General features: G+C 41.0%; 1 long non-coding RNA gene across 1 annotated transcript; it reads left to right on the top strand.

Annotated features, from left to right (window-relative positions):
* Positions 1-15,132: 15,132 nt before the first annotated feature.
* LOC135445021 (uncharacterized) lies at positions 15,133-67,377 on the top strand. The gene is made up of 3 exons (XR_010439427.1): positions 15,133-15,211; positions 39,751-39,815; positions 65,897-67,377. It is a non-coding gene; the product is annotated as an uncharacterized LOC135445021 (long non-coding RNA).
* The last annotated feature ends 4,712 nt before the right edge of the window (positions 67,378-72,089 follow it).

The following is a 72,089-nucleotide window of genomic DNA, read 5'->3' as shown; positions in this document are numbered from 1 at the left end:
GATTTACCTCCCCAGTTATGGTGAACATAACCCCTACGAGATCAGTATTCCTTCTGCAGTGATAAGATCTCAAAGAAGCATTATTTGTGGATATCCTGCTGCATTCTTAAAAGTTATATCAGTGCTCCTGTTCTTTGAAAATGTAATTAGTTAGGACTTGAAGGGATCTGGACTCATGAAGCCTGTACCTTCTGGAATAAGAGAAATAGGTACAGAGTATACATTCATGCACATGGCTTCTAAATGGTTTATATTTTTCATCAGTGTGTTGTGGAAAATGCTCTGCTGACAGGATTTCCTGCTCTGCTCTCTGTATCTCATGGACAAAAGGGAGCACATCTTTGGATGTTCTCAATATGTCAGAGAAGAGAAACATAAGAATCTCATTAACCTCCAATAACTAATGATCAAAAATAGAGGATTTTTTTAGTAGCATAGCACTGGAAAATAATACACATTTCAAGAAGCCAAGCCCTCTGTAATTCTTTCTTTTGAGTACGAGTTTTGCTTTTGAAGTATTACAACCACTTATATAGCATTAAGCAAAGCTAAAAACAAGCAGCTTGAACACAATGGAATTCTTGGAGCTTCCTGTAGGCATTGTAGATATTAGGCTATAGAAGCATAATGGCAATCCTCTAAAGAGGTATATATTTATAAATCTATAAAATTTAAAATTGTTATTTTAGACACTGCGCAGACGCCAAGAAATGCAGTTGTGTTTTGTTGTAATACTTAAATTCCTTGAATAGCATAACAGAAACAAAACCTACAGTATAATTTTGAGCTGATATTCAGATCTCCCACGAAGGCAAATGCATTTGACTTTGAGTTATATGGGGTTTTTTGTTTGTTTTTTGGGGGGTTTTTTGTGTGTGTTTTTGTTTTTGGTTTTTTTTTTTTTTGTTTTTTTTTTTTGTAGACTTGCAAGATTTTTGATAAAAAGAAACAGATATCCTTAAAATAAAAAATTTTGGTGCAAGGTGGACTCCAGCATCACCTCTGTCTGCTGTGAATTCTGCACCTCTTAAGGACCCTTAGTGTGATTCTATAAGAAACTTATAGGGAATGTGGTCATCTGAAGGATACTGCATAAAACATTAGCAACAATAAGAATTGTCAATTGCACTGATCTTGTCCTATATTCTGATTTTGATTTTATGATGAAGATGCACATCTTTATAGCTATGTGGTGGATATATTTAATCACAAAATACAATGTTTTCAAAGATTAAAGATATTTCTAAATCTTTTCTAAAGCACCTTTGAAAAAAGGCATCAATGAATTTTATGAATAGTGAATATCTGAATCTATAATGTATTTCTAAAAATTACAATACCAGTATGGTATTAGGGTCTTTTGACAAAGCATAAGAGAAATCTGAATATTATTTTAATATAATTTTATTCTTCAATTAAAATATTCATGATCAGCTTTCATTATTTCAACTCCCTGATCATTACAAAAAAATGTAAATTATTTCAATTCCCTCATTCAGATTACGCAAAAGAAGGAAAAATTATTGAATCTTGCAGCGTACTGAGTGGCCACAGACAATTTTCATAGGAGTGTAGTCCCAGGCAGGGTTCTAAATTTGGCTTCAGTCTTCTAATTAAAATGGGTAGACTTTCCTACACAACAAAATGACAAGGGCCAGAATCCTCATGTGTGGCTTATCTTCAAATGAGAATGGTTGGGACCATGTTCCACATTTTATAGGGTGTTCATTTATTTCACTATATTACAGCCCTCACAGATCTACATCTCATCTTTATGAAGTTTTATGAGCTGTATAATATGCATGACCCTAGATTTCATTCCCTACTTCTCACTGTGGTTAGAGAAAGGCTGGAAAATGCTGGTGGGACTGTTCAAGCTCTTTATGGACTGCTGGTGTTCACAGAGCTTGCTCCTTGGAAATGACTTCTGCTTTCTGCTGCTGTGTCTGCAACAGTGGTCACAGGGGTTTTCAGGTGAGGGAAGAGATGAGAATGTTGACTCCATGTTTCAGAAGGCTTGATTTATTATTTTATGATATATATTACATTAAAACTATACTAAAAGAATAGAAGGAAAAGTTTCATCTCCGAAGGCTAGCTAAGCTAAGAATAGAAAGGAATGATAACAAAGGTTTGTGGCTCAGACAGAGAGCCAAGCTAGCTGGGCTGTGATTGGCCATTAATTACAAACACCCAACATGGGCCAATCACAGATGCACCTGTTGAATTCCACAGCAGCAGATAATCAATGTTTACATTTTGTTCCTGAGGCCTGTCAGCTTCTCAGGAAGAAAAATCATAATGAAAGGATTTTAATGAAAAGATGTCTGCGACACTGTGTCCATTGCTCACTCATTTTCAGTTTTCATGCTTTTTGGCTCTCTTCTACCCAACCCATCTGTCAACCTCTATGATTATTCTTTTTTTTTTTCCTTTTGAGGACTTTTTGCTGTCACCATCCTGGCCTTTCTACCCTCCAAAGCTGCACTCCTGACTCTACAGATCTGGATCTTCCCACTTGTTTCTCTTCATTTTGCTCCTGTGCTTTCTCTTTCTTCTGCAGGGAAGCAGAGCAGCTCCCTGTGCACCCATACCACACCTCAGAGGACACCAGGAGCTGAGCCTGTGCTGAGCCCACCACCACAGGACTGATGCTGTGTGCACTCATGTCCCCAGCGAGCTGGCTGAAGCGCTCTGAGGAGGAGAAAGCTTTCAGAGAGCTATCTAAAGATTTTGTCTTCTTCCACTGTCTCTCATCTGGAAACATTAAGCTACACAGAATAGAAAAGAGACAAAGAGTAATTAATTTATGTATTTGGCTCCTTTATGGTATAGGATTCCCTGGGCAGTTGCCCAAGATTTTTTAGGGATGCTTTCCATAGGGTGCAAAAGCTCTTGATCCCCAGGTGTAAGGAATCAGGAAAGGAAGGCAAGAGACCTGCTGGGTTGGGATTAAAGGGCAGGATGGAAATGCACAGGCAATGGAAGCAGGGACAGGTGACCTGGGAAGAGTCCAGAGACACAGTCCATTTGTGTAGAGATGGAGCCAGGAAGGCCAGGGCATGGATGGAGCTGAACCTGGCAAGGCATGCAAGGAATGACAGGGAAGGATTCCACAGGTGTCTTTCAGAAAAAGAGTGTGTCAAAAAGAGCAACTTCCCACCTCTCCCAAAATGAACAACACAGGTAACAAGATATGAGGAGAAGAATGAGGTACTCAAATATATTTTGCTCAGTCAAATATATTTTTCTCAAGCCACCTCTCTTCCTGGGGTGAAAGGCAGGGGCAGATCCGGGGAAGGGAGAGATGTGTCCCAGACTGGGAATTGGGATGCCAGGAATCTCAACATCCAGAAAATAACTGCTGTAGGTCTTGAGTGGCTTTTGCTTTTTCATAGAGACAGAGGGTAGAGGCCTGGGCAGGAGAGATGGAATCACTGATCCAGGATGTGGAGAGCTTTTAGCAGCTGTGACCATCCTTGAATAAACTGTGCCATGTGCATCCATTTCTCCTAAAAACCCTCCTCTTAGAAAAGGATGCTTTCTCCTAGGAAAGACCTTTCCTGGGGAACAAGCACCAGTGAGTGTTTGAGAGGGAGCAAAACTTCACATAGCATAGGGAAACAGATGTACAACAAATGTTTTCTTGTGTAACTTTTCTTTGCTTAATTTGTTTAATTAAGGAAGGGGGTGGAGAAAGGGACAGGAATGATTTATCTTCATAACTCCTGAAACATGCATTCCAGCACTCGAGGTGGAAAATGCCACCTGGGGAAACAACATTCCTAAGTCTGTGGAACCTGATAAGGCCTGAGGGAATTGGCTGATGTAGGGTCCAAGCCACTCTCCATGACATTGGAAAAGTGATGGCAGTCAGGTGAAGTCCCTGGTGTCTGGGAAAATGGAGACATTGCACCATTTTCAATAAAGGGCAGAAAGGAGGACCCTGGCAGGGACTGAACTGTCAGCCTCACTTCTGTGCCTGGGAAGATCATGGAGCAGCTCCTCCTGGAAGCTGTGCTGAGGATCACAGAGGACAGGGAGGTGACTGGGGACGGCCAGCACAGCTTCACCAAGGACAAGTCCTGCCTGACCAGCTTCAGTGGGGAAAGGAGGGGCTATGGATGTCATTTATGTGGACTCTTGTAGGGCCTGGACACATTCCCTTATAACATCCTTTTCTCTAAACTGGGGAGAAGTGGATTTGATGCAGAGATGAAGAATTGGTTGGATAATTCATCCAGAGGATGGCAGTCAATGGCTCAGTGTCCCTCAGAGGTTCACACTGGGACCAGGACTGTTTAATGTCTTTATCAATGACATAGAGAGTGGATTTGAGTGCACTTGATGACATTAAGTGTCCTTTCCAAACTATTCTATGATCCTATGACTGGTACTGTCTGCTTTAGGCACCATTGGACAATGTACCCAACTCAGAGGAACACACCAGACACCCTGCAAACTACTGTGCAAAAATTCAGGGTTTACAATTTCCTTTCCTGAGAAGAGAGAGTTTACCAGCTAAAGCTGTGCTAAATTATGGAAGAGAAAATCAAGTGCTATAATTGTGGGTGTTTATCACAGTTACAGTTTTTTTCTATTCATAGAAATTTGATTTGAACAGGGTAAATCTGTGCCCACAATACAAATGAGATCATCTTCAAACAAAGTAAATGAAAGAGGCACTTTTTATGGCTTTATTTTATAACTGTTCTGCTTGAGGAGTTAGTCTTTCATTTTTTCTTTTATACCTTCATGTTAAATCCAACACACAAAACACTTCAATTAAAAGAGGGAGTGTGTGATTTTTCAGTAGGAAAACATGATAGAAAAACTTGACTGACCACTAGTCATGGTAACTTATTTATGGAACAGGTAGGAAAAGCATTGAAGGGTGCTGTAATTTCAGCTAAAATCTGTGATGGCGTTCTGTCATTGATGCAATGAGAAGTCCCTGCAGTTTAATTTTTGTTGTGCTAGTACAACAAAAGTACTTCTCAGAAAGGCCAAGCACCTTTACACCACTTGAATAACATCCCTTTTAAAGAGCTGGACCTCTCCATCAGTCTGTTTCCCAGTGAGGGAAGCTCTTAAGTGGGAGAGAGCTGATGTGCAAACCCATGCTCAGCCTGCTGTGCACTGACTGGTGAATGGATAACCAATCTGTCAAAGCCATGCATACCAGGGAAAGGACTGGGCTAAAATGTGATGTAAATAACCTATATTCCACTAAAAAATGAGACAAGGATCTGTTAGCTTCCTCTGGGGATGGGAAATCTGTAATTAAAGCTATTGAAATATTAGAACCCTTGCTGTCTTCCACAGGTCCTGGTGAGAGTTAGACAGCAGCTTGGTAGGCAAAGGCAACTGGAAGAAGCTGGTGGCATGTAGAGTCACTTCCCCACTTCACCAAGCCCCTTACTCTTTCCCCTTTTCCCCTGCTCAGAATGTAAGTAACTTAATCTGTAAACATTTATGCAAGCTCAGTCTTTTGGGATTGGGAAACAGCTCCCAGCCGGGTAGAAACTTGCTAAGCCTTCAGGAGGAAGGCAGGGTGTGCTCAGGTTCTAAACAAAGCCAGTTTCATCATTTTAGGGTAAATGGACACAACCAAGAGACTCTTGCCAAATTGTTTTTGTTGTGGGGTAGCTTGAACACAAAACATTGCTGCTGGACTGCCTATGGTTTATTTGTCTGGCCCAAATTGGAGCTCCCTAGCCACTTCTGACCTGCCTTGAGGAGGAATAAGGGTTTCATCATGATGCCACAAACACTGAGGATGCTGGGAATCAGCAGAAAACTGGGAGAGCCTCACAATTCTGGGAAAGCAGGGCTCTGGGAAAGCCCTGTGTTCAGTCAGGCCCTTGGATACCCTCCCAGAGAATCAGCATGTGCAAAAACTCTTTGGAACAGCTCCCCAGCACAATTCTCATTTTAAGTTGATTACCCAGAAGAGCAAGAGGTGATAATAGCTGGGTGACAGATGAAAAAGCAATAAAAGTTTCATGGGAACAGAGGAAGCTGGAAACAGAGCATGACTGTAATCCCTGGGCACTCCTATTCACAATTGCAAAGAGGAGATGGCAGCCCTTGATCTTCTGAACCCTGATCTCTCCCCAGTTTGTGCATTTATGCTGGTAGAGAAATTAGGCTCCTTTATCACCTGGATGTGGCACTGTTTTGCTGTAGCTTATAAACCTGGCTACAGTTTACATGAGGACAGCTTTAGCTACACCCAGTAGGTGCAGTTGCCTGAGATTAGAAGGTTGCAGGTTTCCTTTCATTCCACCACAAGAAATTTTGCAGTGTTTGGTGCCTTAGGTTGAGGAGAGCCGTGGTTTCAGGAGTGCACATCTGCCTCCTCTCTGCCCTCTCCCACCCCAGGAGCTGCTGTCTGCTCTGCCTGTGCTGATTCTTGCTGGCAGGGCTTTAACCCAAGGTGACCTCTGCTGTCTGAGGGAAACTCCAGTGCTGCTTTTGTCAGTTTGTTTTTCACAGAGGGTAAACATCTAAAGTGGACCATTATATGATTTTGGAAATCACTTGTATGCTCGGTTGTTAGTCACTTGTATTTTCTTGTTCTCACTATTATGTGATACAAAGCCTTGTTTAAGAATGTTAGAGGTGGAACCTAATGAGAAGAAACTGTATTTTAGAATGAAGACAACTTGCTGCTTAGTCTGGTAGGATGGGAGCCTAAAACACTCTTTCAGTTATAAAAAATGCCTTTCATACAAATAAGGAAACTTATTCAGTTTTCTTTTCTGCAGAATGTCCTGGCTGACCCATGCTGCTATGCTTTTGTTATAAATCATAGCCAGAGTGGGAAATCAAACTGTGATATACAGCTCTATTCAAATCACACTCGCTTCTCTGCTTCTGAGGAGCTTGCTTGTTAGGGAGACATGTGAGTTATAAATAGGACAACATATAACAAGGTTCCTTGCAAAGATATGCCAGAAAATATTTTTTGCTGTGGGGAGAGAATCTTTTAAAAGAGCCTTTTGATTTTTCTACATTCCTTCTGCAGTTTCCAGACCTGAGTATGCAAAGACTCCACCAGGGCAGTACGAATCAAGTTTTCTGGACTTGCTGCTTCTTTGCCCTGAACTTAATGCAGCATTTCAGTTTGCTCACCTGCAGAAGGAGTTTGTCTCAACCTAGATTATAATTGCTAGGTTCAGAGCCAGCATTACCACACAGGTAATGGGAGAAAAGGACAAAGACAGGACAAGGGCTATCTCCATCAGCATAAAGCATCTTTGGAGGCATTTGAAGCTTCACCATTCCAGAAGCAGAAAACTTGTGACTTGAAGTTAAATTCTTTAGCCAATCTTCTCTTTCTCCAGATATGCTGTGTAATAATTTTGGAGGTCGAAATTTGTCCATTTTATAATCCCCCTTTTCTCTGGGGTGGGACTGGCACCACAGTCTGAGCCACAGAGAAGAAAGGAGGGAAGGAAAATTTGCCCTTAGTGCCTGACTAAGGGTGAATGAAGCATGGGTACTGTTGTCACCTGGGACAGTTTGGCTGCCACACTGAACTCTGGCACAAACACAGTCCACCTTAAGGTTTGTGGTAATCACACTGCACAAGAACAGTAAAATTAGCTTTATAAATAGCTTTATTAGATGATGGACAGTGAGAGGATATGGTAATGACATTGCCACTGGTTTGCTGAGTGATCTTGAACTTGTTAATTTTTTTCTTTGGGGTAGTTTCCCCCTCATTCTCTGTATTTTGTGAACCTTGGCAGGAAGGGTGACCTCTTGCTCTGTGTTGGCATTGTGTCAGTCTTATCTGCTGCCTTACCTGTGGTCTCCCAGTGCTGCTGTGGTCTCCTAATTCTTCATCTTCATAGCAATCCTGCTACTGCTGAATGCAAAACTGTATCATTCTATTACTACTAATAGATCATTCACAACATTGTTTTTCTGAGTTTTTGAAAATTTTGATGTGAAGCAGTAAATAGAAGGGAACTACCAAAAGTTCTCTAGATCATCTGGAGATGTGAAGGAAGTAAACATAAGTCACGGAACAATAAAATCTTAATTTTTAATGCTTTTCCTTTTCCTGCTTTAGTGATGGATTTTATTCCTTCTCCTTAAAGTTCTAGTGGCAGTCAGCTATTACACACAGCCTCCATTAGGAGAACATACTTTGTTGCTATAGCAATTCTTCTCACAGATATTTTATTGCACTTAGATGCTGCTGGGAAAAAAAAAAAAAAAAAGGAAAAAAAAAAGGCAAAACCAAGGCACAACAAAAAAAGGCATTGCTGGAATGGTCAGCCTACCTGATCTTTTATTTCTGAGCAACTTTTGACTGTATCTCAGAGCAATCTATATTCTGGTAAACACTTTGTGAGGCACTATCTGGGAAGGTTTATTGTTGCTTTATAAGTGGCATACGGCACACAGCAGGACACGCTGCAGCACGGTGTCTGACATAGCAGCTATAGATTACTGGGAAGATAAATTCATCCTTTTTGATCTGAGCATTTCACCAGCTCCAATTTGAAGTCTTGATATCACCCTGTCAACCAAAGGGGATGTTTTTAAGTAAGGGAAGAGTTATCAAAGGTTTACTCAAAGTTCCTTTTAGAATGGCTTCTCCAGGACACAGATATGTATTTACCGTGGGTGAATGTAGGACTCATCACAATTGTTGGACTAAAATCCCTGTAAACATAAGGCCTCTGTTCAGCACCAGATACTGAACAGCAGCTTCGAGCTTTATCTCTTCTGTCAAAACCAGATGCCTAAACATTCAACTAATGAGGTAAAAAAGGCCATTAACTCTGTCTCCTGCTGGCTGCAGGAGGCTGAGCTCTCCCACCCAGAATGGTGACATCTTCCTCCTGGGAGCAGTCATTTGTTTGGAGCCAGAGCTGCCTGCACTCCCCTCTAATCCAGACTGGGAGCCAGAGAGAAGGAAACTCCATAGCAGGAAAATGGAGAGCAGCTAAGGACAGCTGTGGTGGTGTTCACAGGGGTCCCAGGACGAGGGAAGAGATGAGAATGTTTCAGAAGGCCGATTCATTATTTTATGATATATATTATATTAAAAGAAAATGATATATTAAAACTATACTAAAAGAATAGAAGAAAGGATTTCATCAGAAGGCTTGAAAAGAATAGAAAAGGAATGGAATGATAATAAAATCTTGTGACTGGCCAGAGAATATGAGACAGCTGGCTTGTGATTGGCCCTTAATTAAAAACAAAGACATGAGACCAATCACAGATCCACCTGTTGCATTCCACAGCAGCAGATAATCAATGTTTACATTTTGTTCCTGAGGCTTCTCAGCTTCTCAGGAGAAAAAAATCCTAGCAAAAGGATTTTTCATAAAATATGTCTGTGACAAACAGCATTCTTCTTCCACCCTCCTGGCTCTGAAGGGAGCATCATTCTGATGGAAAAGGCTCTGCCTAGAGATGGTTGTGGCCAGCACATTCCCACTGCCAAGGGAAGAACAGAATACAAGGATACAAGGTGAGAGGGGGTGGGAGATACTGCTCGCCTTCCCTCAGCTGCCTGGGTGAGCAAAGGAAATGGGATGGGAGGGAGCAGGAAAGGTGACTCCACATGTGGAGCACTGTTCCCACCAGGGCTTTGAGACTCCTGCCTCCAGAGAGCATTCTGAACGCCAAAAACAGATATCTGCACCAGTGTGCAGCAGCTCCTGGTTTTCTCCTTGTTTTGTGTGTCCTTGTGACACTGACATTTGAGTGGGAATGGACATGGCCCTGCTCCTTCTACTCCTCTGCATGGCTGCTGGGAAACACTTCCATCAGAACGGATAGGGCAGCAAGCACAGCTCTCACCAACACTAGCACAGCCTCTTCCTCCTCTTTTCACCTGTTTCACAGCTCATCAAGGAGGCACAAAGGAAAAAGGAGCTATTTCACAGTCCAGTGGCTGTGAGACTGTGCTGCCAGAGGGCAAGGTGGGAGGGCGTGATGGGGAGGGCAGCATGCCAAGCTGCAAGTCTGAAGGGCAGGGAGGAGAAGCCAGCGCTGCCCATACCCCTCACTGTGCTCTCACTGCACCAGCCCTGCCTGGCCAGGGACCTGCTGTGCATCCCCAGTCCAGGCACAGCCCAGGGGCAGGATAACGTGCTTGGAGGAAATCAGGAGCAAAAGGGCTGGGATTGCACAACAGCACCATGGAGGGTATTGCAGAGGAGCTCTGCAGGCTTTCAAAGGGAGCCCTTGGTGCTGGCACAGCCACCTCCATGCTGGGCATCCCCGTGATTTTGGAAACCAGCTGGGACTTATGTCGCAGACATCTTTTATGAAAAATCCTTTCATTAGGATTTTTCCTCCTGAGAGGCCTCAGGAACAAAATGTAAACATTGATTATCTGCTGCTGTGGAATGCAACAGGTGCACCTGTGATTGGTCTTATGTGAATGTTTGTAATTAATGGCCCATCACAGTCAGCTGGCTTGGACAGAGAGCAGAGTCACAAACCTTTGTTATCATTCTTTGCTATTCTATTCCTAGCTGGCCTTCTGATGAAACTGTTTCTTCTATTCTTTTAGTATAGTTTTACTGTAATATACATCATAAAATAATAAATCAAGCCTTCTGAAACATGGAGTCAGATCCTCATCTCTTCCCTCATCCAAGAACCCCTGTGAACACTGTCACAGACTTACTGATCCATTCATAGCACAAGGAACAACTCAGAAGCATTCAACAGCAAACCAGAAGATAAGGCAAAGCTTGCAGCTTATCTAGATTTGAGTCACTCATTGGCATGTGGCCAGTTCTCTTCACCCAGGTCCAATAAATCAAAGTGTGCAAATTTCACCTTCCATTTTCAACCTGAGGTTTTAATTGTCTTCATTTTGTCAGTGTCCATATATTTACAAAAGAAGAAATTGTGAATAGTCCTAACTCAGTTTTCTTGCTGTTTATAGCACAGATAGGTGTAGGCTCCATCATTATCACAACAAAGCCCTTATTAATAAGGTGATTACAATTCTGGCAAATACTTGCAGGATGAAATTTTGCATGCTTGGACTTAGTCCATAGGCAGAGCTTTGGAAGCTAGAAGTAAAATGATCTTTGAATTTTTATGTGCTTTAGTGGCGGATATCCCCCCAAAACACAGCATGTTGTTGTTTATTCTTGAAGTAACATGAGAATGGGTGAGCTGACTCACTTAAACTGTCTTGTTTCATAAATCTTATCAAGATTTACAAATAGAACTAAAAGTGGTGCAATTTTGAAATAAACTGCTTGCCATGCTAAAACAACGTATCTCTACCTGGATTTTTCTCTCACACATACACAGGAGAGTGAGAGTGACTTAATGGCTTAAAATAGACAGGCTTTGGTGATGTGATGTCCTATTAATTTATTTGACATTGCAAAAATTACTGGTGTTACCTAACTAGCAGCCATACAGCTCCTTAGGGGACTCTTTCCCAAAGAAAACAAGTGTCCATGCTGCTGGACTCCCTGTTGTGGCATCTCTTCTTTCCCAGCAGGCTTGTCTGGCACTTGCCATTCAAGATGTTGGGTGTTAAAGCCTTAAGGGGAGGGGTTTCTAACAAAGCTGCAGCTTGTTCAGTCTTTTCCAGCTGGTAAAGGAGTGGAACTCCTGCCACTTTTTGTTATTCACAAGGGTGAATAATGGTCTCCCATTGAACAAACCCTACTGAGAGCTTGGAAGGCTCCAGCCAAGTTGTTCTTCTTGCTCACCAGCACGTGGTTGAAGGGAAGAACAAGTGACCATGGTCCCAGAGCAGACGTCTGGCTTCCTCATACATGTCTTCTTTCCTAGGATAATGCATCTTGAGTTTTATCCACTTCCTCACACAAAGAAGGTAAATAAAATTACTCCTGCTTTACAGGGATTGACTGCAGCTTGCCCAAGGCCCCCTTGACAAGAGGAAAGGGAGATTGTGAAGGGCTAGGGCTGAGCTTTCAGCCTGCATTCAGGTTATTTGATTTCAGCATTAGTGTTGGTTTTTTGCTGCACCATGCAAAGAATTGCAGCTATATATTTTATTTTTTTTCAAGTGAATTTTAACTGAAATATGTAGGGAAAGTTAACCTCCCACCAAGATTTTAGATGGCAGCTATATTAAATAACAATACTGCCTGCAAGGAAAGGATGTCTACTGTAATCTGCTGGGTAAGGATTGTGAGAGCTGCATTTCTTTAAGCAGCTAGAAAGAATGGACTTTTAAATTCTATTTTTTTTTTCGGGTACAAGTTTATTTACACACCTTCTTAGAACTGCAAGAAACCTTATTGTCGTGAATTGCCACAGGGAATTCCATCAAAAAAACCCCCAAAAAACAACTATTTGTTGATGCTAAACCAAAAGCTGTGCAGTTTCAATTTCATACATTTGTTGTCCAGCAGGGACACACAAATTAGTGAATATTAATGATTGCTCCCCTCCAGCTGTGCTACCATCTATGGTGTTAAAGTTCTCTGGACGCACACGTTGCTCACCCATGGTCAGTACCTAACTGGGATTCTTCACTGCTACACTCAGAGCAGGGAACCTCTCCAAAGAGCATCATTTTCTCCAGGTCTTTCCACTCTGATTCTGTGTCAAGTGCCAGGATTTGTTAACAGTCATGGATGTTATCCCATGTGCAGTTCCTCTGGCTTTGTTCACACCACAGAACACCATCCTTGGAAACTTTCTGCTTCCAATCTTACATCAGGTGTGCTGTAGGAGGGACTGAAATGAGGTCCATTTGTATGAAAAACACAAAAGGTAAAATCAACCATTAGCTGGCTAAAAGGGAAAAAAGTTCAAGGGAGAAACATAAATTGCAACACTAAGGCAAAGCTCCTTAATAAATGACATGCCACAACTGCTAAGCAGCAAGTGCCCAGCTGCCAATGGGTTTCATGCTAGATAATGTAGAGCTGATAAACTGATCTTAATGCCTAAGTAATTAACAGCCAATTATTTTAATATGACGACTAAAGCTGAGTAGTGACTACTGCTGCAGCACTAACAGCTGAGCTGCTGTATCATTATCTGTCTCTTTGCCTGTGTAATTTTTTAGTGGGAAATGTCTTTAGTTTTAGTTTGCTGAAATAGCTGTGAAGGGGCAAAGGAGTCAGCAGATATAAAATATCCACAAGCTCATGGAACGTGTGCTTCCATTTATCCACGGTGGGGCAGGAAGAACAATGGCCTCAATTGCTTGAGGTAAGTTATGTGCTGCAGTTTTTCACACTCTCTGTTCCAGAAACAACTGTATCTGTGTCCAAACCCTGGAATATCTCCTTGTAGGAAAAGCAGGAAGAAATAACAGGGAGTGTCTCATATTACAGCAGCCTGATGTAATATGGGTCTGTGGACAGTGCTTTGAAATGATGCTTGCATGATATGAGGCTGTGTCTACATCTGAGTACAGTCTCACCAAAAAGCTCTGTTTCTGTTCAGAATACATGATTTTAGCTGATTATTTAGAAGGCAACTCCTTAATACCACATTTCTGGCTTTAAGTTCTTGTGACATAAAGGTAAGTGAAAGGTGCAGTTCTGAGTTTTAAAAGGTAATATTAATTTAATATATCCTGTACTCAAATAATTTCTGTTAAACTTTCAGGAGCATCAACATGCAGAAATTCAGGGAGCAGTAACAAGCAATGATGTAGTTGCTCTGGGCTACCATTTATGCTGCTGAGCTGTTATCTATGACATTATGAACCATCAGTTTCCATCAGGACATAAATACCTGGTGCTGCAGCAACAAAGGAGCCAAGTGGATTATGTTTCTCTGTTCCAACATTTTTCTTGTTTTCTGGGGATTTGGAGCACAGTTTGTCTTGGTTTAATTTTTATGAGAGCTTTGGGGCTTTTGTCTCACTTGGCACAGTGAGGCATAGCAAGATTTCATTTAGGATTGTATACCCTATGTTTTTAGAGAAAATATGGCAGAAATAAAAAACCTATTTTATGATGGGCTCCCTTTCTGCATGTGCAGCACATAAACTGAAGCTCCCTGAACACCAAGCTCAGAGGTTCAGCTCAAACCCTGTTTATTCTCTGGGGGCTGCAAAAACTGATGGTTAGAAAATCTGTGATTTGACCTCCTGAGGGCCATGAATTACTTACCTGGGTATTCATGAGTTTGCAATCATATAGATGTGGGAGGTGGTATAAATATAGATGTGGGAGGTGTCAAATTTTCCATATTCAAACAGAAGACAGTAGGATTTGGATGAGACTCCACTTAGCTGTAATAGCTGGGTAGGTCTAGCACAGGAGAATTTTAGAGGTACTAATGCAGGACTTGAAGGAACTTTGCATCCCTATCCCCTAGTGTTTATCTGGGACAGATGCCTGACCCCTCATTTCTTAAACCAAAATCTTCTTCCATTCTTCCATACTTTTCCAGTGACAGTCATATGTCCAGACACTGTAATTCTCTGTAGTTCTTGGTCTAAAGAACACATAAAAGATGGAAGCAAAAGAGGCTCATCTTCCCTTTACAACTTTTTATTCGTGGAATTGAGGTGAACATAAAATATATTGTGAATTGACTCTCATATCTGCTGTGACCTTGTCTCCCATAGTAAACTCTGGAGAATTCCTTGTTCTAAATGTGCTCCTTCATTGCTTCATTGTATAAATACATCTTCAAATATAGGTGATAAAAACTAGAAGCAATACCAGAGTTATTGAGATTCCTGAAGGCAGAAATAGCAGGCAGGGAGAGAAGTGAGAAAGAAAATTGAGAAATGTTGGAATGATGCCTGTGAACATTTAACTGATCTGTAGCTGGGCCATCTATTGGAAAATAAGTGGTTTGAGCAATCAGTATTCTACTTCAGGGGATGAAATGAAACTTCTGCTCTGAAACTATGCATAAAATGCTTGCTTATGTTGAATCCCACTTAGTGTGTAATTAAAAAAAAAAAATCTGTTTGTAGTGGTTTTCCTAGGGTCTTCCTGTGATTGCCCTTCATTGCTACCTCTAGTGGAATATAGTAGTAGTCCTAGTAAAATCTATGCATTGTATAAGTGGCCTTGCCCCAGTCCTAGTTGTTCTAAATGGGCTGCAGCTGTGATGTCCTTAATTGGGCAGCAGCTGTGACTAATGAAGATAACTGGGATAAAAGGGGGTGGGCTGGCTGGTCAGGGAGTCTTGGAGGAGCCCTGATGAAGAAGCAGGAACAACACTGGTGTGAAGAGCTGCTTGTGAGAAAATCACCTAGAAGGTATGGGACTCTAGAAATATGATAACAACAATATGAGTACAACAGTGGATAACCATTGTTGTGTCTCTGTTGCCCCTTTCATTGGAGATTACAGGCATTCCTGCAGTGGTCACCTGTTTTCTCATCCAAGACAAGAGGCAGAATGTGGACTTTGAGCAGCAAAAGCTTTGTTTCAGTGGGCAGCTTCCATTTGCTGTGATTGTGATCAGTGCTCATGAATAGCAGGGCCAGGCTGTCTGAGATGTGACGCCAAAGAGCTGAGGCAACAGGAATGAAAAGCAATGCTGGAAATCTGTGCCTAATTAATTTTTATGAAAGCAAAGCTCATTGTAGAGGTATGACATAGTCTGCATACTCCTGATAATATTTTAGAACGTGACCTACATTTTCTGTTACATTCCTGTACCTAGTGCTTCCTCTTTGTTTTGTGTAATGAATGTGTGCCTGGTAAAATGTTCCTTATCTTTGCAGTTCCTAGAGCAGCACAATATGTAAAGAGACAGAAACTGGCTTTAAAAAAGCTGAACTCACAGTCAGCGAGAAACAAATCCTGTCTGGAGCTGCTGTCTCACAGGCTTTTTGTCCCATTTGCAATTCCCGTGTCATATCTGTGAAAGGACATCCTGCAATAGAGGATGGCTCTGACAGGTCTCCTGTCCTGCTAATATTTCTCTTGATACCTTGCATGACCAGCTGGAAACCATATCCAATATTCAGTGCTGAGATGGGCTCTTGCTGAGCTTATTGAGAACTGCAGGAACTTGAGGGGGTGCTCACTAGGATCACTTAAGCTTAAAAACACCCAAATAGAAAACCACCACTTGCTGGTTTTCTATTTGGGCGTTTTTAAGCTTAAAAGCAAAACCAGAGAGACAGGAATCCCAATGACAAACGTTTCCCTGGAATCAGCAAGTTTTCCAGTGTGATGAGCTTAATTAAAACTAACAGAATATATTAGGTGTGTTGTAGCCTTTTTCTCTAATGTGTTACCCTTGCCACCTGCCTCAAACAGAGCCATGTGGTGCATTTTGGAGTCAAATTTGAGCTGTCCTGCAGGGAGTGATGCATGTCTATCTAATGGGTGTTTGACACACTGCTGCAACCTAAAGAGAGAACAGCTATTTCCTCTTGTTGCTGCCCCTGTATGGGCTTATCTATCTTCTAGAGCAGTGTGATAATGTCTCTGCATGGGCTCAGCAGAAACTTACAGGTGCCATAGACCTCCCCAGCCTGCCCAGGCCAGTGAAGGGCCCCACACTTCCCTTGTCCATTCTCAGGTTGCTGTTGATATTTGCTGCCCTGAGATGTGCAGGATGTCTCTGCTACAGCCCGCGCAACTGAAGAACGAGTCTGGACTCTTCGCTTTTCGGTCTTGAGGTTGTTTATTAATCCTTATAGATAAAATTTTCTTTGTGCTCAGCAAGGCAGCCACAGGCACTCTGACCACCCCCGAGGTGATGTCCTTTTATACTACAAACAACATATATCCTATTTACTCTTAATTCCCAATACCTATCACCTATGTTAGCCAGTGCACTTCTACTCTAAACCAATCCCAAAGTGCCAACATCACTGCAGAAAATGGAGACCAAGAAGAAGGACTAGACACTCCCTGATTCCTCCATCTTGTCCCCATAACCCCCATACCAAAAATCCTAAAATCTACATTTTCCCCCTGTGATTATTTTGTTATTACATTATTCAAACATGTGTGACTCTCACGTCCTTATATAAAGCTGGTAACTTGTTCCAAGGGTCAAAATCAAATCCCCGGGTGTTCTGGGCAGCACACCAGGGTCTCTGAGCCCCCCAACGAGGTTCTTGGCAACTCTGGACATCCAAAGGGATGTGCTGAGCTCCAACATTCCCTCACTGATCTCCAGGAAGGAGCTGCTTTGTTCTTCAGGAGGCATGGGCTATTTCCCTTGCTAACAAGGGCTCTGTGTAATGCTGGCTCTGTGATGTCCACACCTCTGAGCACTTTGCTCAGCAAATGACAGAGCTCTGGGTGTTTCCTGCTGGCAGCCAGGACTTGCCACTATAGACGGTAAGCAGTGTGCCCAGATGCTTTTCATCCAGGGCTGCTGCTCAGGCTTTGAACTGAATGTGCTCACTCTCATCTTCTCAGAGAGATATACGGCTGGATTTAGACCAACAACATGCCCATCATGATGAGGTTTTTACTCCACAAGCAAGCCAATTAAAACTTAAAGTATTTACAGCTTCCGCCATGCCAGTGCTGAACCTGCTATCCTGGGATGCCTTTGCCTGCTTCATCTCATTCTCTTGAGTATCCCAGCAGGCTCAGCATTCCATCCATTCTTTCTCTTGCCTATAGCTTGGCACATGCCTCCTGTTAGAACCTATGACATCCCTCTGGCTGCCCTGGATGACTCAAGGCCCTGGCTGGAGGGCTCAGAAGCCTTGGCACAAAGCCAAAGACACCTGAACTTTTGATTTTAACCCATGAAGAAAATTATCATCATCATGTGAAGATTTACAAGCCACGAAAATTTAAGTAGAATGATAGTTAGTTTGCCACAGGATGAAAAAGAAGAATTTTGAGGTTTTTAGAATGGGGGTTCAGAAGCCAAGATGGAGGGATTTGGGTGTGCCTTGCCCTTCTTCTTCCTTCTTCTTAGCCTCCATCTTCTGGGTGATGGTGGCACTTTTGGATTGGTTTAGAGTAGAAACACACTGTCAACATAGGTGATAGGTATTGGAAAATTATTGTAGATAATTTACACATAGTTCTTAGTATAAAAAGATAACACCGCCCTCAAGGCGGCCAGTGTGCCATGGACCGACTTGCTAGACAGTCCTCAGCAGGTCAGGAGAAGAATGTTATAGATAATAAGTATAGATAATAAACAACCTTGAGAACCACAGCTGAGGAATCCTGACTCCTTCTTTGAGTGCCAGGCCAGGAAAAAGAGACTTTCTAACACCTTGCCATCATCTCGACCACAGAGTCCAAGAGCCTCTGAGTCGGGCTGACTCTGGTGATTGACAAAGAGTGCCAGATGTTTTTTGACATTAGATGTCAGGCTGTGAGTGGAGCTGTGCAAAACAGGTCCTGTTACAGTTGTCTGACAGCCAGTGTGAATGCTGCTGTCAGCTTGCTGGGATGTGTGCTGTGTCCTAGCATAAGCCTTGGCACTGAGAATTGTCCCCTTGCTCTTGATGGTCCTGTCACCAGATTTGCAGAATGCACAGGTAGAGGACATTGGTGCTATGATTCAGCCCCCTGGTGAACTGGGGGGTAAATCTGAGTTTTCTGGGGGCAGACTCTTCCTCACAAGTGGAAGAAGAGAGAGACAGGGATTTATGTCTATGTCACCTAATCTTAACACTAAATTGAGATATAGAGGTGAAAGGGCTTGGTGGATTATCCCTCTCCTGTATTTTGCTTTCAGTATAAGTTCTGTGTGTTATTCTGTTGACAAGATTAAAAAAAAAAACAAAAACATTTGAAATGACTACTTGCATCTGCCTTTCACTGTCTTCTTTGGGTGCACTGAGAGGTGAGTGATGCCATTACCAAGGGCTGGAAATCCTGCCTGGATAACTGCAGTGCCATGCTCAGCTCCTGGCAGAGCAGGCAGTTGCTTTTCCATAGGGAGAGGGATAGCAAGCCAGTCAAAGTGGTGGTAATGAACCTAATCTCATTAAGCAGAGTGTTAGTGGAACTGGAGATGCTGTTGATTGCTAGCACCTGACTGATGGCCTTCCCAGGATCCCCATCTGGGCTATTTAAATCCCTTGGAGAAGGGTAGGGGCCCTTCTGCTGCTTGTCTCCTTTGAGGTAGGTGCTAAGTCATGAGTAATCTCCTATAACCAAAATGCAGAGTATGTTTGGTGTCCTGGCATCTCCTCACTGGTTGTGTGTTTCTGTAGGAATTGCTGTTGATTTAGAAGTGTGATTTCTTTTGTTGTGTTTGGTCCCAAGTTTGCAAACTTGGCGTTTTCAGTGAAAAGTCTTAGTTTTGCGTCTGGAGATTGTCCTCTTGCACTGAAAAAAATGTATGTTTGTAATTTTCTGCTGATTAAGGAGCTCAGATTTGTGAGGTATTGCTGCCCTTGTCCCAGCAATTTTCATGCTTTACCTTTCCTATTACACTTGTATTGTGCCTATGATGAGTAATGACTGCATAGTAGAAACCATAAACTCTGGGGGGAAAGTGTGGGCCCTAAAAAGACTCTATAGAGCCTTGGCTTTCTGCCCCAAAGCCTCAGATTATCTAATGATAACAGTGACACTAAATATGCATTATACTTGTGAATGGACTATTGGACGATGTTTAAATATCAGTTTGTTAGCAATCTCTGAGATTATGGCAGAGAATATGGCAAGCTATATATGTAAAATGAACAGTGCTGTGAGATGGCTTTTCCTGGCAGGAGGTGGGAGACTTGCCTGTCTCCTTTAGTCCTTGTGTCTGTTTTCCTGTGCCCTCATTCAACTTAGCAGGGAGGGAAGTTATCCTGAGAGCAGCATCACTGTTCTGGATTAAAAAGTTACTACGTTTTTATTTCTCCAAACTCCTATACCCTATACAAACAGCTCTCCAGTTTGATTTGAGTAGTAAAGCATTTGCATGTACTTTTTTTTGGCTGGCAGGTACCTGATTTGAATTGTTTTTTATACCACAAAGACTTGCCAGAATAGTGGTTTTTTTTTTTTTTTTCCCCTAGCAGGCCCTCCCCCAGCGGACAAAACTCATAATTATATAATACTTATTTTGTTGAAAAAAAAAGTAAATTCTGCTGTTGAAATAAATGTTCCCTCTGAGTAATTTTTTCCTCTGTTGCTTTTCTATATATGTACATGCTTATCTTCAGATAGAGATCTGACCTTGGAGTTTCAAAGCTGATGCACCTCTGTGCAGCTAATAGAGCTCACTTTCCTTCCACTGGGCAGGTGTCTGCAAAAGAACACTTCATGGCAGTGTTTGAGCATTGGCTACTAAACCCCTTGCCCTGTGTGTCAGTGGGCAGCTGCTGCTGAGCCAGCCAGCTGATGTGAGCCACACCTGGAAACATCTCTGTGGGGTTCAGGGCCAAAACTCCACCTCTGTTCCTGCCTGGGAGAAGCTGCTCCTGCTGCCTCCCCCAGGTGATTCTGAAATGGGTCTACAGGAAGGCAGGCCCTGGCACCAGAGGTGGTTTCACAGCAGTTATTTGGTCTTGTGAAATCTTTCAGGGGGCCATATTTATATCTTGAGCTAAGGGGTCCTGCCATAAAAAAAAGGAAGTTTTTTGTAATGTGAGTAGAGAGCACAAGTGAAATCCCCTGTTTGGGTTTACTCTGCATGGCAAACCTAGTCTTATTTCTCTTTTATCCACTCCGATCCCCGCCAGCTAGCCAGGAAGCTACCTGCTGCTGCTTCTAGTCAGCTCACGCTGGGATGATTGTTGGCTTAGCAGGATGCACATTAAGTGGCACTAAAAATAAATAGGAAATTGGGTTTTCTGGCTCTCTTTCTGATTTTCCTCCTTTAAATGAAAGAAATTGTTAAGCTCTCAGGATTGTTAAAACGGAAACAAAAGGAAGAAGCCCCTGCATCGGGAACACCTTTGTAAAGCAGGGCTACATCAGGAGGAGCTGCCATCCCTGGTGGGTGCTGCAGCTGAGGCCTCTCCCAGATGAGCTGTTTCACTCCCACAAGGAGCTCCACAAAGTGCTGCCTCTTCCCTGTGCAGACCCCACCAAGCTGCTCCTACAAGCACCTTCACAAATAGCATCTTTGCACTGAGGCTCCCCAAAGCCTGGGGTGGGTCAAAGCAGGATTCAGTTTTGAATAACCCATTGGAAGGAGACAAATGAGACCATCCTGAGTCCCTCTTTTCTTCCCCCAAATGCTGTAGCAGTACAGCAGTTGTGCCAGACTAAATGTTGACTGTCTTGAACGTAATTTGTCTGTACTAAAGTTAATGCTGCACTTCATGTACTATATTTATATCCATCTATTCCCTTTCATGTCAGATAAGTTCTAGAGTGTGGGATGCATAATGAGATTGAGTGAAAAATAATTTTTAACTCTGTGAGTTCCACAGCTTCCTACAGGTAGAGAAGGTTGAGGTTATTTTCCTATTAGATGGTCATGGTTTGCTTTAATTTCTTTTTTTCCTGACTCTATAACGCTCTGCTATTATGAAACTACACTGTGGAAGTTGCAAAAACCTTGGTTGTGAGGTTTATACTGCAGTGCAGTAATGCATAACTTAGAATATTGTGAGGGCTGCTTGGAACTTTGCTGCAGAAGTGGCTTGGGAAACCCTCCCAGCTGTGAAGGAGGTTTACCCCTAGGCTGTAGCACTCTTATTTAGCTGCTGTGACCCTCTTACTAAAAGGAGGCTCCTACTAAACCTACCCTGAGAGGAGGCCTGGAGTCATGCTGTGGTTACAGTCCAGGAGAAATTTCTGTCCAGGAGGATGGACAAACTGGAAAAAGTTTCTCTTCTCTGGTGGGTGAATTATAGTGCGGAGATGCCTTTTCAAGCATTTTCTTTCCTGCCCATATAGAGAAGCTTGTAAGATTGAGCATTGTCCTTGCTGCTCCTGTGGAAGGTTTGTCACCCTCTCTTTTTAGAGGGTGAGACAAATGTTAAACACCTCTAAAATGCTATTTTTCTATGTATTCATGTTGTTTCAGAGATGTTTCTTTAGGTTTATGCTGTATAAGGCAAAGGGCAGCAGAGGCAGTGAGCAGGAGAGTAAAGATTGACAGGTTCATATCTACAGATCTGCTCTCAAGCAGACAAGGAGCAGATCTGAGTCATTGCATGGCTTTAATTTCTCCAGACCAAGTTCTCCTTTAATGTCCCCCTGACCCTAAAGCCAAATCCCTTCTCATTTTCCTGCCCCTGTAAATAATCTCAGCTCTGACGTCAGGGCTGTTCCAATAATTGACATCAGCTGAGGACGTGTCTATGACTAAGTATAACCCACAGGTAGTACTGCATGATTTACAGAGGCTCTTAGCTCAGTAAACCATATGTTTTATAGCTGCTGAGAAGGAGAAGAAAGTGTCTGACAACAAGCAAAGGCATATTTAGTAGTATTTTTATATGGTTGAAATTGCCCAGTTAGGGGTTTTTAGGAAATACATTTGCTGTGATGCACAGCACCATGTAGTTCAAGCACACAGCACCTCAGGCATTCCATTTATCACAATCTATCATGTTAACTTGGTTAATTTGACACTGTTTCCTGCTGAAATGCTCTCAGACAGTTCTGCATTTTCTGCTGATCTCCATGACACGAGAGCCTGTGGGAAGGGCCCTAAAAAAAAGCAGGACTCAGGGTTATGGATTTGAGGGAAAGAAGAGCAGATCTCAGTAGTTCATGGAATCATAGAACATCCTGACTTGAAAGGGACCCACAAGGATCATCAAAGTTCAAGTCTTTTGATGACAGCCCCAAGAGTCACACCTTTTGCCCAAGAGTATCCTCCAAAATTTTTTTGAACCTCTGCCAGATTTGGTGCTGTGACACTGCCCTGGGGACCCTGTTCCAGTGCCCAGCCACCCTCTGGGTGAAGAAACTTTTCCTAATATCCAAACTAAAGCTCCCCTGGCACAGCTTTGTGCCACTCTTCATCTCCTCTCACTGATCACCAGAGAGAATTATTTATTATAATTATTATGCTATAAAATGATATAAATAATGTCTACAATGCAACAGATTATTATATTAATATATTAGTATTTTGTGTAATTCACCTAATTTTTGAAAACAGCTGTAGTAAAATACTACAGTGAAAATCCTCCTGTGGTGTGAGTAAAATACAGCAAATTTCAACTAAACATGCCTTGAAGGAGGGTGGTTCTCTGAAGTCTTGCTGGAAGAGCTGGATAATGCATCGAAATGTGAATGAGAGGCAGCAAGGACAGAGTGAGTGTGTCATGGACATATTTTATGAAAAATCCTTTTGTTAGGATCTTTTCTCCTGAGAAGCTGAGGCGCCTCAGAAACGAAATGTAAATAATAATTATCTGCTGCTGTGGAATGCAACAGGTGCATCTTTGATTGGTCTCATGTGGTTGTTTTTAATTAATGGCCAATCAAGCCCAGCTGTCTCAGACTCTCTCATCAGTCACAAGATTTTATTATCATTCCATTCTTTCCTTTCAAGCCTTCTGATGTCTCCTTTCTCTGTTCTTTTAGTATAGTTTTACTACATAATTTTCTTTTAATATAATATATATCATAAAATAATAAATCAGCCTTCTGAAACATGGAGTCAAGATTCTCTTCTCTTCCCATGTTGAGGTTGCCAGCAAATTCAACAGGGGTGCATATCCTGGAGAGAAAGGATTCTGCTCAAAGGTCTGAAGCTTTTCTCTGTGCGGCTCCTTGCTGAGCAGAAACAGGCAACTGAAGCGATGCTGTTGAGTCTCTTGCAGTGACTTCAGGGTTTCCCAGCACTTCAGAACTGATCTGTGTTAGTGCAGGATCTGTGGAGGCTGTGTTAGTGCAGAGCTGCTAGGGAGTGAGGGAAAACACTGCCTGCCCAAACTGCTATTCCTGAATAGCACCAAGAATTATGCACCAGGCTGAGCTTGGCATGTGCCATCAGGGCTCCTGCACCCTCTCGAGCTGCAATTCCTCATAGTTTGTGCAAGAGAGGGTGGTAGCCCGGCCTGGACTGTGCAGGGATAGATCTGGAGAAGAGGAAATAGGGATGTGCCATCAGAATGAGTGACACTGCTGTGGTACAGCAGGCACCAGTCAGGGTGTAGATGCTGACCAAGGAATGTCATCTCCAGTGCAGCAAGGGCTGCATGTCCTGGTCTCCCCCTGAACTGGAGGTGTTTCTATCATCATATAGCCCCTGACAACATATTGTGACTGCAGAAGTGAAAGGAAATGCGTAGTTAGGCTTTGCCTTCATAAGCCTCAACTGTTGATTTATATGTTGATTATATAGACTTATATGAGCTAAACATTAAAGAACAGAAAGGTATGTAAGGAGGCAAAGCCTCTTTATTTAGGCTTCTTGAGCTTGGATATCTTCATTGTTAAACACTTGCAAAGACAGCTGAGGAGCCAAAGGGGATTATTTTGTCTATTAATAACTAGCTGCTGAACATTTCCTAATTGATGATATATTGTATCTTTCATTAATAAACATTACCAGAGTTTATGCAAAATTAGCACTTGTGAGTATTACCTGTTTAAATGGATTCCTCGGTACAGATGAGTAGTAATTTGCTTTTGTAAGTTTAAGTAGTAAAATTGGAGTGTTTACAGCCACTGATTTCTGGCAAAAAATTAATGCCACCTTGCATCAATATATCTACAACAAAATCCAATATATAAGCATTTAATATATTAAAACATAAATGGTTTTACAGTGACATTGAAAACTTCTGACAAAACCCAGGGTTGTAACATCCAGATCTGAACTTACACTGGGTGTCTTTGAGGCAAAATTTGCAGGACCTGTATTTCTAAGGTTTCCATTGTGAACATGCACAAAGATGCATCAGTAACGGAGCTGAAAGAAATCCACTTTTTAATTACAAAATTATAAAATTTAATTATAATTTCATTATTAAATTATAAACACTTAATTATTTAATTATTAAAAAGCCAGTGTTTTATTTCTGAGCTATAAGCAGAAAAACGAATGGAGCCAGGGATAAATACTGAAGTAGTGATACTGGAGGCACCTGTCCCTGTAAGAAATCCTTCTCTGCCCTGGATGTAAGTGCAGAAGCTGTGCAATGCCCTGGTTTTATATTGCCTGCAATAATGGAGCAAACCAAATTTGTCATAACCAGCAGGTGCCTCGTACCTGGCAATTTCACATCAGTTTGCTCACAATTTACCTTGTCAGAAGCACAGGTCTGCTGATGCATCCCCACTCTCCTGCCTGAGGGTCAGGCTGAAGGATCCAGGGACCACTGCCTGTTTTCAGGGCAGTTTCTGTCCCTGCTGTTGGTGGTGTTGGCAAGGAAAGCAGAACAAGTACTTGGAGCACAGCAGAATTACTCCTTGGTTGGCATTAGAGTAAATTAGTTGGCTGGGGGTCCATTTATAGAGCTGGATTGAGGGGCAGTGCCAAGGAAATCAGAGTGTTCCTCCTGGGGTGTATTTTTAGCCTGTAAATTAGCAGGTTTGTTTACATAGTTGAAATACAAGGTTCCCAGGTGAGCATCTCCTGGGACAGATGAGTGCAATTTGAAGCATGTAGACATAGTAGAAAGGTTGCATGACTTTGTGTTTGGAAAACAAAACCAAACACCCAAATCCACCCACACAGATTTCAGATGCAAGTCATAATTCTAGGTATTTTGTTTAAGAGTGTCTAATGTTTTCTCCTGCATTTAAGAGAGTGTATATATAAAAAGTTAAAAAGAAATAAAAATAAGGTTATCCTGTTGAAACCTTGCTCCTGAGACCTCAGCTGCCTGTGTTCAGGGGAGTAGGTTTGGTTTTGTTTTGCTTTGTTTTATTGTGAGGTTCTAGAGGCTTCTGAAAATACAAACACAATACATCTTGTGGAAACTGTTCTGCTTCTTGTAATGTTCCTAAGCGTGGAAGATATACTGCAGAAGGCTGTCGTGTGAGCCACCTGTGGCAGGGTGCCATAGATGGCAGAATGAAGCATTGATTTACTATTTCTCTCCTGCCAGAAAATAGCAGTCCCTGTTGTGACCTCAGGCTCCTGTTGCACTGCAGTTGAGGACTTTTATGCTCTCACCTTCCTGCTTGTTCTTGCTCTTTCTGTCTGCAGTCAGCTCCTGGTACCAGCTGATATTCCCACAGACCCTTAACTCCTGTTTCTAACATCCCCCTGTCTGCATGGGTAGTGCTGGAGAATGTGCAGAATATCCTCCCTGCTCTGGATCAAGTCCACCTCCAGCAGGCAGGAGCAGTGTTTGCAGGATAAATCATGCTCACCCCTGGAATCCTGGCTAGGGGAAGGCTGTTTGGGAGCAGCAGGGCTGGCACAGAGGGGTGATATGCAAGGGGAGCAGGGTCAGCACAGCTGGCAGATCCCTGCCTGTCGCAGACATCTTTTTATGAAAATATTTTCCTTAGGATTTTTTCCTCCTGAGAAGCTGAGAGGCCTCAGGGACAAAATGTAAACATTGATTATCTGCTGCTGTGGAATGCAACAGGTGCATCTGTGATTGGCCCATGTTGGATGTTTGTAATCAATGGCCAATCACAGCCCAGCTAACTTGGCTCTCTGTCCAAGACACAAACCTTTGTTATTCATTCCTTTCTATTCTTAGCTTAGCTAGCCTTCTGAGATGAACCTTTTCTTCTATTATTTTAGTATAGTTTTAATGTAATATATATCATAAAATAATAAATCAAGCCTTCTGAAATATGGAGACAGATCCTCATCTTTTCCTTCAACATAAGACCCCTGTGAGCACCGTCACACCTGCCACCACCAAACTCCACAAGGCTTTCAGCTTTCACTCTACCAATTCCTCAGTAGATGATTAAAATTCACTTTGTTTTTCTTAGGGTGGGCATCACGTTCTCTCTGTAAACTCACACTGAGGAATCACTGTGTGATTTCTGATGTCTTAAAAAAAAATAGTTCAGAGCAAGCCAGAACATCTTTCATGCTGCTAGATGGTCTGGCCAGACCTAACTTGTATCCTGTCATCTCACTGCATACCCAGCTTTCTCTCACCCTTGAACCATCTTCAAAATCGGGAGTAGCACCTGAGTTCCCACTTCAGGGAGTGGGCAGTGATTGGTTTTGGAGCAGAACAGGTGAGAGGTGCTGCATGGGCTATTAGGATGAAACCAGCCAAGAAGAAAAAGTCAGTAAAAAAAGTGGGAAGAGGCAAATAGGCTTTCAGAAAGATCTCCAGATAATTGGAATATGTTTTGTATTTTTTAAGATATCATCTGGCAATTGTAGTTTGCCCTTAGAACAGCCTATTAAGCAAGAATTATTATTTCTTTTTAATATATCACAAAGTAAAACTTGTGTGGAAAACTTGTCCATATATATTTAGAATAAAGAACTTGTCCATATATATTTAGAATAAAGAACTTCTGTCTTAGTGCCAAATGAAATAATTTAGAGATTTAATTTCTTCTTTACTGTGAAGAAATATGTCCTGCATACACCTGTTAGTGACAAATTTTGGCAACTGTTGTGTAATAAGTAAATTTATCTGCTGCTATTGTACTTTGAGACTTATTAATTTAGAAAAATGTTGAAAAGAAAGGTGTAAGGGATGCTGCTTTCATCTGAGACACAAATACACATGGCTAAAATGAAGACAATTTCGTGTGAAATGCCTCTGTCATCCAAATGCCACATTTCAGGTTATTATACTTCTGCAAATGTTGTTGTGGCAGAACAGCTGTAAGAAAGGTGACACAGGGAGAATGCTAAACAAGAGAAATGATGTTTGTATCCTGCAGTTGTTATGCATTGGCAAGAGGGATGTCTGTGGCAGGGGAGCACCCAGGAGCTGAGGAAAGGCTGCCCTGAGAGGAGCTGAAGTTACTGCTGAGCCTCTGTGAGGACTTTGAATGTGGAATAAATTTATGTTGTAGGCAGAGGTGAAATCTGCATTCCACAGGGTTCAGCTGGGAAACTCGTACTAAGATCAGTCACAACAAAAAGGGGGGGGGAAGTTAGTTCTTCCTCAACTTGGATCTCCCAGCAGTGGCCTGGCAGGATTTTAAAATAGAAATAAAGGAATTAAAGGCAGACTTGCAAGGATCAAGGAAACTCTCTGCTTTGCAAATAGTACCTGCTGGTGGAACAGGAGCAGGAACCAAGATAGGGAAAGAGCAGAGCAACCTTGTTAATATCGTGGCTTTTGAATACAAACCCTGAGGACCAAAGGTCCATCCCCTTGGCCAGATGATGTATTGAAATAAAATTGGCTCTGCCAGCAGATGCTACAAGTTAAGCAACATTTCCATGCCAGCAATCTATGTAAAGAGCAATCATTCAGATGCAGTAGAAGAGTGAAAATTAAATAGCTGGAGATGGAGTAGTCAGAGAGCACCAAGGATGCGGAACAGCTAAAGATAATTAAATTACATAGAAATAAATTAGTTACCATAATGGACAGATTAGGAAATAAAACACAGAAGCATAATCTTGCCAAGCATTTGAGTAGAGCACCAGAACTGGAACATAACTGAACTGACAAATGAGAAAGAGAGTTATAGCTCTTGCCTAAATTTACAAATAGCTATGAGCATTCAAATTTTGCTGTCACATCTGAATGCAATCGAAACTCATCCTGCCTGGACCTTGATATAATCCTAAATTTAGTTATTTTCTATAAGGTTTCAAGGCAATCTTAGTTGATGGCTTTGACTGATTTGTTAGAATAGGTTTTTTTTTTGAGTCCACTTTGCATCTCAGGCAAGTTTACACTCGAAGATAGTATGGGAAATATGAGAGATAAAGCCTTGGTTATCACAACACCTGTGAGCAAGATTGGTGTCACTTGCATGGCTTTGGTAATAACAAACTCCACCTTTTTATGGAGTCGGAGGGATCCCTGTTTCCCAGGCACAGATGAGGGTGGGACTGTCCTGCCATTTTTTGAGCAGAGAATAATCTATGGTGGCCCCAGGATTTTCTCAGCCTGTAGCTCTGCTCCAGACCATCCCAGAGTGGGGATACAGCTCATCCTGTAGCTCTGCTCCAGACCATCCCATGAGAGTGGGTGGCTCTGGGACATCTCCCATGGTGCGATCCACATTGGATCATTGTCATCTCCAGCTTTTCATGGGAGGCAGTGCTGAATTGCTCAGCAGATAAATGTGGAGCAGGCTGAATTACCAGGGTGGTGAGGGGATAGACAGGGTCCTGAGACCATGCTTTACTGGGGCACCCAGCACCAGCACTAGGCTGGGATGTGCCAAGTGCGACAGGAGCCTGCTGAGGTTTCTGTGTCACTGCTGAGCTATAGTTGCACTCCTTACATGGACGTGAACATCTAAGGAAGCATAGAGTAGATTCTTTTCCTTTTTTTAATTTAATTTGAGAACTATGTTGACCTTTCAGTGTGGTTCCATTAGCATCCCTGCTCCTACTGTTGGAAGCTCCTTCCTAGGCTGCTCTGTGTGCAGATCAGTCTGTCTTTCATGGTGACTTTGAGCTGACTGGAAACAAATCTTTCATTTGTTTCTTATTTTTAATAGTGAGACACCATGAGCTACATTTTGACCTTGCAGGGGAGAAAATATGAAGCAGTAGTAGCAACTGATGTATGGGAAAAATCTGGATGTTAATATATACAGCAATCCCAATGAGGCTAGAGCAACACAAAGAGATTGATGTTTTTTCTCAGGTCACAGTTTTGCCTCTGGCAGTATTAGCATGAATGCCATTTAGTCATCAGTGTGATTTTTTTTTTTATTTACAAAGGCAGATGTATTCCTACCTTCTTTATTATGTTTTGAGCATTTTTTCCCCCTCAGCTTAGAGCTTGAGGGCTGATAATTTTACTGTGAGGCTGCTGGTACTTGTTCGTTTTTCAAGGGTGATCAAGAAATTAAGAACCTTTGATTCTCACAGTAACTAAGTAGGATGGCCCACAATGGAAGAAGTATAGGAATGATTAGCTTGGTCTTTCTGGACTTTGATACTCAGCCTCACAGGAACACTGCACAATCATTCATGATTTTCTGTCTACTTTCCATTTTCCTTATTGTCATGAATCAAGTGAGAATGCCCTGCATTCATAATGAAAATCATTTTGATGGTTAGGGCAATGGGGATGCTCAATGTTATGAGGGAACAGTATTTTTAAGAATACTTCAAATAATATATTTAAGCAAACAGTTGGGAAGTCAGCACCTCCCTCAGGTATTAAATTATCTCTAGCTTCCAAGAGGGGAGAAAGTTTAATAATTTCACTTCTTCCATGATTTGTATTCATTGAAGTAGTTAACATTTGTCTTCTCATGGAAATTGCTGACTTTTTTAAGGCTCTGGCTTTTAAAAAAAAAATTACAAAAAAGAACAAAACCAACCAAGGCTCCAAAGTATGTTTAGTTGACAGAAAAAAAAAGTGTGGAAGTCTTTTAAATCACTTTTCAATAAATGCAAAATAAAAGCCAATTTTACTGTGCTAGGACATAAATGCCAATTGAAGCAAGCCAAGACACCAGCTGTAATGACACTTCCAGTGCAGCTGGCCCATCATCACAAATGGATTTAGTGGGCTGTGTTTCCAGCTTTGGAGCTCTCAATTCACCCAAGGTGATGCTGCCTGTGAACCTGTCAAGGAAACAGATTTGATGTTCCAGTGATCACTCTCCAGAAAATCTTCTTGTGATCCATCTTTGCACGGGCTTGGTCCTTCCTAGGCCGCTTCTGGAACCTCCTCACCTTTGGAACCACTTCCAGGTTAATTTTGCAGCCTTTTTCTTTCCCAGCCACAGAATCCTCAGGTAACAGAAGTCTGGATGCCCCTTGAAGCCTCTCAATGTGGCAGGAGCAGGATGCATCCTGGCAGATGGGCTATAGTGAGTGAGTCAGAGCTGTTGCATAAGCTGCAAGGGGGTAAACTTGGCCTACCAGGCACATTCCCAAATCAGAAGTCTTTCCCCCTCCCTCACCCCAGAAATCCCAGGCAGGGAAGAGCCAAAGATTGCCCTCATCTTGGGTTGGTTTCGGTATTTTGGGATGAACGGAGTTTGCAGTTCCAGGATGATCCATAATCTCCAGAGCTGGGAATGCAAACAAAGGGAAAGATGTGTTTGTATGTGTGAGTGGGTGTGTAATATTCTCAGGCTTGTGGCCTGGAGAGGAAACAGTAAATAGCACATGAAACTCCATAAAACAGTGAGCATTGGCAGCTTTGTTCCTACAGGATTATGCACCAGCCTGAAGAAGTAAAACTGTGTTACCTAATAGGATAGACAGGATCTGGGCAAGGGGTAGACTGGCAGGTACTATGCATGGGCAGAGCGTGGTGATCCTCATGTTTGGTAGGATTAAATCTTTTTCTGCTAGAAATTATGTGATGAACCATTTTGAGCTGGGAATTATCTTTGTTATTTGCAGAGATTGTAAAAAAAAAAGGGAAGCTTTTTTCCAAAACTAGTAAGGAGCAAATACTACTTCAATTGCCCAGATTCTGCCCTCTTGCCTCTCCCAAAAACAGTAGATAAATTGGAGTTGAATATATAAATCTATTCTACTCAGGAACAACCTACACCAATAAATCAGTATTTTCTTGCTACGTGTGCAATATATAAATGGCACATTCACAGATGTCAAATAAGTTTCCCTAACTAAGGAAACTGCTCAACACACTTCAGATCTTCGTAGCAACGCCTAAAGTACCACCCTAATAGCATCAGTGGAGTAGAAACTGTTTAGCAGAATAGCACAGACTTTATATAGGGTCTTCCTTAGGCTGATATTTTTAGTCTTCAGACTTCACTTATTCTTGCTGAATTAGTAGAGCCTTTCAGAATATGTGTTTTATTTCAAATCTGCAATCTTGACAGCAGGTTTTCAGCTAGTTCTGTGTCCTATTGCAAACCTTACCTGTTTCTTTCATATAACAAATACAGAGGGAAGATAAAGCATAGAGATTTGGCCACACTTTCATAAATTCATGAAAAATGGCATTTCTTGCTGTGAGAAATACAGCTAAATGATTGCTGCTTTATCTAGTAAAACAAATGTATCCTGTCCAACAGAGATGATAATTCTTACTGACCTGAATGCTTATAGATTTTACCCCTAAATATCTGATTTTCAGAAGAGCTCAGATCCTACTTCAGCATTTAAATGAAACTCTCATGGCTTCCAGCTGCTCTTTCCAAGGACTAGATGCCCAAATGAATCTATCACTCACACACACCTTGGTGTCTAAATCAGGATATTTAGGTGCTGGGCTCATTCAAAGATTAAGATCTTTGAACAAATTATGCTAAAATGCACTTAGAGAGTTGCTGAAATGCCTAGTGCTAACTACTAAATGGAATGGCAGCTTTTTAATGCTGCCATTTTACAAAGTCAGTATCTACAATTAGCCCCACAAGCCCTTATTTGGATACCCTGCTTTAAATCACATGCATATAGTTGCAGATGGAGATACCACACTCATACATACCCATTTTAGATTAACATGGCGTAAAAGCCAGCATGGTTAATACCAGCTAACACTAAGTAAAAAGCTCTTTCCACTAAATTATTGCATTGAGAGGTGGGTATGAGCACTGGGAGACAGTGCACTGCTTCTTTTGTGCTGTTAAGTGAAAGATAAAAAAATTAGTTGAAAAAACAAATCCTGGTGCACCAGGTTTTTGGTGTAAAAACTCTCCTTTTGATGGAGATGACAAGATCTTGAGTGGTAAAGGTACAGCTGGTGCTCACATCTTGCCTAGGAAAAAAGGGCCAGTGATGAAGGGTTGCAGCAGAAATGAGGGTCTTCCAAGGGAAAAAAGTAGAATATGTAGTGTTGTGGAAAGCCCTCTTGTATGTATATCTGGGACTCTTCACTGAAGAAGATGAGTAGAAAATGAGGGGACTTTAGGATCATACAGCAGTTCTGAGATTCTGTAAGCATCAAGGACAGGGTTATAAATCTTTTCTCATGGGACCCCTTGGCTCAAATGGAGAGGTTTTTATGAGACTCCATGCTCTTGTACAACTGCCTGTGAGGATATTTTGCCTAAAAGGGCTTGTTTTGGTCAGTGTTGAGGACAAGGTGTGTCTGACTGCATGGACTGCTGCTCCCAGTCACATTGGCAGCTTGTGTGGTCACTCTGTGGCCCTGGCTCTCAAATAATCAAGTAGGTACTTGTGAGATCTTTTCAGTTTAGCACTCCATTTCTGCTTCTGAAAAGAGCTGATCTCCAGGTGTCAGCACTGGAAAAAACTGAAGTAGATGGAAGTCAGCGAGGAAGAGTGAAAAGAAAGAGAAAACAGCTATTTATTATCACCTTATAACTTGGTTAATTTTTTTGGGGTATGCCTAAAGACCTATTTGGATCTTTTGTGATGGGACACGTGCTTAGCTTGGAGTAGGAGGCAATTATACTGTGAGAAAACTGAACAGAGCATATATGTTTGATATGATCTGCATAGTAACATAAATCTAGCGTCTATGTGAAGATGATTTCAGCTGTCTCATACAGAAAGGCAGCTGGATTTTGGGATGAGGCCACCCACTGCCAGGAGAAAAATGCTTGAATCTTCAATACCTTTGATTCACGGGCTTTAGGAGGTGAGAATCATACTGTCAACAGCATGTGCCTGGGAAGCATGTTAAATTTCCTACGCCTTGTCCTCTCCCCCTCTCTCACAGTCAGCTTCTAAATTGAACTCTCTGCAGATGAAACTTTAACTTTATGATACCTCTACATAAATCCTGTTTTCCATTTTGACAGAAATTTTACTGTAGGAAAAAAAAAGATGGGTTTTTTTTTCCCCCTTGTCTCTGCAGTGCTGACAGCTTTGTGCTTGTCCTTTCTTGAAATATCCAAGTTAATTTTACAGCTATCGAGGAGCACGGTGTAAACACAGCTTTACACCCTTTAACCACAACACCCTCCTCTCTGGAATCTCCACCTCCTGCACCTATTCTTGCAAACCACCTGGAGCAATGTTTCTGCCTCATAAATCTGAGCCTTCAAGGAGGGCAGCACTGCATGCACTGCCCTAGCTGAAGCAGTCTACCTGGCTGATTTTTTTGATAATGCCTTTTTGATGTGTTGCTGGTAAACGGCTTTATTTGTGAGAGATTACAGTCACGGCAAAAAAAAAAAAAAATCCCAATAGTGACAAAAATAACTGTTATGGGCAACGCTGGATTTTCCACTCATTTGTGCTTTACCTTTAGCCTCCAGTTAAGCTTGTTGCCAATTATTTCTTTCTTTGGTGCCTGCTATACACAGACCACAGAGGGTTTTGTTCTTCCTCTGTCTAAAGTCCCACACCATCAATTAGGACAGGAAGAAGGGTTCCTCTGTGGTATTTGAATCCAAGCAAACCTAAAACAAGCTATGTTTTGCTAATCTTTACGTGCACCTGCAGAACAACAGAGGCTGCACCTGGGTGGAAAAAAGTTACCAGTAGCTTTTCATGTGCAAAACTCTTAAATGTAGGAATTACACAAGGCAAAATGTGAGTGGATGTGGTTTATTGGTGACTGCTTTTATTGTACCTTATCATATGCAGAAAGTGAATCATCTGATACAGAAATGGCTCATTAGGGATCAACATATGCACCTGAGCCTAGATCTGCATTTAAAAGATATGAAAGAGATCTCTTACAATGTAGCTGGATGAATAATATTGCAAATCCATGGAGTTTTGACAGGTAATTAATCAAAAAAAATCCATATTTAGATACTTAGGTGCTAGGCACCAAGAAAGAAGTCTGCCTTTTCTGTATAGTAACTCTGGGAGCTGCACATTTTTAATACATCTAAAAATCGAGCTGCTGGTGTTGATGCCTATATTTATTTCCAGGGTTTGTGTAGTTGTATGAGCCATAGCATAATGGTGGAAGCCCTTTTTCTGTTTCTCTGTACAGAAGGAAAGAGTGGCTGTGCAGTGGCAGCAGCCAGATCTGTGCTGGCTCATGGACCCACACTGTCAAATGGATATGGCAAAATAGCTGTCAGACCCACTGAGAAATCCTGATCCAGCTGAAGACTGGGGGCCTATCTGTGTCCCTGTGTGTTTAGTGCACAGCTTCAGAGTTTTCTGGCACAGAGCAGCTCGCTTTTCAAAGCAGGCTAATTAATCACGGCCACCAAGAGAGCAGGAATGGCCATTTGGGGTTAACGAGAGTGTGACAGCAGCAAAGCTGTGCACATGTGTTGGTGGAAATTGGCCCTAGGAGGGGTGCTGTGGAGGTAAACATCCCTCACTCTGCTCATTGCATAATTGTATGAGCAGAGTGTTGCCTGGTGTGTCCCTTTAATTTCACATTGAGGAAAAACTGTTTGTTTTTTTTTTAAATAGTACTTTTGGAATATTGACATCACCAACACTTTATTTGTCCCTTTCAGTCATAGTATGAGTAGTTCATAGCTCTGTCCTCTGGCTCTCATTGTCATGTTGCTCAGGACTGTAACATTCCCTTCCCTGCACATGAGATGCTGTGTCTCGTGTCAGTGTGCACAGTGCCAGTGTAGCTGTGCTCATCAGTCAGCCAGAAGTTTTGGCAGCAGAGTCTAATGACAAGCACGATGCTCACATCAGAAGGGATAGTGGCTGTCTCAGAGATATTTGCAGCTCGTTTTGAAGCAGGAGCAGTGGCTTGTGTCTGCATGCATAGGAGATCCTTGGATCCCAGGCATGAGAAGACTCCATTTGGAGAACAATTTCCTCTGCTTGCCTCCACATTTTCCTGAAATATTTACACCCAGTTCAGGGGAGGCTTTCCGTGACAGTGGTCACAGGGGTCTCAGGCGAGGGAAGAGCCGAGAATGTTGACTCGATCTTCAGAAGTCTTGATTTATTATTTTATGACATATATATTACATTATAACTAACTACAAAGAATAGAAGGAAAAGTTTCCTCTCAGATGGCTAGCTAAGAATAGACTAGACTAGCCTAGACTAGACTAGAATAGAATAACAAAAGGCAGCTCTCTCTGACTCTGTCGACATAGCTCAGCCTTGATTGGCCGTTAATTACAAACATCCAACATGGGCCAATCACAGATGCACCTGTTGCATTCCATAGCAGCAGATAATCACTGTTTACATTTTGTTCCTGAGGCTTCTCAGCTTCTCAGAAGGGAAAAAATTCCTAAGAAGGGATTTTTAGTGGAAAGATATCTGCGACAGTTTTCATTTCAAAAGTTTTGTGACATTGATCTCTGACTGCTCTGTTGTCTTCTATACAGCCTGCCTCTGCCACAGAGACAGGGCACTTCCACCCCCAACCAAGCCAAACTGAAAGATTAGGACTTGAAAATGCCTTATGCCATTTCACTGGGCTTCATTAGGAGAATGAGGTTAGGGTAAGGTTCTGCTCCACTCTTGATGACTTGTCTCCCTAAGACCGCTCCAGACTTCCAGCTGAGCTGTGTTTTCACATCTCCTTGCTCTGTGCTCTATCTCTGTCATTAAGAGCTCCATTTCTGCTGCATTTCACAATGTTTGAACACAGGTGACATCCAAACCTCTTACTCCCATCCTTGCTGGAAGATGACAGGCAACCAGAAAGAAGCATAGTTGAGAGAGAAAAAATCCCAAATTACACTCCTGTTCCTAGTGCTGGAGTGTGAGAAGGAAAGGCAGAGAACGCAGCACAGTCATCTGCAAATCATTTTGTCACTCAGAGATGGAATAACTTAATGACAAAGTTATCCCTGCCAAGTTCTGATGGCTTCTTACCTTCACAACATCTGCACTAATTAGTAACTTCACTTGGAAGCTGCTTGTGCTGGGTATTGTTCTGCTGCCAGTCATCAGGCAGCGATACCTTTCTGCAGGAGAGAAGGAGCCTCCTGCTCTGCAGATCGAGTTAAATGCGTGTCTGTGCTGCTTGGAACACAGCTCAGGGGCATCAGCTACCAGCCCTTTGGGTGGCCACGGGATTGCCATGCCCTAATAACACTGAACTGAGTGCAGAAATGACAAATATGACTGGAGGTTGTGTCAGGAGAAGCTTTTCCAACCTGCGGTGTTGGAGTATCTCATGAAGCTTGTTAGGCGTGATTGCTAAAAACACTCAAGAAAGGAAAGGAAAGGCTTGTGGAAATGGAGAACTCTTTAGCAGGAGAGTGAAAATGCTTTCCATGTTTCACGCTGCAAAGCAAGACTTGAGGAGAAGCATGAGAGAGAACAATTATTTAAGGAAAGAACAATTATTTAAGGAAAATTATGTCTCAAACCCTGCTGGACAGCCTGCAGCTGAAGTAGTAAAGGAGGGGAAAAAAGGTGAATTCTGATAGAAGACTAATGAATTTTATCTTGTCATTCCAAATTTTTAACAGTAATTTAACCATATTATAGCTTGTCTTAAATTGACATTTACTACCTGATTTGATAATTCCGACTAGTTGTTTTTTGGTTGATTTCAGTTTTTTAACTCATCACTTCCTCTACAGTTTTTTGGGATGTTTAACACTAACATAGTAAAAAACACCAAGACCACCCCATTCCCTAAAAAGAATGTCAAAAACCCTTTCTCCCTCTAAGTACAGCTCTTAAAACTCCAAAGAAGACAATCATTCTTCGCTTTTTTCTTCTTGTCATTATTTAATTATTCTGCTTTAGAAAGCATTCATGCTAAAGAAAAATGTGAGAGAAAAAGTAGGATTATGGCCCTATTTTAAACATTTCTGCATTTATTCATAAGGAATTAAGTTTGTAGTACTCTTCCTCCTCTTGGTATTATAGAATTTGGGCAGTCACAGGAGTGTTCCAAGGAAATTGGACACTTTCATGGAGCTGCTAAACACAAAAGGAGCCAGCACCCAGTGAAGGAACTCCCCTGAGTAGTATTGTCATGTTATTTTCTTTATGCATCTTTCTTTTCTGAATGTAACTAGTTTGTATATCCTTCCTAGAGTTTCTATAGCGCCCTCCTTTCTGTGAATAGTGATGATAACATATCCCATGACATGTTGCTTAATTTATTAAAGGTAGAGAGTTTGTAGGAAATCCACCAGCATCTGGCAGGGGGGAGCAGGGATTTAGGAAGAAGAAAATCTGGCACAGCAGATAAATTGAATCAGTCTGGGGAAGCAGGGGCATTCCAGCCTGGCTTTATTGTTCTCCTTGTGTGTTATTTGGGCAGCTTAGGGAAACTGAGAAGTGCTTTGGAGAGCACAGTGTGTCTGAGGTAAGGTGCAGCTGAAGGTTATCAGTGCATCACTGCAGACACGGTTTTGGGTGGAATAAGACAAATCTCTCTGGTTTCACGATGGCTGGTGAAGACTTTGAGGCTGATGACCAGCCCAGTGCTGTCTCTGTTACTATTGACAATGTCCTGAATGATCACTTTCCCAGGATGTTTTCTTCCTTATTGAATGTATTTTTAAATTCTATAATATTTACTCAAGTTTGAATGCTGTCAAATATTTAGATAAACAAATGATCTAAAGCAGGTTGTGTCACTGATGAATCCTGATATTCTGTGTGCAGGATTTTTTCCAGCTGTTAGCTCAGACTACATTCTTTTTCTCTTTTAATTTTATTCTCTCTAAAACCTTTTTTTACTATTTTTTTTACTACAACTAGCTTACAATTCACAAATCTTCTTTAAAATAATTGAATACTGATGATCAGCTAATACATCAAAGAATGCTGATGCAAAGTTTTTTCTGTAATTTCCACTATGCCAGTGGCAAATGCAGTGAATCAACTGTTTTATCCATCTTCCTCTTTAATATCAAGCATATTGAATTTTATAGACTAACTGAAATAAAAATAAATGGCAAGGAAAACCACTTTATGTTGCTGAAAATGCGTGCTGAGTGGATTTCAGAACTTTGTGATAGCTCATAACTTCTTGTGCAGAACAGCAAAGTATTGACATTGCAAGTGAACAATGAATTATTTCAATTACATTCAAAAGTCACTGTGGATCCAAGTTATATAAATGTAACAGTAATTCTTGTGGACTTCACAATTATGCAAAAAAACCTTGGTATTCAGGGATTGGTTTTCTTTTTTTTTTATCTCATGCAGAGGGAGCTGAGTAATTCACAGTATAATTTAAGGAGAAATTCAATTTTCTCATGAAGTATATACAATATTGTCAACATGTCTGTATAGGTTTTTACATCTGTGAAGACCAAATACAGAAAAGAAATTGAGTTTACTATATACCAGTACTGTATCAAGCATCTCATATTCTCCATGAAATAAGTTGCCCTTTCATGTTCTAATTACATACATTTTAACTAAATTTACCTCCTGAAATATTTTCCTTAAAAATAGGTTTCCAGATGAGGTGTTCACATATCAGTTGCCTCACATGCAGGATTTACAGCTCAATAGCTCTGAAAACAATGACAGTGAAATTGCATTAGTGGACCTTTTTTCTTTGTGAGTGCTTAAAGATCAGTCAGACAACTTAAGCAGGGTGTTTCTGGAGAAGCAAGAAATGTTATGCATCCATATTGTAACAAAAGAACTGCTGTTGAGGTATTTTTAATGTACTGAGAAGCCATCAAGTGCTCAGATGTTTGAGCATCATTTGATGAGCAAGGCTCAGTTATTCCAGCAAAACGTACCAAGACTTTTTCAATCACACCTTTTCTTTTTTCTTCCCCTCCTTTTATACTTTGTTTTTAAGCATCCCAGACTGGCAGAAGAAAGAAAAATTAGTGCTCAGAAATGTCCATTGAAAAAATTTGCACTGAGCAAAAAAAAAAGGTAGCTAAAACCTTTGGACTTGGAGTGCCACCAATATTCTCATTTTTACTGATGCACAAGCTCTGGGCACTAATTTTCCACTCCTCAAAATGAGGGTGAACATGACATTAAAATAATAGACTTGTCTTTTCAGATGACATTTGTCTTGTTTTGTTGGCCTTTCTGCTTTTTTGTATTCCAGTCATCACAACCTTCTTCCTGGTCTGTTTCCTTCCACAGATGTTGAGCTTTTCTGTCAGATGGGATCCTCCAGCTCCTCTGCAGGACAGCCTTCCTGGACACTGGTGAGCTAAACCGAAGTGTTACTCCTCTTTTAAGATCAAACCCAAATATTGGTCAGGCCTCCCCTTTTTGTTTTGTAACACCAGCAGAATGGTTGCTGTTTTCCCAAAAGAAAGTCAAATATTTCCCTTCATGAGTTGTGCATGTTCAGAAAGCCCAGAGATACATGCAAAACTTGAAAAACCTCTCCAAAATAATCATGGTCTTGAGTTCCTGCTGCTTTCTGCCAGTTCTGGTGTTCTTGGATAGAGTTTCATGAAAATTCAGTGTGCCCAAACAAAATTCAGTGGCTGTACTTCAAGTCACTTAGGCAGTTTGTATTGTGAAAAGATGTTGGTGTGAGGCAGATTGTTGTGAGAAATATATTTTTTTTAAAAATCATCTGTTGTTGAGGTTGGGTCTTGGGTTATTAAAATCCCTTGCAGGTGGTGTAGGAGAGAGGATCAGTGAGAACGCTTGTGAGCAGAGTGAGCACAGCAGTGCTCTCTTCTAGAGATCCCTATCATTGAATGTTTCATTGTCTTTAAGCATAGTTGGTAATCTATTCCTTGCCTCTTGCTTGTCTACTTTCTAGAAAGGCAGGAATAATATGGCTGTCCCAATAGGATATTCCTCAGCAAGAAAACCAATCTCCTGTGTAGCCAAACTCTCTCAGCAGCTTGAGAGCCATACAAGGCCACTTTTGAGTGAAAACATTTTTGTCCTTGGATGTATACAGACAGTATTGAGTGAAGTGCTTGGAAACCAAGGCAGATCTTTGTAGCAGAAAGAGTTGAGGTTTGTGGAAGATTATGGCTAGAACAGAAAAAACAGTCTCTTCTTTTCACCCCTTTATAATTGGTGCAACAATGGGGCAGTGGGGAAGCACAAGCAAATATTCAATTTGTACCATGCAGGAGGGCTATGAATGAAAAAGAGAGGAAGAAACAGAGGGGGGGAGAGATAGCTGTTATTTTTTTTTTTTCCTTAAACAAGCAGACAAGGAAGCCCTTTACTTCCCTTTAAAAGTAGCCCCTCTTCTACAAACACATTGCTGGACAGCAACATAGGGAAGAGAAGGGAAAAGTGGATTTTTCCTGTTATATCCCATTCTGGGTTTTTTCTTCCCAGCTCAGTCCTTAGCAAAGCAACTTGCACAGACCAAAAATATGGTCACTGCAGAGCTGACCACTTACTGTGAATTGGGTAATTATCAACAGAAATATTTAATCCTAACTCTCTCATTGAAAATGGGATTTTTGTGAGATTTAGTTTGTACCCTAAATAAGACATCTGTGTGTTTCTAGCTGCTTGCCATAAACTGACCTGTAGGACTACTAACTAAAGAAAAATCCTTTTCTTCAACTAAGCAAGAAATTAAATGGCAATAGCTGAAAATGTAAGTGCCACTGGCAGGAATGTGCTTTTTAGGGTAATGGGCTTGTGTTTGTGTGTGTGTATGTCCTTAATGGCCCAAGCTGCAGTTTTCTGAAGAGCCTTGAGCCCTGATACAGCTGACAGTAATACTGATTGCTGAGGGTAGCACCAAGTGTGGGTCTAAAGAAGTTTCTATTGGTATTGCAAACATTTGACATTTTCTCTCCATTGACACTAGATGACATACTGTTTGCACTATCCCAGTTTTTGAGGCCCTCTCATTAAAGGAAGTGGGAATTACTTAATTGGGCATCTTTGAACATCAGGAATAACTCATAAGAAATTTATACCACCATATTTCCCAGGGTCTCTCTCCCCAACATTTACATGAGTTTAAAATAAATAAAGCAAGCCTATAAGATTGTAGCCCATAGCTTCTGGTAGCTGGTACCTGTGCTAAAATGATAACTGCTGAGCTCAAATTATGATGTCTCTAAGGACAAGCTAAAAGATTGCTTCATCTTAATATTGCTGAAAACAAGTGAGTAATGTTTTTAAAACTTTGCATTGAGAAATGTTTTTACCCCACTACAGGGTAATATCTTCACTCCCATTTTTGCACGTTCAGGCTGAATTTTTGTCTTGATGGTGTATTATGGCTATTATGTATAAATTACAGGGTACAGAACTGGTTATACTTATTTCTGTAACACAGGCACCGCTGGTGCACGCTGTTTTTTATGGCATGTAACTGTTTTGAATGAATTGAGATTATCTTCTGTGGAAGGTCAGCAATTTCAATGTCTTTCTCATGACAGGAGCTAGACAGTATTATCAGTTGTAATTTTCAGCTCATAAAGTAAACTGCTGCACAACATAACATGCTCCTGTGGGCTGCACCTGAGGTAGCTGAGTGTTATTCATTTACTAAATGATCCTTGGGTTTAGTGTGAGCACTTTCATCTGAAAGCTTCTGACTCACAGAGCACACAGGCACTTGTTTGACTGGAGATGCTGGCAGAGAAGGATGCTCAGCCCTCTTGGGAACAAGCACTAGAATAGGGACAAAAGTTGTAATTTGGGGTGTCTTAGAAGCACCTCATTCCTTATTCTTGGCTCAGTAGTTCCTACTGGATGTTTCTGTGTGCTTTCCAGTGAAGTGCAAAAGGTTTGGGTTTGTTTTGGGGTTTTTTTGGTTTTTTTCTTGTTGTACCTGCTGAGACCTTCACTTTATTTGCCATGTATGCAGTCATTCAGTATTTGTCTCAGGGTTGCACTCTTGTAACTGAGTGCCATAATAAAGCACCCAGGCCAAAGATGCTTCCTTGGAGCAGAAGAAAGGTCTTGATAAGGAAACCAAAGTCCTTCTCTATGTATTGTATAAAAGTCCAGCTTGGGCATTTGGCTCTGTCTGGCAGTATGCAGGTGAAGGCTGTCATAAGTGCAAAACAGGGAATTTACACAGAATTAATCAAAAGATAAAGTGCACACATCTTGGGGCACAAGAATTAGAACTTTGTCACTTCCTGTACAAACAGCAGTGTGCCCAAAATGCAGTAGGGCATTTGGAGAGTGTTTGTAAGAAAATTGTCAACTAAGCAGGTAGATGATGCAAACTTCTATTATATTTGCTAAGCTCCAGCTGGGTATTGTGACTGTTCATAAATGAGCTTTAATATTCCCCTTTTCTCAGCTGCAAATGACCATGCCTGTTTTATTCCTCAGTAGTCCATAGAAAGCCAAAACTCTGTAAGCTCCCAACACAATGCAGAGGGTTGGCCTTGTGTGTGACCTGTCTCACCTCTCGAACTGTGATGCAAAATGTAGACCTGGATCCACAGCCTTGTGGGTTTCTGATGCTGTCATCTGTGTTCATTGTCAGGGGAAAATAAAATAGGAAGGAAATGAATTTTCAGAGAGCAAAGTATCACTGTGGGATCAAATGCAAGAAATAATGCATGGGCAGGTTTGTAAAAGATATTTGCTGTGGCTTCTGTAGTAAACATGTTCTTCTCCAGCCCTAATGAAGTCCACAGACCAGCAAGTAAAAGGGCACATCATCAGTGCTAATTTACTTGAATCTCCTAGCAGAGGACCAATATGAAATATTAATCCCTGAGAGAGAGAAATTACTGATGTGACCTTTGACCATGTCAGAAGTGAGCCCACATGCAGGACTCTCCTGGTGGGTTGTTGACAGTTTGGAGTACAGGCAGCACAGACCCTACAGCTGTGAAGTCAGCCTGCATCTTCATCAGAGAAGGTCCTTCCTTTTTGTTTCCATCCAAAATGGCATTATTAATATGGGGTTTTTCAGCTTCTCAATGGCAGCTGCTCAGGCAGAGACCATGGGCTACATCCTGAGCTAGGCAAGTTCAGAAGTTTGCTGCAAATGTGATTTGTACCAATGAATACTTGGGGAGAAGGGATAAATAAAGAGAGGCTGCTGATGTGCAAGTGGGATGCAGTGTTTCTGAAAAAGTCCAGCAGAGGAACAAGAGGGGAAAGTGGCACAAAAGGAACAAATGTAATGTTTAGCAACTATCATTTGCCTGCTCAGGGTGCCATGTGATTTATATGACTAACCAAGTCAGCAAGCAGTGAGTGTTGATAATTAATGGTGTGGCAATGATTTATGGATCAAGGACTACTTGCTCTAAGCATAGCCTCATAATTCTAAATAATAAATAAACTAGAAATTGATTCATTTTGGGAGCAGCAAAAGTGAATTCTTCCTGCTGTTATTTGATGCATATTCTTTGCTCAGGTGTATTTAATTGCTTACACACTATCTTGGCAGGGGGAAAAAGAAGAGCCTTGTGTATGTGATAGTGTAAATAACATTTTTGTTGTTCTGTCTGAATGCTTAAAGATTGATTAAATCCTTCATCTGTTTTAACGTGGCTATGGGTGTTCCCCTAAAGACTGATTTCCTGGCAGGTTTCCACAACATGGACTTTTTCTTCTGCTTCTCTCTCAGATTAAAATCCTGTCACGTTTTATGCAGATTCGCTGGTCAAAGCAGGTGCAATTGGATGCTGACTGTGCAGCCAATACCAGCACATTTCAGCATGCCCCAGAAACCTGAGGCAAAGCTGAGAGAGGAGAAAAAACCCAAAACATAACAGATGTTGCCATCATTGTCCTTTTAATCACTGCCAAATTTGCTACCTGTGGGCTTCACTTGTACTATCGGCTGTATGAATTGGTGTGACTAGAGGCTAGAAGATAAAAGCTTTCATAAATTGTAGATAAGCAGGAAAATGGCAGTAGCTGCTTTTTGCCTCACCATCACCTGAGCCCTTCTGCAAGCCTGTCAGCTCTGGGAGGGCAGAGGCTATCAAGCACTGCTTTTATTTGTACAGTTCCCAATACAATGAGACTTTAACCCCAAATGAGACTTCAAAGTGTGACTAAATATTGTATAAGAAAGAATACAAAGGCTTAAAATATGCAAATTCATGCAGCTACAACACATGCCTTCCTATTACCCCAGAGAATTAGGAGAGGGCACTGTGGTGGGAGTAGAGAGGTGTAGTTCATTCAGCAGTTGCCCAAACAAGGAAGAAAGTTTTTCCTTTTTTTAAAAATTATTATTCTCTGTGGGATTTTCTTTGTTATTCCTTATGGTTCTCTTGTAGTGTTACTGCATGTAGGAGATCCACTTGTCGAGTCTGCTCTCTACCTGCACTTCTCCAGGTAGCACAGATAGTGGTCAAGCTTCACTTTCCTTCCCATTACCTATGGATATTTTGGCTCATTGATAAGTGGTTGTTTTTCCTGTGCTTCATCTGCAATAGACACTAAAAATATTTCAGGATTTATATTGCTTTAGTGGTGACATTATGCCAGCACTGTCACCTAGGTAATGGAGCTAATTGCCATAGCAACAAGGCTTTATAATTCAGCAGCCCCAACATTTTTGACATATGGGAGAAACTAAAGATTTGAAGTAGGACACAAATGAAAGATATCTGATTGGGCTAAGTCACATTAATAGTCATGAACAGGAATCTTCTGTGCAGAGTAAATCAAATCAGAGTAAACAATAAATCTTTTAGAGGCTCATTTACTTCAAACTAAATTGTTTAATGTAAGAAAAACTTTCTTCCTCTGGGGGAAAAAATAGAGGCATTTAATTAAGACAAGCAGATAATAAACCTGATTGTTTAAGTGTTATTGTACAGCCCCTGTGTATTGCTGCCCTTCTAGGCATTGTATGAGACTAAGGAAATAACAAAGTACTTCTGAAAGGTTTCAGGCGAGCATTCTCTCACTTCAGGGTTAGTGATATACCTTGCCAAATTGTGATTGCAGTGAGAGTGCTGGAACTGGTGGCAAAGTTCCCTGAGCCATGCCCTGGGGAGCTCTAACCTGTTTGCCTATTTTCAGCTGAGCTGGCTCTGCCTCAGCCTTTTTTTTGGGAAGGGCATAACCTCTACATACACCTGGCACAGTCTAATCCAGCTAGGATGTGGTGTTTGTGAGGTCCCCAGGATGAGGTGAGAGATGAGAATTTGACTCCATGTTCTCAGAAGGCTGATTTATAATTTTATGATATTATATCATGGTATGTTAAAGAATGCTATACTAAAGAAAGAGAAAGGATACCTCAGAAAGCTTAACAAGAATGAATAATAAAAACCTGTGACTGACTCAGAGTCCAACACAGCTGGCTGTGATTGGCCATTAAGAAAAAACAATTCACATGGAACCAATCAAACATTCACCTGTGGGTAAACAATGTCCAGACCACGTTCCAAAGCAGTGAACACAGGAGCAGCAATCCGATAATTATTGCTTTCATTCCTCTCTGAGGCTTCTCAGCTTCCCAGGAGAAAATCCTGGGCAAAGAGGATTTTCAGAAAATATCATGGTGACACTAGGATTAGGCCCAAAATTATACAAGGGCAGAGTGAAATTTTCCCTAGTTCAAGTCAATGGAATTTTTGCTGCAGAATCAGTAGCCAAAAGGTATTTTTGACTATTTGATGAAGAAAGAGGTTGGAAATAACACTCTTTAGACCTTATCTAGAGTACTGCACCCAAAGTGGGGCCTGCCAGGCATCAGAGAACTGGAGAAAGTTTAGGAGAGGTGGTCAAGATGGTTAAGGCAGGATCATTTTCACTGTTAATGTGGACAAAAAATCTGCAAGAGGCTGCACAGAGAAGTCACAGTGATGCCATCCTTGGAGGCTTTCACGCTCTGACTGGTCAAAGCCCTGAGCAACCTGTTCAGAATTCAGGGTTGATCCTGCTTTGAGCAAGAATTTAGGCTGAATGTGTCCCAGCTCTCTTCCAACTGGACTTATTTTGTGGCTTTGTGATTTTACCAGAAGATGCAATTCCTCTTTATTCCTCCTAATCTTCCTATCTATATCTAATCTGTAAAAAGCTGCATCCCTATGGTGTCCTGTGAAGCAACAACAGTAAAAATACTGGAGAGCTTCTTTTCTGTAACAAATGGGAATGTATTTAGGTAAAAAGTAGTTAATCACTGAATATAGTCTTTAATTTTGTGTGTGTTATACTTGCCTGTACTGAGGTAAGTGTTACCATTTCAATCAACACGACTATTTTGGTTCAGACAGAAGCAGTGAACAAATTGTCAGATAAAGAACAGTGACTCACTCACTTTGTGCCTCCAACATAAATATTAGCTGCTCTCCAGTAAATGTAACTCATCTGTGCTTAGAAATGCATTTCTCTGCTGATAAAATGCTCCTTCTCCCAATTATTTACCCGTATTATACAGGCTCAGCATTAACTTAAGCTTTTCACCCTGATGGAATTAGACACAATAATTGCTTTTAACATATTGTCTGACTGTTTTCCTTATCAAGAGTTCAGGTTTGCATTCCCACCTTTAGTCTCAAACTCTGTCTAATAAAAGAAGAGAATTTGGGCAATTAGGCTGGAGGGTCAAAATAATCCTGACAATTACTTTTCATTCTAATAGAGATTGTAAAGCACTAAGAATTTCTCTCTGCATCTTGTAAGTTTTTCTCATCATCACCCTTCCAGGCACACTTAGAAATAGATGCTTTGTGGTTTATGTTCTATAACCTCAGCGGCTTTGGGGGTCTTGAAAGCCAATTTTAAAGGCTCAGAAAAATCACAGCAAAACAGCTGCTTGGTTTTATGAAATATAAATGGTATCATCGAAAATGCACAGATGGCTTCTTGGTGATGCATTTCACAAACATGCTTAGATGTTGTTCAAAATATGAATTTGAATAAATCTGTGACTAATAATTTTCTAGTTGGTGACAGCAGCTACTGGGGTGAGAGCAGGTAGTTAGATACCATAGGCTTTTTTTTCTCTATTTCTTTTTTTTTTTTTTGCATTTTTTGAGGCTAAAATCACTTTCTAGTTAGCTTTTAATTAAATTCAGTCTAAAATATGGTTTTACTTTGGCTTTGAATACTGTGGAAACATGGGATGGATGATTACCACTGCTAGAAACAAAAATGTAGATTCATTGCAGCTTGAACCACTGCATTTTTTGTATGAAGAGAGTGTGTTTGTGTAGGTTTTATCTTGCTACAGTGTGCTACACTCATGAGAAAAGAAGAAAGAGGAAGACATATTACCCCCTTCACACCATGTGCAGAATAATTTTGAGTCATGGACACCTGAGTGAAAAATACCCAGAATTTTTTAATATGTCTGAACAATAATTGCCTTTAGAGGGGAAAAAAAAGAACCTTCATTGAGTGCTGGTAGGGATTTCTTCTGTGATTTAAGCAGTCTCTGAGAGGAGGTTGTTTATTTTGGCTACGCTGCATGTCAAGAATGGTTTGAAAGAAGCAATCGAATGCTTTTCCTTGCATACAGATCATTCATTATATAGCTATCAATAACTGCCTAATAAAACTAGTCCAAAATAAATCATGCTTTCTTAACTGCTTGGTAAACGTTGCCCAACACTTCAAGGCACTTCTCAATACAGTAGCACTTTACAAAAGCAATCTATACTCTAAGCACCCATTACTGTTACCAATTCATTAAAATGTTAAGTTAATGTATTCAGGCTCCTTCACTGGGAAGTGAAAGGCAGCAACAAAGCCAACAAAGATGCATGTGTCTGATTATACTATGCCAGAAGTAAATAATAGAGTGTTATTCAATTCATAGCACAAGTAATGGGTTTTGGATAGCAACACACATCCATTTGAAAAATGATGGACATGTCAAAATGAAACATGCCATAGGCAAAAAGCACCAACTTCTGAAATAGATGATGATAAGTTCAGGACCTGTGCCTGAAATTTTGAGGCTCAAATAAGTCTTATTTGTTTCTTTATAAAATAAATTAAACTGACCGGCAACCACATTTTATTTAATTGAAATGTGTAATGTTTAATGAAATGTTCACAGGATTTTTCAGCACATGCCTTGTACCTGTAAAACTTAAAACAATTGGAGGCATATATTGGAAGCGAGGCAGTACTGACAGGAAAGCACATGTGTTTAAAATACTTTGTATTAATTAGAAGTATTCAATTTGGCACTGAAGCTTCAGGCATGTTTAGGACAGATTTTATTGAAAATAACAGGTAATTGCTAAAATTCAGTCCTTCTAAACATTCAAGCCTGGCAATCTCAGCACAGGCATCTGAAATCAATGAATGAAAATTCTGTATGGTAGTGTTGGCCCTGAAATCCAATACAGAAGCCCATATTCCCCTAATAGAGTTTTAGCTGTAGTAAAACCTGGATATAAATTGCACTAGCTGAGTAAATCTGCTTGATAAACAAAGAGCATGGGGTCTGTCCTGTTCTTTTGCATCAATGAGGACGGGATAACTTGCATTTGAGTATCATGGGTAGGTGTGACTCTTTGCTCATTGGAGAGCTGCATTCATTGGGCAGACCCAGAGCAGCTTCAGCCAGTGCTGTGGAGTTAAGCGATTTTGCTGCTCCTTTCATGGCTAGCAGTGCAGTTTGCTTTTTAAAGCATGATTTTCCATTACTTAATCAACGGAACCCTCTGGGATCCAACTCTAACTCATTTGTCTACTGCCTCACTATCACTTCTGCTGCTTGCCGTGACAGTGAGGAGGGTGAAGGAAATGCAGTGGGATCGACTGGCACAGAGTTCCATCTCCATGAGAGGGCTACACCACTGTGTAGCTGTGGCACTGAGGGACATGGTTTAGAAGGGGACTTGCTGATATTACATTTGCAGCTGGACTTGATGATCTTAAAGTTCTTTTCCAAACTAAACTGAGGGGAAGTGAGGAACTCAAGCAATCGATCTCCTGACCAGCCAGACCCAATCACAGCCACCCCTGTGGCTCAGAGTAGGTGTTTAACCCAGCTTGGGGGGGGAATTTTGATGGACTGCTGACTATTTAGAGGTGCCAGGTGCTGCCTGGCATGTCCTAGTTGGTCAAACACATCCCAGGGACTCATTCATCCCTTGTCAAGCACATACAGCTTGTACAGAGGTGAAAGAACTCGTAGAGGCCTGCTAAAGGAAGGGGGTTAATGGAGCAGGAGGAAAACTGTGGTGCACTTAAAATCTGCTGAAGGGGTTACAATAGATGGGTAAAGGAAAGGGTGCTGGTGGGAATTGCTGGAGGAAGGAACTGTGGAAGTGTGGCAGAACTTCCATCAGGGGAGAGGAGCTGCACACGTGGGGCATGTAATGGGCACTGAGGGAAGGAGTCTGGAGCAAGAAAGTATGAGAGAGGAAAAGTGATTTTTATCTTCTATGGGTAAATTGGAGTTTTAAATGGATGACTTATCTGAATCTGTTACTAAAGATCTTCCCAGATGGAATTTCTAAAACCTCCATAGATAATTAAGTATCTTTATTGCTGAAAGCTTTTCCTAATATCTGCTCTTGCTGTAGTTGAAGTTCATTAGCTTTTTCCTGTCTTCCTTTGTCACAGGTAAGAGCTTTTTACAGTGCTCTTTGCACAGACGAGCACTCTTCTATGCTGCCTCTTAGCATTTTCCCTAAATCGAACTAGCCCAAATTTTTGCAGAAAACTGGGATCTTTTTGTCACTCTCTACTTCTCTCCAAGTGTTCCATACCTGCCCAGCAGCATGCTGGCCAAAAACCAAATGCACTATTCTCACACAGTCCTTGTGAGCCCCAAGGGGAAGGGAAAGAACACCTTATGTGATGACTTTATTAATGTAAAACTGTGCCTTTTTCTCTTATCTAATACATTTGCAAACCTGTCAATTTAACGCACATCCTATATTTTATCTTCTGGGTCAGACACAAATCATGGAGAGACTGCATCCCTCCACAGAGAGGCATTGCTTGGGATTGTGTCTGGCAGCATACACCTCCAGAAGTTTTTCAGGATACTTTGGATTCCATTCTCTAGTTTCTTTTACACTCTGTTTTTTAGGTTTCTTATGGGTATGTTCTAGGAGATAAGATCAGAAACCTTACTCAAGTCAAGATATCTGATATTTATTGCAACAACTCCCTTAATACAAGCTGTTTATCCTGCCAAGGAAAGCAACTAAATTGGTCTTACAGCATTTGTTCCTAGTGACTACTTATTGGCTGTTTCTAGTCTTTCTTGTTTTTCTTTTAATTGCCTATACATTTTTCAACTATTTTTGGGGTTTTTTTTTCACTATTCCTTCAAGGGCTGAAATTGTGTTATCTGTAATATTCTTTTTTCTACCTTACTGTACAGGAGCATTTTTTTTATCCCTCTGCAGTCTTTTGGGTCTCCACTTATTTTTCAGAAATTCTCGAAGATAATCACTAGGAAATCTGAGACTACTTTAGCCAGTTCTACAAAAGTATTTTACAAGAAATTTAATCAGACGCAGCCACTTGGAAAACATCTAGCTTATCTCTATCTCGGTGTTCATGGCGCTGCTCTGAGAGATCATTCATCCTTATCTATAGGTGTTTAAATAAGTAAGCACCTTAATTACAGCTGACCTTTTTAATAAAGAATGAAATGAAAAAGGCACTGATGCTGAGATTAAGTTCACCATCTCAGCTTTCTCTGTTACTTCTTGTATTAGAGCCTATATTATGCTAAAAACTGCATTGTCCATAAAACAAAGAGGAGGAAAGGACTTTCCAGACTCCCTGAACCCATGGCAATTAAAAACCCATCCTATCACAGTTTAGATCAAATTTTGCTGGAGGCATAACAAATATGGCTGGGATGTGTTCAAGTACTTTGTATTATTTTGAGTCATCCTTGACAGGAAGGGTAAAAGAGGAATATGGGAATGTTTGCAGTGTCAGTCGTGTCCCCAGTGGTGAAAGTAATGTGAGATTGGCACCAGACTCCAAAAGTCTTGACTGCAAATGGCTCTAAAAAACCTGCTAGTCTGCCTTGAACAAAAAAGTAATCTCTTTTTTATGCCATCTTTTTAAAGGTTTTTCATGTCATGCTCTGACATAAGAGAACATTAGCTACAATAGAGAATATCAGTAAGCCTGAGTCCGGGGTGGGAATATGATAGGAGCATGAAACAAGACTCCATAAATCTTAAATGTTTTGGCAAATGAAAATCAGCACTCACAAACTCTGTAGTTCACTGGATGAGCAGCACACAACAAGAGCTTTTTCCTGATGCACTTGCAGTGCTGAACCCATTACTTTTCCCTTTCCCACACTGCTCTCCAAGTACAGATTTTGATAAAAGCCTAAAGGAGCGTGAATTTACACACTATTTACTACTATTTACAAATTTACTACCATTTATAGAAAGGCCAAGACATTAAACAGTTTTGTTTCTGACTCATGCATGGATATGCATTTTATTGCCAAGGGTAAGGTATGTGGTCATCAGGTCAAATGGGAAAATCTCACAGGATTTGTGTAATACCAGAGGAAAACAGCACAAAGGGCAAGTATTAGCTCTGACATTTCCTTAAGAAAAAAAGAAAAGAAAAAAGGGCTGCAAAGGCCTTTAACATGACTTTATCATCTTGAATACAGTAGTCTGGACTTCTCAGGAGGCTGCAAGAAAGCTGCAAGCACTGAAGAAATTGAGAGCAGTGTAGCACTTGGGACTTTACTACATTGGTGCTGAACCAATAATTTTAAAGAATAATGTTTCTGGAATTTCTATTGTGTAAAATAAGAAATATGCTTTAAAAACACATATATATGTGTGCATGTGGAGAAATCCTGTTTCTGCTGAGCTCCTTAATCTCTTGTCCTTTCTGGAAAAATTGATTTTAGGGAAGGAATGTTCAAAGGCATCTTCTTGCAGTGATGTCTGCTGTGAGGGAGAAGGGAACAGGGCAAGATTTCCCTCACAATCTCGTGATGTGAAGGTTGTGAAGGCTGAATTTCAAGCCCTGAATCTCTGGGTGCCCAGAGAACAATGGTGCTTTGGTCTTCTCAGCCTCCTGCCCCTGACCTGCTGCATCCTCCTGGTGGTGGAATTCCAACACATCTGTAGGATTGCAGGCTACTCAGCCCTGGCTCACTCCTCACCATTTGTAGGGCATGGAATAGCTGAGGGGGAGGGAAAAAAAAAAGCACATGTGTAAGCAATATTCTAAGCTTCTGTAAAATGTCTATGTTGTGCCAGGTGGGAAAATACTAGATAAACTTGCAGTAACTTAATTAAATTAGGATGAACTTAGGAAAATAATGAAGTGATGGTGAAAGGTGGTCCAGAAGAAGCTGGCAAGAGGCCATGCTTAAAAGGGAACTCTTATGGAGTGTCTAGCAAAGTACAATTATTATATTATGGCACAATAATCCAAGAAATAAATAAACAATCATAATAATGATTTAATATTTTCATCAATGACCTCAGTACCAAAAAGTAGGAGAGAATTAATGCTTTTTTTTTTTTTTCCTGGTGGTGGGGCAGATGTGGGACACATTAACAATAAAAATGTGAATTACCATATTATATAGAAATAATTAGATGACCTTGAGTCAGGAACCATTTAAATGTGATGGAACATTATAGTAAAAAATGCAAAGATATGCACTTTGGGACCATGAACAAGAATTTCAGGCATTAACTGGTGCTTGAGCTGGGAGCAGCAAGGTAGCCAGGTCATGTGTTTTAGTCAGCTGCAGACATAGTTATGAAAAAGCTCTTTGGGGTCATAAGTTATTAAATTCTTCCTTTAGTGCAGTGACTTCCATGCTGTGTACAAGGCTGTATCTGAAATACTGTGTGCATCTCTTTGTATAATCTCAAAAAATTAATTTAAGATGGAATGAGTGAGATGGGCACAAGGGTCTCAGCAGGCTGTCTTATGAAAGGAAATCAAAAGTTTTTTTCTTCAGGCAGGGTAAAACCAAGGCTGAGAGAGGATATGACTGATATCTAGAGATTTACCAGAGGAGGGGACACTAAAGGAGGGAAGAGAAGAAAAAAAGTCCTTTGGGCAGAAACAGCAGCATTGACAAGAGCAGTTTCACATGTAAAAATAGGCAGAGATCTTAGGAGTTTTCCCATGGTACAGATGGCATGACTCTTGCAACTTGTTTTTAGGATAGGAATTGATGAGTTTTAATTAAGATTTTATGAGATCGTGTTCCCTAGCACAGCAGAAGGCTGCAGGCAGATGTCCATCTCACTCCTGTGCTCGAAGCTTCATTGTGGACGTTCTCTCCACCCTCCTGATTCCCCTCTTGTTTTGTTTCTTCCTGCTTGCTCCCATCTCCAAAGCTGCCCAGATATATCTTATTTCTTTTATTTGCATCACTTATTTTGCACATGATTTGAGGACATTTTTCCTGAGATAAACTTGCCTTAGAGAGGGAACAAAGATTCCTGCACTTCACTCAGCCCTGTAGAGACGTGCAAGGGCTGCACTCACTGTGTTGCCTGCTTTTCTGATGGAAAAGAAATTCTCCTTCACACTGGGTCTGCCTTTTCAGTTCACAGACAAGAGGAGGGAGATGCACTGAGTGTTTGAAGCAGAATTTAGAAATCATACTATTCAGTTACTAGAAACTCTGATGCTTTTGCCTAACATCAGAGAAAAACTCCTTGTTCTAATATTCAGATAGGTCCATAAAGTAGTTATTGTTTTCCTGGCCATACAAAGTATGCTGCCATATGTTCACAGTCAGAAATGGCATGAGGTACTAGTCATAATGGTTTTTATTTATGACAGTTTCTGGGATCCAGGGCTCTAGCTATAATGGCTCAGCAGGTTTCCACAGCTCAGCTGTGAGTAGACCTAATTCTGATTCATTCAGAGTCCTCCTTCAGTCAAAGGCAGGAGCAAATAGAAAAGATACTGCTGATAAATTGCAGATAGAAAAAAAATTTAAATCAATATAACAATTACAGTTGATCCAATCAGAAACAAGTAGAGAAATTAAGAAAAGTTCAAGGAAGAACAAGGGGATAAAATTCACTATGATTAGTACTAAGTGCGTAGTGCTTATCACAAGATTCAGATACTTTGATTTTATGCAGCAGAATAAAGAATACAGGGGAAAATTCTGCTGAGGAGGAAACTATGTACACTCAAGGATAAGTGGTTTGCAGAGACAGGAGTGGTTTTAAAAAGTACCACCCATGGCATCATATTCTGCTCTGTCTTGCACCATTTTCCCTTTCCCACTGTTGCTCCTGAGGGATTTTTTCAGCCAATTGCCAGCTCAATAGTCAATAAATTGCAAACTCAGTAGTTAAAAAGGCAGAGATTACTGAGAGGTTTTGCTCTGCCCAAAAGGAGCATCTGCTGCAGGCTTGCCAGGTTACAGAATGCAGAGCAGCCCATTCAGTGCTGTGCTTGAACGGCCAGAGGCCCTTGCTGCTTTCATGATCTCTGCATGGGGCAAAAGAGTATTTGTTGTTTCTGCCAAGAGTTTAGCAAGTCCTGTTTAAAATTTAGTGTCACTTTGCAGGAAGAACTGCAACCTCTCAGGAGTTATAGGTGGGAGTTCTGTTGCATCATGTGATGGCATCCCCATCAGCAGGGCAAAGGCTTGAGGGATAGGGCGAGAAAGTTATGCTAAAGGGAAGAACATGTTGCCCCTTGAAGGCTTTTCCAGAAAGATTTAAAAACTAGCATATTTGTAATATATTTAACTCATATTCAATCCTTTTTGGCTGTGTAGTTGTGTTTACTTTTTTTTTTACCTAGCGGAGGGGAAATCACAGCTCACCAGCAGCAACCTGCTCATAAGCCCTGTGAGCTTGCTGGGCTCTATAGGAACAAAGTTAAAATGGTTCCCAAGAATATGCTGCTCACATCTCAGCCCATGTCCTGTCTCTCCTGTTTCTTGTTCCTGGTTGGGTCCTGTCTGCCAGAAGGAAGGATTAGCCCCTGCCTAGCACAAGCCTGTGGCCTCTTGGCACAATCACAGTTTTTTGGGCTGAACCCCAAGTGCCCAGGGTTTGTGATGAACCAGGGTGTAGTTCCCATTCAGATGGACACAGACCTTCCTCCTCCCACTCCAGTCTAAGTGAAATCACTCAGTTTAGGATGTGTTCTCCAGGACTCTGGGCCAGGGGAAGGCACAGACTTGGTGTAAGTCAGACTATGTTGTTTACTCCCTACATTTTGTAAACTGGGATCCAGTCACCCACCTTGAGTCCCTGCTGGGGCAAGACCTGTGTGTGCAGCATGCCTTTCACACAGTGACTTCCAAGGAGAGGAAAAATAAAATATGTACAAGTGCAGAGAGTATGAGTGCATTCTACAGGTCCAAAACAGCTCCCCTGAGTTTAGGGGTGGCTGTTGACAGCCCTTGACTGCTGGACACTGACTGTCAATACAGCAGGTCCTCACTTCGATTCTCAAATTGGTATTTGAGCAGAAGCAGTAAGCAGGCAGATATTCAGCCCTTCTTCTCTCACTGACATGTGTGCTGTAGATGGTTTGATACTGACACTTTTCCCTGCTGGTCAGCCTGGAGGGTAATTAATGGCCAGGATGCCAGTTCGACTCCTGAGCTACTGCAGTGCTTGCTTAAATTATAAACTGTCCCTTCCTTGGATTTTGCAAAAAGGCCAGAATTTAGCAGTTTCTCTTGAATTTGAAATACTGTATCTTTTCAATGGACACTTGAATTTAGCTGAGCTCAACCTCACATGGTACTTTACTGTAATCCAGTCATGATAGCCAGGAATTAATTTTGTCTGTGCTGCCTGCCATGTAAAAGTAAACTTTGACCAGTCACAGATGCCTCTTTCTATAAATTCATCACTGACTTTGTGTGAGACCTGAAGTGACTGAAACAAAACAGAAATATTTATGGGTGTCTGAAATCTGTTTGATAGACTGGGATCTGTAGAGTCATTGCTTCCCTGCAGGAAATGTCCCATTCCCTGTCTCAGCAGCCAAGTGCAGTTGAATGCAATTTGTCTAAGAAAAAAAAAAATAATCTATAGGACACATGCAGCTTTTTTGGCTAAATTCTGATGAAATATTACTGTAGTTGTTTTCCCCCAGACTGCTGGTGGAGAGGCATATACCCTCTAATTTCCAGAGCAGAACTAGGTCTCATGGGAGCCTGCATCTTTATTGCCATGTAACTCATGTTGTAGGCTCTTCTGCCAGTCTACCAACACAACAAGTAAGATTATCAAATATAGCAGGGTTTTTGCTGATTCTTGAAAATAATTGAAATAAGGATTAGCTTTACTAGTTTTTTCTTCCATTAGCAAAATGGAGAAAAAAAATTGACGCAAATCTAAAAATCTAGTAGTTCATATTTTGTACTTAAATTCCCAGAACTAGGTGACACACACCCTGGACTGGGTTATTCCTCACAGGAAGGCAGCAGGTGCCATTTCCATGTATTCTGCAGGCACTACTGCTTGAATTTTGGATGAGGGAAATGAGGGATTCCTCTCCATCCGCCTCCAGGTGTCAGCTCCTCCAAGAGGGAAGAGGCAGAAAAGCAGTGGTGAAGCTTGGCTCCCAATCCTTGCCAAGCATAGAGAAAGAGCAGGATGCACCCCCTTTGCTCCAGGAAAACCTGTCAGGCAGGGCTGTCTTCTGACAGGAGCCATTCCCAGACTCCCTCAGGACCAAGGAGTTTTTTGGGTTTTTGGGGTTTTTTTTGTCCCACACTGTGGGCTGCAATGTGAAAGCTACACCCAGGGCTCAATCTGCTTACTTCAAACATCCAATATCCTCACTGCTTTGCCAGGAAGGATTATACATTTTTCACAAAGTGAGCAAGTATGCTTTCAGAGAAAAAAATATTTCCATGGCTACAGATCCTTCTCACACCGTAGAATTGCTTATGCAACTCAGCTAGCACCGAGCTAATGAAATGAGAGGAAGTAATTAAATGAAAGGATGGCTGGGTGTTTGATGTCAAATTTCTGTTTTACACCTGAGACCCTGGGGAACTGTCTCAGGTGGCCAGGAATGCTGTCAAAGTTTGTATTTTGCATGAAGATTGCACTCCATTTTTGATCCTTGGAGTTTTTTGCTGCTGCATTGTGCACAGAAGTGGCCCTTGTGCAGTTTTGTAATTGCAGTTAGTCCATATGCTGTGCTGTGCACTCATCTCACATGGAAGGAAACCTACCTGTTATGCAAACAGGAATTTGACTCACGTTGCTGGTATGAAAGTGTAAAATTGTAGAGGATCTGAATAGCCCCAAAATAACAAAAGGCATTTATCTCCTTGGGCAATACTTTTGCAATGTGAAGCACTGGAATTTAGATCTCCCTGGCATCAACAGATGATGGTGAAGGGAATATCTGGCAGATAGTTTTTGCCTGTAGGGCACATCCTCTTGATGTCTAGGCTTCCATATTTTCTCTGAGACTTTCTGCAATATGGATCGTGAGAGAAAAATAAAATTTCTTTTTTTTCTCTCTAAGTTAAATTGTAGTTTATTATTTAGGTCAATATAAAGGACTGTGAGACTCTAAGTGGGTTCTTAAGCATCAAATTCTTGTTGTTGGTTTATCTTTAATCACTTTTTAAAATTGCTTTCATAGCTCTGCAAACTAGGTAAGTAGGAGGAAGTGCTCAGAATTTCTGTTCATCTTTAAAACCCTGTCAAACATTTTTTAAATACCTCTGATCATTTCCCTTAATCCTGCCATTGTAATGAACCTAAGATGGTTCTCCATTTAATTTAACGAGGTGAAGGCATCTCTTAAGGATTAGATATTAGTGTGACATACATTTGTGACTTTAAAAATATCTTGCAAGCTAGAAAAAAAATTCTGTGTTAATTGAAGGACAGCTTCAGTAAAGATAAAATGAAAGGCTCCTCCTAATGGTGTAATCATGCACCAAAACAGATGGAAGAGACATTTCACCAACATCTTCCAAGTACAAATAAGTAAATGTGACAATATTAATTTGAGGGAAAGGACATGATTAGTACCCTTTGACTTTTTTTTTTTTTGTGGCAGCTGAGTCTAATGTATCCTATTTATATGACTGTGAAGAGCTTGCAGTCATATTGTAAAGATTTCTAAGGGCCAATTTGAAAGAGATTGCACTATGAGTGTCAAGTTGACAGGCTCACATCCTCTCCTTGATGTGAAGTGCTAAGTTCATGAAGATGTCAATGTGTTGCCTTGCCAAGTCTCCCAGCTGGAGAGTAATACTGCATAATAGTCATGAGATTTCAGATCCAACATTATCACCTCAACCATTGCAGGGTTTCACAGGGAAAACCACAGCACAAGAAAGTAATTTTCAGATAAGTTACATTCAATGGCAGTATCGGAATTGATTTCACATCGCTGGGCAGATGCACAAAATTCACGCTTGCTCTTTCAAGTCAAATAATGTTCCTGGTAACAGCCAGTGGAAGCTTTGCCTGGGCTGGCAAAAAAATTCATGAACTCAAAGCAATTTCAGGCTGTTTCAGGAGATGTGCATACATTAGCACATATGAGTAGCATACCTATCTACGTTGCAGTTCTAGCATTCTCCTGGTTTTCTTACAATATTAGTCTGAGCTGTGATCAGCAGGGGTTATCTGAATTGGAAGCTCCTTGATTAAAATGAGTGAGGAGAGATGGGCCAAGCACTGCTGTAATTTGAAAGCTCTTGACACCTGGTCTGAAAATGCCTCCTCTCATCTGTGTCTGAGCAAAACATTGTCTGAGCCAGGGCACATTGTGAAGTCAAGGCACATGATGGGATTCAGTCTTTTCCCTCAAAAGAGCCCCTGAAATTAGTGGGACAGTATGGAAGTGATAACTGAAAGGGTATGGAGCTTATGTGATTGGATTTACTTGTGATGGGATGTCTTTAATTTGGATGGTTGCTGTGAAGCTGTACTGAGTGTGCCTATCCTTGTGAACAGGAGCCCTCACCCTCTTAACAGCACTTCTATCCATCTAATGAATCAATCAATCAATACCAGCTTAAAAAGCTGTGTTCTGAATGCTAACCAGCTGGGGTTTTTTTTCTTGCTTCACAGTGAGGATGTTTTCTGTATTAAAAACTTTTGCCATTGTTTTTAATTTGTACTTGCTGCAATACAAATTCTACTGAAGTGCCAACCTCACAATAGTCATCTTAAAAGCTGTCACCAGGCTTGCCTCTCTCTGAGGCACTGTTTGCTAAGCAGAGGAAATTGTCCAGCTTGTCAATGCCAAGGTAATAAAACAATGTAGGCAAAGTCCAGAGTGTGACTTTTGTCTCCCTTGGGTAGTGACCTTAAAGTGTCTGATCTGTTCCACGTCATATTCATGTCTAAAAAGGAGGCTTTGACTGCTGCAGTGTAACTCTATTTTATCCTTTATCCAAAAAAGAATATAGGGATGGCATTTTCCATGCTGGTTAGGCCAACAAGAGTCATTCCCAAATCTTCTGGGGTAACCATTGCAAAGGCAGTGCTAGACTGTGGTCCAAAGGCTCTCTCCTTTCAACAAGAGCAAAGGAAAAAGCCTTTTTTCTGTGCTTCTGTGAGAACTCAATAAAAATCGTCTACCACTTTGCAGTCCTGTCTTTTGGGACAGAAAGGGACAAATACAGGGATTCTTTGAGTAGGGTAGTGTCCTGTCAGCCAGTGAATACTTCTCTTGAATTCTCACATTTCAGCTTCTCACTTTCCCAACAAGCAGCCTTTGGGAACCACCTGATTTCCCCTCAGGGTTGGATGTAGGCATCTTTGCAATGTATCTGGGAGGGGAAGAAGTGTTGGCTCCACCACAAGAGTCTAAACTTTGTCACACTCAGGGCTTCAATGCCTAAAAGATTGATGTCCACATCCTGACACCCAGCAGTATTCCTTGTGTACTGGCATTCCATCAGTGAAAAGTCCTTATGCTAGAATTCTGGGCTGGTTAAGAAACCAAAACACCTTAGCAAATAAAGACTTTTCTGGTTGCCTTGTAACCCTGAGAGTCCTGAGACCTTGAAATGTGTAATGCTTTATAATTGTACTTTAACCAAGCAACCATCCAGCCTCTCCTGCATCTAGCAAGGAATTTACTCTGGTTAAGGCCTTTGAGAGATTCTGTAGTAGAATTATCTGCTCCTAACTTTGCTGATGTACCAGGAGACTTCCTTTCATGAGATTTTCCCCTCACTCTAGTCATTTGTCTTCTCTGTAGCTTTTGGAATTTTGCTGGAGCAAACAAAGCAGGTAACACAATATTTGGCACAACTCCAATAATACTTTGAAGATTCTTGTAAAATGTGCTGGAGACATTTTAAAAAACAAGCAATAAGTGCAAGTAATTAAGGAAAATGCATGCTTACTTGTCCTCATGCAGATATCAGATTAAAATACTGAACATTATTTCACTGGAACCTGTTTCCCATTGTTTACTTGTAAAATATTCCAGGCAAATAAATTTGATAAGCTGTACTCAGGGTTGGTGAGTTATGAGAATGAAAGTTTCATTGCTGTCCTGGTCCCAGAAGACAGTATCTTTATTACCTTTTTGGCTCAGATTCTGGGCATAATATTATGTTTAAAAGCATAGATCAAGCAGAAAGGCGATAGTTTTTATGTAAAGTGTGCTGCTTTTAAAAGATGTAGGAAACCGAGTTGTTTTTCTTCATATGGATATGAAAACCCATTAGAAAAATTGGAATGATTCACTTTCTGTGCGTTAAACCCTTGCTGCACCTTGCTGTGACACCTCATGCTGGAAGACTCACGTTTATGTGACCCATAAGTTTCCTAAACCACCTGCATTAGAGCAGTTATTCCAACCAACACACGCAGGGGCTCAATTTTTGTCTTCTCACGAGCAGCACCCAGGGTGGCTGGAAGGAGCCCATTAGCCAGCCCCTAAGCTGGCATGATGAATTCCCTCCCTCCTGAAATCACCCACAGCCCCACCTCGGAGCCATTTGGCAGAGCACCAGATGAATGCACACACGTTAAATCCTCCTGCACCTTAGGAGGCGCTGACTTCCTAATGGAAACTGTTTTCCAATGTGAGCAAAGGCTAATCCATAACTTACAAACTTGGGAAAATCAGTCAATAAACACGCCTGTGACAATGGGATTTTTTGACAAGAAGCACTGCAAAATCTTATTTACCTCCCCTGAACAGCCAGCAAATACACACCAGGGAAACTTACTTTTGATGTAGACATATAACTTAAATAATGCTCAAATGGCTGGTGCAGGCATTGGCTACAGAGGATAAAAAAGAAAGCTGGATTAACTAAAAATAGTTGTATTAAAAATCAGTGTATTTTCTTCCTTGAGGAGAAGAGGGAAAAAAAAAAATCAACCCACAACTCTAATCTTGGACTGGAAGACTACAGGTAGAAAAGTTCAGGTCTTGCCCTTCTCATTTTTGAAAGACACTTTTCTAGTTCAAAGGAGCTTTGGTTTAGCTTCAGGGGAAATATCAAGGATTATAATTGGAAGACTTTTCTAGTTTTTCCTAGCTGGATTTCAGAAATACCTTATGTACTTAACAAAGCCACACACGGAAAAAAAGAACAGAGCAACTTTGAAATAAACCTTCCATTCCTCCTGCTGCCATGCAGTCTGCACTGTCACCCTGCATCTTCCCTGAGAGGGAGGAGCATGGGACAAGGGATGAAAGCTATTGGAAAATGGAGGAGTGCAAGATTAAAAATAAATCAAAAAAGAGAAGGCATGTCGAGAAAGGTGCATTTAGAGCAGCTACTAAATTCTTCTCTTAAATGGGCACATCTGGAAAAATTTAGCTGTATTTAGTGGGATATTTCTGCAATTAATTACAGTGCAATTGATTAGGACATTTTGTGGAGATCATGAGAGGATGGACACCAGAAACAGTGAATTTTAACAATCTGCCAACCTTTGCAGATTTTAACAATCTGCCAACATTTCCCACTGAAAGCCCTGGGAAATGGAATCCTGGCCCTACTGCAGTCAGGGGAGAGGTGTGGCTGGCTTTGGGGATAGCAGTGGCAGAATTTCACCCTAGGAAAAACAGTTTTGACATCAATGACTGTCTAAACATTTGTGTCTGGGCTTTCAGTTTGGGGAGCTGCTAACTTTTGTCCTTTTCTCTTTTTTTTAGCAAATAATATATTTTCTTTCTCCTCTCTCTTCTTGGTACATAATTTGTTCATGTTCAGATTAGGTCTGGTCTTCTGGGTACAGAAGCATTAAATATTGAGAATGAATAATTTCATCGATTATGCAGTTAAGGTATATTAAAACAATAAAGAACACACCTTCTTTATTTAACCCCCTAGGCTGGAAATAATTACTTTGAAAACAGCATTTTGAATGGTGTAGCTTGCAGTAATTTAACCACTTTACATATTAAGAATGAGAATTATTTGTGTTTAGATTTTTTTAGATCTCCTAACAAAGAAGACTCTTGCTATTTTTTGAAATTGTTTCTGGATTGCAAAATAGCTGAAGACACACTAACCGTTTCAGTATTAAAAATGTCTGAAAAGGTTGGTAACTACTACCAGTGATCACCCAGAACCATTTATTCACACTTTAGTAGTTGCTAGGAAAATGTTTTCTTAAATGTATTTTCATCTGTTTGCTGTTCAGAGTTAAAAAAGAGGTTTTAAAAACCCATGATCTTGTACAGTATTCCTGATTTGTGAGGATGGAGGGGAGTGATCAGCTGGTCCTTTCTGTTGGTTTAGCTGTCAAAAATATATCAGCCAGAGTCCTTGACTATTTCACAGCTGGTCACTCCTGCAAACCCTCCAACTCCAGTGGTATTCCTTCTGCTGAAAAATTTCAACATTTTAATGACATAAACCTTATGTTTGGTGTTAAGCCTTGGATTGCCTGACAGTTTGATTCCAGCTTTGTGTTCTTCTGTGAGACCACTTAGTGTCAGAAGTTTGTGAATTGTTGGGATCCTGTCACTCCAAAGAGCTTTGACAATGACATCCAGACACAAGCTGCTTTAATGTTTGAGAATCAGTTTGTCTGATGTTAAGGGTGGTGGGAGCCAAGGCTTGTGGCGTTTATTCCCCTCTCCACCACCGATTTGTTATTGCTGCAGACACAGAGAACCTTGTTGACAAGGCTCAGGATGTTTTGTGTTTTATTATGAAAGTACTGGCTCACACAGACACTTTACAGGGCATCTCAGCTTGCCATTGCTGACAAGAGGAGAAGAAAGAAAAGAGCCAATTTCTATTCACCTTGTTGGGAAGAGCCAGGAAAAGTAACTCATGAAAATACTCTTTCTTTAGAGGTTGTTTTAAAATATCAAAATAATTGCATCTGACTCCAAAACCAATACTGGATCCAAGCATGACTACTGCATGCTGTCAAATTCTGGATTCTGGCTTATGCTCAGACCTTTCTGTACTACCTAAACTCAAAGCAGTGTTTGGTTTTATCTTCCTCTGTTTTAGGAAGTGTTCTCTTGCAGACTTCTGGCAATATTCTGAATATTAAACTTTAGTAATGATAGAAGTCTTTATGCTGACAGTGCTTCGAGAAAACTTGTGCTGCCTTCATTCTCCTTTTCCTTTCTTTTGAGATTTGAAAACTGTCACTTCTTTTACCCAAGAGCATAGAAAAGGATCTCAAGGTCAGGCTCTGTTACCAGTTTCCCAGTGAGAACAAGTGAGTTTTTCTGTTCTCCAGAATACAAGATGCAATGGTCAATTCCACTCTGTGGTCAGTGTCTGTAATTATGAGGGCTTCAGTTTGAACGGGTAAACATGGTTAGAACAGATGGACACAAAATGGTAAAGGCAATGAATGAAGGTATAATATGATTACATTGGAAATCCCTATGAGAATGTGACAAGACAGGCTTTTGTCTCTTCTGATTTTTCTGGGCTAAAACTTTTTTTTTTTTTTCATAGGCTCGTTCCACACTGCTAGTGCAGCCTATAGTGAAATTTGAGACACTGTCCACTGCTCTTTATGCTCATTCCTATCATATCAGGAATTCCTGATGTGTGGAGCACAATGCTAGCCATGGGTCATGTAGCTGTGGGTATCATGGTTAGCTCATACTGTCTATAATAAAAGAAATTACACATTTGGAAATAAATCTAGGTAGAAATTATACAGTTGGAGGTTATAAAAATTAAAAAGGCAAGTCAAGCTAGGAAGTAACAAACAAAAGAACACCTACCCACCAGCTGTAAATCTATTTTGTGCTTTTCTAACAATGACCCATTTTTAGCTGTGTTTCTCTCCCAGGAGAACATCCCAAAGCCTGAATACAAAGGTGAGATGAGACTGTGGGGAGAAAATGGCTGCTTCCACCACAAAACAGCAAGAAAAATGTGCATCTGAGGGAGAGAGGAAGCTTTAAATCCCTCTCAGATCAAGGAGGTGACTGAGCTGAAGAAACCATGGAGTGCAGCTCAGCCATTCTGCAAGGCATGGGATGGAGGGAATGTTTTTTTCACAGTGGGCTGTGAATTGAGAAAGTGCTGCTAGGTCTATTTTTTATGAAGCCCAAGAGAACAGGCATGCAGCAAGCCTTGGCAGTTCCTGTTCCTTGGGGGACAAGACCATGACATTGTTTTGTGAGGAATTTCTCAGAAAACTGAGAATGGAGGTGAGCTGCTCAGCTCATTTCCAGTCTGAGATTTTCCTGGGTATGTGCTGGAGACACCAAATTCAAAAGCAAATTGTGATCAATGACCTTGGATCTTTACATGTTTGTGGAGGGGCTGGTTCAGGAAATCCACAAAATTATCATATTGTGAAGACAAGTTCAGTGGGATGTGACACATCACTTTTAGATTTTGTTATTGATTATGCTGCAGAGACTGACTTTGGTTCACCTTACACTTTTCCATCTCCCAGGAAAGCACAGGCTGTGTGTAGGGCTGGGGCTGTTCAAAGAGGACTCTGTTGGCTCTTCTAGTTCAGATCCTGATTGTAGATACATCTGAGTCCAAGTCTCTGAGTTATTCTTCATCTTACCTTGACAAAGTAGGTAAGCTTGGAGGTGGGGAGTGCATTTGATGGAATTAAGGGGAACAAAAGGGCAGCTTTGATATCATAGCTTTTGACAAGGAGAAGAACTAAAGAGAATTACAGTGACCTCAAGTTGCCACAGAGTCTGCTTTAGCTTGGATTTTGTTTAGCAGGCAGGCTGGGGGAAAAAAAAAAATCAATATTCTATTCTAGGTGGCAAATACATGTTTTTGCCTTATCTGTTATTTCTAAGGCATGAAATCAGCATCTAATAACACACCCTATGTATTGAGAACAGAATTTTTTAAGGAAAGTTTCTCTCTTGTGAAGAAAAGGGGGGAAATGCAATTTCCCTTCCAGTTTCCTATTATTGCTCTCCCCTCCCTTCCCTTCCAGGATTTGAAAGATTCCACCCCATAGGAATGGCTTTTACTCTTTCACTTAATTTGCCTGGTGTTTGTAATGTTCTGTGACTTTTCCCACAGCTGTTCTGTTGGAGAGGATTCCTCAGCACCCTCCCAAGACATCACTGGGAAAGGAAGGTGGGAGGAACAGCAAAGGTTGAGCTGACTTCAGGACTGATGTGATCCTGCAGTTGACAGTGGGAGGCTTTTTTGCTCCTTTTTCAATAACATTTGCTGCTGTTGGAACTGTCAGTAAAGTGGGGGAAAGCAATTAATATTTTCTCCTCTGTCTTTCACAAAATCCTTACTTTTCTGCAAGCAAAGCTCTTGAAAGAAATCATAGTTCACCTTGAGGAACAATAGGAGAAAAAAGAACTATAAGAACTCTCTACATGTCCTTTGCTCATTAGCAATGACACACTGTGGAGGAAAGATATCCCACAGCACAAGTTTTGTAAATACAATTCCAATAAAATCTAATTTCAGGAAGAATAAAAATCAGAAAAGGCAGTTAATTGGACATTTCTTTTGAAAGCTGCTTTTTCTTCAACTTTTTGTATTACCAAGTTCAGCCAAAATTTTTGACAGCCTGAAAGTGCAACGCAGAGAGGAATCATTATACTTTTTGCCCATTAGGTGGAATGGTTTTTTAAAGAAAATATACATGCCCCTTTTGCAGAATTTGCTGAGGAAGGTGGAAATCTGCCCCTGTGAATGCCTCGCCAAAGTTCCATTTATTCTGTTCTGTGCACCACTGATGTCCTGAGCCAAAAGGGAAGCAGCAGGAAACCACGACCCGTGCTCTGAGCAGTCAGACCAAATCAGGCAGTTTGATTTTCACAAGGTGATGAGCTGCTCTGGCTGCCACTGGAACCCCCAGCTGCCTTCCTCTAGGGCATTGTGCATCCACGTAGGCAGGAGAATGCTGCCCTCAGCACTGGGTGTCCTGGGAACAAATCCTTTTCCAAGCACTTCCAAGCATTTCCAAGCATTCCATTTTCCAGCATTTCCAAGTATCTGCTGGTCCTGAGTCTCCACCTGAAGCTGGGATTGGGTGACCCTAAAAAGCTTTTAGAAGCTCACAAAGACATTTGTAGGGGTTTGCTTTTAATTTTCCTCTTCGGTAAAATTGCAAAAAAGCAAAACTCACACTGTTGCAACCAGATTTAGTGTTTCGTTCCTGTTTTGAAACCTTCAATCTCCACTGCGTTAAATCTACTTTAAATCTGAATTATTTTTCAATGTAAATTATTAAAGCACATAAAGGGCAGTGCCTGAAAAAACAAGCTGTATTCATGGTCTGATTTTTGAAGCTTTAAGTAATGAAAATCCAGCTCTCCTTGGGTTGCGTAGGTGCTCAGTAAGACTCTCTGAATTCATTACAGATGATGCACAATGCCTGATTCATTTACAAGAGTGTTAAAGTTCCTATGTAAATGTCTTTGAAATGAGAGTGTGCCTTAAAAATGTTTAAGTCCTTGGGATGGTTCATAAGAAGCAAATGTCTTTGAGATGCAAATATTTCCTTTTTTCAGTGAAAGGCCAGCTGTACCCAAAAAGTCTGTGCGTGGGATGGATAATGGTGCTTAAAAGCTTCAACAGAGTGTTAATAAAATGAAAGAATTTTCTCTGGCTTGCAGGTTTTGTGCAGTATCTGCAACCAAGTCCAGCCTGTGTAAACCCTGACCTTAGAAATGAATCATCAGACACAAATGGATGGAACAAGGACGTTTAGGGGAGCCAGAGGGTTTTATCCCAGAAAATATTGATGTGTAGCTGAGTAACAGGTATATCTTTGTTCCTCAAAACCCTACTTGAAAACATTGTAAAGGGTTAAAATATATTTCTGACAAGAATTTTTAGGTGATTTGATAAAGTCAAAAAAGGATCATGATTTAAAAGTAGGAGAAAATTGCTGAAAACCCAGTTGCATGTCTGTTGCTGAGAAATTCTTTGGTAGTTTGTAGGGAAATGAGTTATGGCAAGGAATTGAAGAAAGACAGCTTGCCTTTTTCATCTGGCTCTACTGAAAATTCTGCTCAGATGTTTTTCATGGGTTCCTCAGTCTGCCAAACGTGCAGATTTCGAAGTGGAGAGGTTTAATCTGGTTCCTGTTTTTCCCATTGAGTTGTTACCACTTTAACTGCTCTTTGCAGTGCCTGCTCTTTGTTTCCTGCTGTTTGTTTGCAGACCTGTGTGCAGCTGGAGCTGCTCACTCTGTGCTGCTCCTCCACCCTGCCCAGCGCTGGGGATGCCAGGCAGGATGTGATGGTGTTCACAGGGGTCTTAGGATGAGGGAAGAGATGAGGATCTGACTCCATGTTTCAGAAGGCTTGATTTATTATTTTATGATGTATATTACATTAAAACTATACTAAAAGAATAGAAGAAATTATTTCATCAGAAGGCTATCTAAGAATAGAATGGCAAAGAATGATAACAAAGTTTGTGGCTCAGCTCTCTGTCCAAGCCAGCTGGGCTGTGATTGGCCATTAATTACAAACAAACCAACATGAGACCAATCACAGATGCACCTGTTGCATTCCACAGCAGCAGATAATCGTTGTTTACCTTTTGTTCCTGAGGCCTCACAGCTTCTCAGGAGGAAAAATCCTAAGGAAAGGATTTTCCATAAAAGATGTCTGCGACAGCAGGGCAGCTGCAGTGAGGCTTGGTGGGGCTCCTGCCCATTGCTGCTGGGCAATGACAGAGCTGCACTGCTCTGCACAAGAGCCTGGGGAAAGCATGGGAGGAATTGTAATTTGGAGAGTTTTGCTGGTAGCACAGATTAGTCCTCTGCTCTGGGCTGTGCCTAAGCAGTAGCTGTCTTTTCTTTCCATCAGGGAGCAAAGCTTTCGTGTAATGCCTGCTTTAATTGAATTATGGATCTCTTGCTTGCCACGCTCCCTGAGTGACCCTGCTGGTATCATACACAAATATTGAAGGGAGGTTGTTTTGCTCAATATTCTGTAGCATTTGTGGCTACATATGGGAGGTTTATAGGTATAGCTCAAAAGAAGCTACTGGCTTCATTGACTTTTTCTTGCCTGAGTAAGGAAGTTTCTGTACAAGTTGTGCAGACTGGATGTGAGTTTTCTTCTACTTCTGCATAGTGTAAATTTGACCCTGAGACCTAGAGACCTGTATTCCATGAGAACCTACATTATTTGTCACTAGACAGCTCAGTTTTGTCATTTTCACCACTAATGGGATTTTGTGACCTTGTTAATACAGCAATATGTTGCCCGTCATATCATCAGTAATGATGCTCCAAATAATAAAAGAGGGGGTAAAATGCCAGCTGAAAAATGGTGGATAAAAAAATTACACTAGCTTCTTTATATACTTTTCCAAGAAAGAAAAAAACTTCCATTATCTTAAAAGAATTATATTACTTTAGAATCCTACTTAATGTGATGTAATAGTTAAAGCACTGCTCTTCTCTAGTACAATTTGACAAAATAGCTCTTTAAAGATCTTCTTAGGGAAAGGAGGACATAAATATGGAGTGGATCTTTACAACATAGCAAAACCCATCCTTAGACTGGGAGAGCATTATGACACCAGATACCAAGAGAAAAATTTTTGTGAATGGACTTTATGATGTATCACAGCTTTATTACAGATGTTTATCTCCTAACATTACCTTCTTCAGAATATTTTGCCATATTAATGATAAGTATTGTTCTTATTGAAGTAATACCAAGTCTGACTATTTTATCTATGTAAAGCTGATATGCACGGTACATAGTTAGGAGTGATCTGATGACTTTATGCACTGAATAAATAATGGGAACTAGGTATAGGGAACTGAAGTGACAATCAAGCCTCCTGAGTCCCTGTCCAGTGCTGCATTCACCAGACCATGCTGCCTCTTGATTTACAACTAAAATCTCCAAGGACAGTTTATATTGCTGCCTGTCAGAAGGATAGATGAAATGAGGTTGGAATTGCATTCATCACCATTCCATGCTTGGCACAGCAAAGGAGGAAGTGAAGATCTGTGGGTCTGGGCAGGATCATACAAAAAGAACTGAAAAGAAGGACTTGAAGATTCTTCTAATTATCACTCTCTTGTAACAAGCTAAGAGCAGTATCTTCAGAAAACAAGCAGACTAATTCAAAGGCAGATTTTCAGGAGAGGAGGCAACAGGCTTAGTACTTGCTGTTGGGTTCCAAACCCCTTGTGGTGCCAGAGCCTTTTTCTGGCCCATGGAGGTGTTGTGGGTTTTATCAGAAACAAAGGTGATATACTGAGGATTTTTAACTTTACTGGGTGTTTCAAAAGTGAGTAAGTTTGAATCCTAGGTAAATTCCTGCCTGGTGTGAAAATATCCTGCCTAGCTGGTTTGAGTTTTCTTCTGAATGTAGTACTTAGTTGAGTTTTCTGCTGGGTATAGTACTTAGAGCTGTTTACACATAATTAGCAGCAATTCAAGGAATGAACAACTTTTGATAGCATTTATTGCTGTATCATCTTTTATATGTGCTGGCCATTCTTATGTAGGAATTAATATCAAACTAGAATCCACTGATCAGTATCCATGAAAGTCCTGGACAAGCATTAAAAATAATAGTTAAACAAGTAACAGCAAGCTTTTGATGAATCCTTGTTATATTCCATATTAATTGTCTTGAAGAGCAAATAGTTTTTAAAGAAGTCCTGGAGCACAGTGCCTAGGGAGTGTGTGGAGTCTCCATCCTTGGAGATGTCCAGAACCTGGCAGCTGTAGTTGGCCTTGTTGTGAGCAGGAGGGGTGGAACACAATGATTTCCAGAGGTGAAAATTTATTGGCCATTCTATGACTCTGAGTGTATTCAAGGTTTCATCCTCTTGAAAATGGCAAATGTGAAATAAGGAAACAAAAAATAGCTCAATATATTGACTGATTCTCTAGGCAAGCCGCAGTCCAATGAAATATTAAATTTATGCATGCATGTTGTGTAGCCCATGAAACAGGCTTACCACTTAGCCTTTCAGTAAATGGGGTTGCTTATACCTGAATCTAAATTCCTTAATTGCTTTGCTGAAACCCAAGAAAAAAAATAAGAAATATTTTTTAAAAAATATACAAATTTTCCCCAAATTAAATATGTATGTTAAGCATTGCTTGAATAGATATAAGTAAATGTTAGACTAAATTTATGCAGAAGCTACTATAATGTTACTAAAGTGTGGGGGTTTTTACTAAAAAGAAAATTGAGGAAAGAAATTCTGCAATCCTGAGTGTCCATAAACTAAATGCAAAAATTAGTATTTAAAGGCTATGTCCTAATAAAATCTGGACTCTGCAAAGGTTTTTTGGGGGGCAGGGGGTTGGGGGGTGTATGTAAAGGTGGCTATTTCTTTATCTATTTTCTTGAATCAAAATAGTTCACGATAAACCACTTCTATTGTCAGCCATCCTTTGAGCTGGGTATTGGTGTCAAACGGGGTTGTTTAATGCACAGGGCCTGCCAAGTATGCATCTTTCTTAGCAGACAGCTCTAATCCTTCATGGTCCACCAACTCTACCTTTATGAGGTCTTTTGATTGGTAATTGAGAGAATAAATCTTTGAAGAACTTACATAAATGCAAAAAAGAAACCCCATTAAGATTCAAGCAGTAAAATGCCTACTGGCATATTTTATATGGTGCCTTTTCAGTCCTTTGCCATTTAAATTCATTTTGCCAGACAAGGATTTGAGATTGGCATCCAGTTATGGATTTTGTTTTCTTATGCATTGTCATCTGCACCCTCTATATTTTAACTTTTAATACCAGCACAGTGAGTGAAGTGTTCTGAGAGCTGGATTGTTCTGAAGCATTTTGCAGGACTGGAGATGCAGAGCAGAATAAAGAATTCAGTGTGCTGAGGCAATTTACCCCCCCTGCCCCTATTTCAGATATACAGATCACTCATTTTCAAATTTTCAACGAAATGACCACAAATATCCTGGGCAAAAGGTGACTCAACAAAGGGAAAATTGCATCTGAAATCCCTCAAAGTTATATTGACCATTTTCAAAACCAAACATTTCTCTGAAGGCTATAGCACAGCTCAGCCCTTATAGGTATGCTTACTTACCCTCTGAGGAAGAATTATTTTAACATGGCTTGTTAAGTTAAATGTGACCTCATACAGAGCATAACAGAGGTTAAATTTGGAGACCTCTTGGCTTTGTGATGCTTTAGTTATCAATTTATAATTCCTCCTGCTCCATGTTTCTGTTATAAGAGGAGCACCATCACATACCAAAGGGGAAAATAGAGAATGTTTAGTGGAGAAATGT

Source organism: Zonotrichia leucophrys, chromosome 3, assembly GCF_028769735.1.
Source record: "Zonotrichia leucophrys gambelii isolate GWCS_2022_RI chromosome 3, RI_Zleu_2.0, whole genome shotgun sequence".
NCBI classification, from domain to species: domain Eukaryota; kingdom Metazoa; phylum Chordata; class Aves; order Passeriformes; family Passerellidae; genus Zonotrichia; species Zonotrichia leucophrys.
This window is presented reverse-complemented; position numbering and strand designations above follow the sequence as displayed.